The 72,089-nt window shown below is 38.0% G+C and overlaps 2 protein-coding genes across 2 annotated transcripts; one reads left to right on the top strand and one right to left on the bottom strand.

The window, feature by feature from the left end:
• Positions 1-12,820: 12,820 nt before the first annotated feature.
• Positions 12,821-37,196, bottom strand: LOC142599490 (uncharacterized). The gene is made up of 10 exons (XM_075740379.1): positions 37,054-37,196; positions 23,610-23,810; positions 21,307-21,411; positions 20,294-20,421; positions 18,110-18,190; positions 16,141-16,263; positions 15,376-15,468; positions 13,683-13,743; positions 13,161-13,225; positions 12,821-12,829 (listed from the first exon to the last, which is right to left on the bottom strand). The coding sequence occupies exons 1-10, from the start codon at positions 37,151-37,153 to the stop codon at positions 12,821-12,823; spliced, it is 966 nt and encodes a 321-aa protein (XP_075596494.1). The 5' UTR covers positions 37,154-37,196.
• An 11,756-nt stretch (positions 37,197-48,952) lies between these two features.
• Positions 48,953-66,328, top strand: ANXA1 (annexin A1). Its single transcript, XM_075739929.1, has 13 exons — positions 48,953-49,093; positions 52,030-52,108; positions 54,270-54,363; positions 55,171-55,265; positions 57,749-57,862; positions 58,472-58,562; positions 59,581-59,660; positions 60,603-60,659; positions 61,646-61,739; positions 62,357-62,452; positions 63,508-63,566; positions 64,432-64,554; positions 65,954-66,328. Exons 2-13 carry the CDS (start codon positions 52,043-52,045, stop codon positions 66,011-66,013), a joined length of 1,029 nt encoding a protein of 342 aa, XP_075596044.1. The 5' UTR covers positions 48,953-49,093; positions 52,030-52,042; the 3' UTR covers positions 66,014-66,328.
• Positions 66,329-72,089: the final 5,761 nt, after the last annotated feature.

Raw genomic sequence — 72,089 nt, forward strand, 5'->3', positions numbered from 1 at the left:
CACTAGACCACATTGCCCAAAGCCCCATCCAACCTGGTCTTAAACACTTCCAGGGATGGGGCAGCCAGAACCTCTCTGGGCAACATGTGCCAGTGCCTCAACACCCTCACAGTGAAGAATTTCTTTCTAACATCTAATCTAAATCGACCGTCCTTCAGCTTAAACCCATTACCCTTGTCCAGTCACTACACTCCCTGATCAAAAGTCCTTCACCATCTTTCCTGTAGGCCCCTTCAGGTACTGGAAGGCCGCAATTAGATCTCCCCGGAGCTGCCTTTTCTCCCGGCTGAACAATCCCAACTCTCTCAGCCTGTCCTCACAGGAGAGGTGCTCCAGCCCTCTGATCAGCTTCATGGCCCTCCTCTGGACTTGCTGCAACAGCTCGATGCCTATCCTGTACTGGGGCCCCCAGAGCTGAATAACCCTGAGGATGCAGCTCAGAATCCCATTTGCCTTGGTTGGTGCAGCAGTGCTCTGCTGACTCACATTCAGTCCGCTGTCCACTAGGACCTCCAGGTCCCTCTCAGCAAGGTTGCTCCCCAGCCACACAGATCTGAGCCTGTATTGGGCTCTTTGTTTACGTCATCTCAGCTGCAGGACTTGCATTTTGTTAAACTTTATACAGTTCTTGCTAGCCCACTCTTCCAGCCTGTCCAGGTCTCTCTGTAAGATGGCTCTCCCTTCTGATATGACCATCTCACCAGCCAGTTTAGTGTCATCATCAAACTTCATGAGGGTGCTTTCAGTCTCGTTGTCCAGGTCATTTATTAAGATGTTGAACAGTGTGGGCCCCAGTATCGATCCCTGGGGGACCCTGCTTGTGACAGGCTGCCAGCCTGAGTGGAAATGCTAGTTCTTTTAAACAGAAGTCTCTTCAGAATTGTTCCTCTCATTCAATGACTGCCTAGCTATGCAGAATATGACTTGTGTGTGTAAAACACAATCTTATGGAAAACACCCAAACAGGCTCTAAGGCTAACAATTCCACCTTTTCTGTTTTCATTTTCACATTAACAATAATAATTACACATTGCCCCACTTTTCCTTTGCTCTTAGAGTGTATAGAGAGTTTACATTAGCTGACTGCTACTGTTAGTTTGCTTTCTAATTCTCTAACATAGTTGTGGCCTTCAACTAACAACAACAACAACAAAAAAAAGTAAAATGTGACCTATTATATTGCCAAATAAATTAGACATCAACTTCCATTTAGAGACCTTCTTCTCTAGGAAGAAGGAAGCTACTGTTATTTGTTTCAGGTGATGTCTATGACATTTATTTTTGTTTCTATGTGATGAACAGTATGTCATAACCCCTGGACTGTCTAATTCTTGAAAAGGTACGAGACTTTCACATGAACTGCATGCCAAAAGCTGGAGGACAAGATGAGGGGAAGCCAGGACTGAAGACGAAGTACCATTTCTTTTCTTGCACAGGGTCAGGCTAAGTAGGGCCAGACCTGAGGAAAACCTGTTTCAGTAAAACGCATGCAAGAGAAGGCATGTGAATGTCTCTAATGATGGTGACCATTTCAGCTGAGGTGATTTTTAGTTTAGGTACAGTGAGATACGTTTCTCCAGGAGATGAACAGTTCTGCCACCAGGCAAAGGCATGTTTTCTATGGAACATGAGAAGGGATGAAAACTCTGTCAGAAACTTGCCTTTGATGTTTTAAAAATCATAAATGAAATTCTTCAATGTCTGGAAAGCCTGTGTCTGAATTTTAACAGTCAAAAATCATAGGCTTTTTCAGATAGATACAGTTTGACAACACTGATATTACTATTCATGTCACAGGTAATCTTCTCCTTGCCCCCCCCCCCCCCCCCCCCCGCCCTTTGCAAAAGATGTGAGCACAGTGAAAAGGAGAGTTTATCTAGTGTAAGATTAAAAAATCCAACCCTCTCTAAATTAAAACTCACTTTCCCCTTATATTCTGTCATTTCAGCTGACTTTGCATCATGCCGTCCCTATCTTGCCTTCCTACTGTGAAGCCTCTCCTTTTATTATTATGATAACTTTTCCAACACATCATATGTGGAATAACATTAAAACACATAAGAAAAGATGAAACTGCAAAACTACACACCTGAAACAAGCAATGGTCAGAGAGCTCTAAAACTAGGATTAGATTAGAAGTAGAATCTTAATGGTTCCTTTAAAGCAAAATATTCTTTTATGTTGGTTTTCATGAATGCTTTTTACCTCTGCACAAATAAGCATAGTGGGAATGAATTTGTCTGATGAGATTGAGATTAGCCCACTATTTGGGCTATTGTCTCTGGAAATACTGTTCCAGGGTAATACAACACTGGTTTGATACTGACATATTCTTCTGCTTATTCCCAGCAGAATCAGTAATGATCAGTACAGTTTTGCACTGGGATCTCCTACCTATATCTGGTTCAGTTACACCTCGTCCTGCTTCCACGCTGGCAAACAAGAGATAAACACATTGGAAATGCACAGGTTTTGTCTTCATGACCTTCAAACTACAAATTATCAAAGGCATGAAAAACCCAGTCAGGTCCATTTTATTCTTTGAAAATTCAAAAGGTTGTGAACTGCTAACATCTGTTTATGTTTCTGCAAATCTGCCCTGAATTAGAAAGGTCAGGTTCCTTCTTGAACAAGGAAAGAACATTTTTCCCAGGAAATCTGCTAAAGTAAACCTGGAAAGCTTTTGTGGGGTTCTTTCTCATTTTAAGAAATAGTTTGTAGCTTTGTATCAAAAAATCTGCATGAAAAAACCTATTAAAAAAATATTCAGGCAGATTAAATTGCCTATGCTTTTACATTTCAGCTGTGATTTTGTTTCTGTTAGTGAAAAGCATTGCATAAAAATGATTGACAGAGAGATGTTTAGTTCTGATTTGTAATATAACCCTGTATACATCTGTTGTTACTCTGGAGTCCATGGCTTTACTGTCTTGTTATGAAACATGAATGAGATCAATCCCTAGAGCATTGATCTCAGAATGTTTCTGAAGGGTATTGTCATTGCTTTTACAGAAATGTACTGAGATTGATTCTCTTCTTACTTAACATGAGTCAGGACATATCTTTAAGAAAATATTAATGCACTTGCCAGAATAATTTCAGCAGGAATGTCTAAGGTACTTGCAGCCATAGATCCCATATAACTCAGATTACAGTCAAGCCTATTACTCATGGTACTTACAATGTCATGTAACAGATTTTTAGATGAAAATTTATCCCACTTTTTTGTTTCATTTTCAAATAATTTCAGAAATATTTTTAATGCTTTACGTATAAGCAATATGAAAAAGAACTGATAGAAAATCTTCAGACTTATCAAATGATAATATAATAAGTACAAGTAATGAGATCTTTTGAGCTGCTAGGTGTTAATAAAGTTATTCTAAGTTTTTAATTGGTATTCGTGGGAAGTTTCAGAGTATTTTAGAATAGGGGTTTGAAAATGATCACAGGCCTGCTTAATTTTTCGTATATGCCGGTGTTTTGTTATTGAACCTCTTCAGTTTAGGGTTTTGTTCTTTCTCCAGGATCTATTTTATCTATTACAGTGGCTGTAGTGAATCTTTACCTGACATTCAAATATAGTTTCAATAAGAAATTGATATGACAATATTTTACTGAAAAAGAATTTACTATTTTATGAACTAGATTTAATACTTCCATTTGATTGCTTGCAAGTCAAAAGATTAGATGTGCTAAATAAGTAAATGTTATATAGAAGTTTTCCTAAAAAGTATTTGGTTTCTATGGCAAAGATTCTTCCCTGGTGAGAAAAAATAATTTTAAAAATAATTTTTTAAGTGAGGCTTCTGAATAGTGTAACTTTTCTAAAGAATTATTATTTGTTCTTTCAGTACATTGGCCTTCAATTTGATTAAATTCTTTTTTATCTTTCTGTTGTTGTTGATGTTTTTGTTTCCATATACCAGAGGAACAGTAAAATAGAAGTGTCAGGGAATTATAAAGCTGCTGTGAGATATCATTAGGATCCTTTAGAAGAGCAAACCAGGAGTACATTTGCACGTGACAGTCAGAATTCCTTGAAAATAAAGTGGCCTTTTTTTTTTTTCCCCTCATTTTTGTCAGCTGAGGATGATATAAATACCTCCTTTTCACCCTTGGTATTTAAGTTCTGGTTTGGTCTTACTTAACCTAAAGTTCCTTTTCTTTTGTGTAAAAATGCATTAAAATGCATTGATCTCTTCCAAACCAGGAAGTAGTTTGTGAGCTGATGAGGGAGAAAGACTGTTTTTCTTTTCAGTTTAAAATAAAAATAAAGTAGGAAAGTATAAGAACTACTGAAAAATACCCCCAACATCTAGTCATGAGTTCTCTAAGATATTTGGAACCAAAATTTACTGTATTTAGTAGAATTTTAATTTTTCAGTTCTTTCAGTAAGGTCTAGGTATCTCATCTGCCTAATTCAGAGACATATCCTCCAAGTGACAGAGGAGCCAATGAGGAGAGGTGACATGTGGCACCTTGTTCTCACCAATAAGGAGGGTCTGGTGGGCAATGTGTAGCTCAAGGGCAGCCTTGGCTGCAGTGACCACGAAATGGTGGAATTCAGCATCCTCAGGTCAGTGAGGAGGGTGCACAGCAAGCTCACTACCCTGGACTTCAGGAGAGCAGACTTTGGCCTTTTCAGGGAATTTTCTTGGTAGAGTACCATGGGACAAAACCCTGGGGGGAAGAGGGGCCCAAGAAAGCTGATCAGTATTCAAGGATCACCTCCTCCAAGCCCAGGAGTGATGCATCCCAACAAAGAGGAAGTCAAGCAAAATTGCATGGAAACCTGCATGGATGAACAAGGAGCTCCTGGACAAACTCAAACATAAAAAGGAAGCTTAAAGAAGGTGGGAGCAAGGACAGGTAGCCTGGGAGGAATACAGAGAAATTGTCCGAGCAGCCAGGGAACAGGTTAGGAAAGCCAAAGCCCTGATAGAATTACATCTGGTGGGGGATGTCAAGGGCAACAAGAAAAGCTTCTATAGGTACACCTATGATAAAAGAAAGACTAGGGAAAATGTGGGCCCTCTCTGGAAACCGGCAAGTGCTCTAGCAACACTGCCCAAGTCACACAAGGCAAAGGCAGGGACTGGGAGAATGAAGAACTGCCCACTATAGGAGAAGATGATCATGTTTGAGAATATCTAAGGAACCTGAAGGTGCACAAGTCCATGGGACCTGATGAGATGTATCCATGGGTCCTGAGGGAACTGGCAGATGAAGTGGCCAAGCCACTCTCCATCATATTTGAGAAGTCCTGAGAAGTCAATTCCCACTGACTGGAAGAGGGGCAACATAACCCCCATTTTTAAAAAGGGAAAAATGGAAGACCCAGGGAACTATAGACTTGTCAGTCTCACCTCCATGCCTGGCAAGATCATGAAGCAGATCTTCCTGGAAACGATGGTAAGGCACATGGAAAATAAGGAGGTGATTGGTGACAGCCAACATGGCTTCACTAAGGGTAAATCATGCCTGACACATTTGGTAGCCTTCTACGATGGGGTTACAGCATTGGTGGATAACAAAAGAGTGACTGACGTCATCTACCTGGACTTATGCAAAGCATTTGACACTGTCCCAAACGACATCATTGTCTCTAAATTGGAGAGACATGGATTGATGGATGGACCACTCAGTGGATAAGGAATTGTCTGGATGGTCGTACTCAAAGAGCTGTGGTCAAGGCTCAATGTCCAAGTGAAGATTAGTGATGAGTAGTGTTCCTCAGGGGTCAGTATTTGGACTGGCACTATTTAACATCTTTGTCGGCAACATGGACAGTGGGATCGAGTGCATCCACAGCAAGTTTGCTGATGACACCAAGCTGTGTGGTGTGGTTCACATGCTGGAAGGAAGGGATGCCATCCAGGGTGACCTTGACAAGCTTGAGAGGTGGGCCCGTGCAAACTGCATGAAGTTCAACAAGGCCAAAGGCAAGGTCCTGCACGTGGGTCGGCGCAATCCCAAGCACAGCTACAGGCTGGATGGGAAATGGATTCAGAGTAGCCCTGCAGAGAAGGACTTGGAGGTGTTTGTTAATGAGAAGCTCAACATGAGCTTGGGCAACGTGGTCTAGTGGAAGGTGTCCCTGTCCGCAGCAGGGTGTTGGAACTAGATGATTTTTAAGGTGCCTTCCAACCCAAACCATTCTATGATTCTATGATTCTATGAGCCAACAATGTGTGCTTAAAGCCCAGAAAGCCAGCTGTATCCTGGGCTTCATCAAAAGAAGCATGACCAGCAGATTGAGGGAGGCGATTATCCCAGTCTACTCTGCTCTCACCTGGAGTACTGTGTCCAGCTCTGGGGTCCCTAGTACAAGAAAGACATGGACCTGTTGGAGCCAGTCCAGAGGAGGGCCACGAAGATGATCAGAAGGCTGGAGGAACTCTCCTATGAGGACAGGCTGAGAGAGTTGGGATTGTTCAGCCTGGCAAAGAGAAGGCTCCAAGGCTTTTTGCAGCCTTCCAGAACCTAAAGGAGACTACAAGAAATCTCAAGAAGGTCTGTTTACAAGGGCTTGTGATAACAGGACAAGGGGTAAGGACTTTAAATGAAAAGAGGGTAGATGTAGATTAGATTTAAGGAAAAAATTCTTCACTGTGAGGGTGGTGAGACACTGGAACAGGTTGCCCAGAGAAACTGTGACTGCCCCCTCCCTGGAAGTGTTCAAGGCCAGGTTGGATGGGGCTTTGGGCAACCTGGTCTAGTGGAGGGTGTCCCTTCTCATGGCACGGGGGTTGGAACTAGATGATCTTTGAGGTCCCTTCCAATCCAAACCATTCTATGATTGTAAGTTTTTGCATTTTTAGATTCAGAAATACAATATAATATCTGGCCCAAGGGGATGATAAACAAATTGTCAATTCACTAAGCTCAATCGGTACATCCTTTACTTGAATGATTCTTATCAAAATCAAATCAAACTTTTTTCTTATTCTTATTTTTGTCATGGTATATTTTTTTAATTAAGTTTCAAGTATGTAACAGCTGCTATTTTAAATGCTGTTTTGTGAATAATTTTAATTAAATTTAATTCATCGGCTTAATGTTGACATTAACAGTAAGTAAAAATCAACTGCCTAGTAAAGAAATTAATCCTTTTCTATCTTCTGCACAATTTAGAAAGGATATAAAAGGTAGCAACTTGAACAATTGCACTGAAGCCATGAAGTTCCTTCAGTGAACTTGCACAGGCATGAGACTAAGTGAAGGAAGGAGCTAAATTAGAGTCAGACATTAAGAAAGGTTAGAAAAAGAATAAGAATTGTGTTAAGTCTTCTTCACAGATGCAATCTTTTCACATGAGGATTTTGTTTAAATAGTTAATAAATCTAACCAATAAAGTTAATAAAGAAGTTATTTCTTTTTGGACAGTTTATTTTATTTTACACTACTGTATGTAAAATATTAAATTGTTTTACACTAGATAGGTTCATAGTGCACCACAGTTCAAAAATCTCCTGTGACTTCTAACAGAGCTCTGGCTTGTCACACGACTTCCATATTTTAAAGCTGATTTAAAACTGCCCTTAACTGTCTCACCTCTAAATACACAAAAATTCCCACTGCAGCAGAAAATCGATCAATACATCCTGCATGTGGTTCATATACAGTTTTTACAAATATTTAGGTTTTTTCTCTGCCTGTGGTGGACTGGCACTGGTCCAGTCCTGTCTAATGCTTGGACTAATCTAAACACTCAGTCACTCTCTTCTTTACCCACGCTAGTTGTTTTTCTCTTGAGCATCGCATCATCACCATAACGCAGCTACATTTCAGTGACGTCTATGTCCTTGTTTCTTTTCTCTTGCATTCCTTTCCAATAGTCTTACTACAGAAAAGTGGACTAATAGCTCAACTGAAACAGGCCATAAATACATTAATGGCACTCAGGAACAGACATTGTGTTCCCAGCCATACATATTTATAATACACTTATTAATTTGTTTGCATAAAAACACTGTCACAGAGGTATGTTTCATCTGTAGAGAGTGTTCTTTTTGGATAAGTAATTCAAATCTAGAAGCAGTACATAATGACCTGACATGCAGTTAAAATAAATTGAAGGCTGTAGATGTTACTTTCTGAATGTCAGGTCAGTGCTGGAATAAAAATTGTTTTCAACCTACCAGGTAGGTGGAAACATTAGGGACTTGACCCAGTTGATTAATGGAAATAAACCACTCATAGCCCAAGGTACCAACGCCTGACAGCTGAAAAAAACCCAAGAAAACCCCTAAGAATGCACACTTGGTATCCAAAAGTGCAGTGTGTGTTTTCTTCCAGGAACTCAGTATTATTGCCTTTAACAACCATTTGTTAAAGACATGTGGTTGTCTTCAAGAACAACCATCACTTTCACCTTCATTAGTTCTTTAATTGATTAAAACTATGATTTCAAGTTTATATTTTTAAGCTTTTCTTCATATCTATGATTTCTTCAATCTCATTTTTTACTGAAAAAAGAAAAAGAGTGAAGAGTTCAAACACTTAACTATGGTACAAGAGCTAGCAGCTTTAAACAGCCACTGAATAGTATTTTGAAGTGAGACAGAGTGAAGTTCATTTTGGAGGCTTGTGCTTCATAGAGGAAAATCGCCCTTTGAAGCCATCTGTTTGCATATATTGCTTGTAGAGACATGTTAAATGCCCCATTTTAGACAGCAAAATCTTAGTGAGATGCATCCCATCTACTTGCAAGCAAATCTATACCTCTTTGACTCGGACTTCTTTATTCAGTCACAGATTCTTTCAGGTTCTCATAATGCTGGTTTTTTGGGTTTTCCTTTCTTTCTTTGTTTGTTTTGTTTATTTTTTTTAAGATGTCTTAAAAATATTTCTTAAAAGGACTAAAATTTTCAAAACACTTAAATGCCTACATAAGTTTTCTGATATTTAGTGAACCATGGGTTTTTAATTCTTCCAGTTAATTTTCCACTCCTGAAATACTGCAGAAATTGCTTTTCTGCTTCAAGCTTTCTCTCCAATGTCCCTCTCTAAAATGTGGACCTTGTTCCAGTATTGGTATCTCTCTTACTGTTCCTTTGTTCTTTGGTAAACTTAAAAACCCCAAACCATACACAAAAAAATGCAACTAATGGTATAATTAATAATTACCAAAGTAAATATTTTACAGTTTGTGTTCATTACTTACCAAAGAATTTCTGTGCATTAACTTGTGATGATGGTTGTTGTGTTAATGTCTATGTAGGGGAGATAATTATTTCAGGCAATTTGGGGCTATTCACTTTGAGATCCGGCAACAGCAATATGATAAAAGCATCTAAGCATACTGATTTTTTGTTGCATCACTAAAGTATGCATTTGGGTCACTTTCAGCAGAGAAAACTCAATTAAAACAGTTATTTCTTTCAGTTATTTACTCAGATGTAAATTTAGATGAGACAGTACTTCATTTGTGTTCTACTACTAAAGAGGAAATCTGTGCATCCAAAATTATTAGATATATGAACACCTTAGTATACCTTTACTTGTAACAGCCATCCAGGGCCATCAAGACCCATAAAAAGATTTGTATGTAAACAGTAAAATGGATATAGAGATGTAAAAAACAGAACATGGGAATCTTTTCATACACAGAAAAGTGTGACCATATAATTCACTAGTTAGCAAAGTTATGTTATTCTTTAATATAAATATGCTTAGGGCTACAGGTATATAACTTCAGATGTCTGTATGTAATTCCCATTGAAGTTTGCTTTTTGGAAAAAGATGGTTGTATAGACATCACAGGATATAATCCATAGCACATCTCAAATCTCTGAAGAACAGTTATGAAAAGGATAGCATTTTTTAATACCCTATTTAAAAACACATGGGATGATGCATTGTAATATATTACCTTGATTTCCATTTTAAACTTCTGCATGAGTTCCTCTGGATGGTGGCTCTGTCTCTTCAGAGCATGTTGCAGGGTCTTCTGGAGAGTTCCAGTAATTATATTGTTACATATAATAAACATTATAACCCCGTAAATCTTGCAAATTAGAAATAGTCATTCTCTCAAACGGAAGTTCACAACCAAGTTCCTTTCCCTGCCTAAACCACCAAAACCAGGTTTTGTGTTGCAGCATCATAGAAAAATCAAGCCAAATATTTGAAAAAGGTTTTCTACTAGTCCTCTCAGAAGAGCACAATGTGTTTAATTATTGCAATGCATATTTTCAAGTTTTCTTCAAAATGGGTTACTTTCTTCTGAATTCTGCATTTGCTGTTGCATTCAGGGGTTCTGGGTGTGTCTACCTTGGACAGCCACTGAGATATTTAAACACACTATACAGAAGACATCTGATGTTCAAAATGACTAAGATACCAAAGAACAGATAAACAGTGGGGTAGAAATTTGGAAACCATGTGTTTACAAGCCACGACCTGGTATTAAAATTCATATAGTAATTCATTAAAATGCACATAACTGAAGAGGTTTCATGGGAGACCTTATGGCATGGCAGCAGTATGTATCTAAGTGCCTTTTACTGGTGTACTGTGTTTGCCTGTATTCAAAAGTGAGTTGGCTGAGGATAATTCTCTGAATTGACAAGAGGATTTCTCACCTGTCAAGGCCACACAAAGACAATCCCTTTTAATGCAGTTGGGGATTTCCCCTGTCTGGATACAATCAAAGACAATTTTCTCTGTTTCAACATATTCTAACTCAGACTTTGCTTTCCCAAGATTTCTGAAAATCTTCATTGAGAGACATGTCCTGTTAAAAAACAAAACAAAAAAAAAAAAGAAGAAAAGAAAAAGGAGAAGGAGAAGGAGAAGGAGAAGGAGAAGGAGAAGGAGAAGGAGAAGGAGAAGGAAAAGGAGAAGGAAAGAAAAAGGAAAAGAAAAAGGAAAAGAAAAAGGAAAAGAAAAAGGAAAAGAAAAAGGAAAAGGAAAAGGAGAAGAAAAAGGAGAAGAAAAAGGAGAAGAAAAAGGAGAAGAAAAAGGAGAAGAAAAAGGAGAAGAAAAAGGAGAAGGAAAAGGAGAAGGAAAAGGAAAAGGAAAAGGAAAAGGAAAAGGAAAAGGAAAAGGAAAAGGAAAAGGAAAAGGAAAAGGAAAAGGAAAAGGAAAAGGAAAAGGAAAAGGAAAAAGGAAAAGGAAAAGAAAAAGGAAAAAGGAAAAGGAAAAGAAAAAGAAAAAGGAAAAGAAAAAGAAAAAGAAAAAGAAAAAGATAAAGATAAAGATAAGATAAAGATAAAGATAAAGATAAAGATAAAGATAAAGATAAAGATAAAGATAAAGATAAAGGAAAAGGAAAAGAAAAGGAAAAGGAAAAGGAATAGAAAAAGAAAAAGAAAAAGAAAAAGAAAAAGAAAAAGAAAAAGAAAAAGAAAACAAAAAAAGAAAAAGAAAAAGAAAAAAGAAAAAGAAAAAGAAAAAGAAAAAGAAAAAAGAAAAAGAAAAAGGAAAAGAAGAGTTTGTAAGGAACCAGTTACTTAAACTGCAAGAAAGATGCAATTATTCAGAATATGAGGAAGAAACATCCTGCAAAAATGTGGGAAGAAAAAGATGTCGATGTTGGAGCACAGGCTTGCCAAATAAGCTTATTTCAGCATATTTTATAATACACTGGATGAAACTTGCATAAGCAGTTAAGCTGAAATATTTTCCTGCTTTTTGTAGCTGGTGTTTCTAAGTTCCCTGATTTCTTTCTTAATATAAATGTAGACTCTTCTTTGATTCCCTGCTCCTCCCCACTTCCCAACTATGCATGGAGATTATAATAGCATTCTTTAAAATGTATTTTCTCTCTGTGAAAAAAGCTCATTATTTTTCTGCATTATTTCTATCTTTGATTCATTAACTATCCAATATACCTTTTGTCATCCATAGGTTCATTTCCATCAAATACTTCATAGGACAGAATGTCAGCCTGAGCATTATTAAAGGCTTCTTTCCAATCAGCCCTTTCATCCTCGTTCTTCCTGATAAGCTGACTGATGTACCGTTGTGCCCCAGGGACATCACAATACATGGTGTGAACCTACCATGGATCAAAAATTAGATCATATTTCCTGTAAAGCTGACACATCTGTTTGCAATTCATGTAGTTCACATAAAAATTGGAAGGACAGAAAAACTTTTTTTCCATAATACCACTCTCCTGCTTCACTAATTTATCTTTTAAAATAATGCCAATTAAGGAGTGTACAAGTTGTTCTAATCAGCTTTCTATAAGTTGACTTTCAGTGGGTATTTATGGTTCTTTAATTCCATATGTTATTCTGAAAATCTCACCTAGCCTTTAAATCAATATATACAAAAAATTTTTTCTAATTTTTTAAGACAACAACATTAACAACTTTTTTCCTTATTGAACTTTTTTTAGAAAACTCAATAAATAATACTTCTTTTTCGGAGTAACTGAGTTCTTACCTTCTTGACAAGTGTTTTCAAGAATATTTGCACTGTGATTTGAGGTTTCATTGCTTTGTTATATCTTCTTTGACTTTGTAGGAGCTCAGTGACCTCTCTCTCCCGTTTCTGTAAAGATTCCTGTATCTTTTGCAGTATGGCATGTGCTTGCCAAAGATATCCCTTTTCCGTCAACCGTTCAGGCTTCTCTTCTTCTCTAGCTACCTGGGGAGGCCACCAAAGATAACTCATACACTAAGCCAGGATCTGGATTTTCATTCATTTCATATGAAATTGCCAAGATTTTTAATGAGTAAAGTAGAGCAAAAATGGAGAAAAGCAAAAGATATACTGAATAAGAAGGGCTGCTTGGTTCTAACATTCAGAATATAGTTTTTATAATCCAGAGAAATAGATCTTTAAAAGATTTTGTAGCAAAGTTTATACTATCTAATATTGTGAAAACAATAGCACAGTATCAGTCATTCCAAGAAAATAAGAATTAATTTCATTACTGTGGTGTTTTAATAATGCATCACCAATTTATCATTCTCAAGACATGTATATATTTGCACAGTTTTTACTATCAGTTAGTCCCATGTTTTACTTCAGCCTTTGCTAGAGTCAGCCTGAATGCCTTTCAAATATCTGCAATAATCCTAATACCAACCAGTTTAATTTCCATTTTTGTGCTTACTTGTTCTGTTTTTAATTGTAAAATGACTGATACATCTGCTTTTTCTCCTTCTGGCTTTTCAAACTTTTGCTGAAGAATTTTTACCTGGACATGCATGAGGTCGTGCACTCTTTCCACATATAAACTGATGTTGTGAAGTTCCTGCAAAGCTGAATTGAAAACAATAGGAAAAACAGTAAGAACAACTTAAACATTTCTAATATTCAGTTCCAATATGCAGAATATTGCCTAGGCAGGCCAAATCATCTCCCTTTAAAAATCAACAATTTATAATGAACTAATAAATTTTAATAATCAAGATTTCCATTTATTTATTAAAACTCAAAGAATTTTAAAGGGGTCATGCTTTGTGTTGTTTTGTTTTGAAGTTCTAAAGAGAAAGCTACAAGTTGTGAAATAAAGCTACTCAAAGCCAGTTATGCTAAGGCATTTGGAGTCATGACACTACTTGTAGCTTCAACATTCCTTTATTATTCCACCTGTGACACAGCATTGTAATGGAAAAGCTTATATTGACTTCAGCTGGTATGCATCTCAGTGTAAACAGAAAAACAAACAGGAAAGAAAATAGATCAAGAAATTCTGTCTCTGGAAAACAAAACTCACTCAGTGTGTGCTGGGTATAAAGATAATCTAGGTTTTTACACAAATTTTCTAGAATCCAGACCTGCAAGACAAGAAAGAAAGTAGCAGGAAATCAATGTTAATAATTTTCATTATATTTCCTTGGGGAGAATAATCGCAGAATCATAGAATGGTTTGGATTGGAAGGAAATGTAAAGATCATCTAGTTCCAAACACCTGCCAATCAATAAAGTGAATTAATGTTATGGACACAGGCACAAACTACATGAATGGGCTGTTGTGCAGTAATTGGCTCTTACTAGAAAAGAAAATATAGAAATAAATCAGATGCTGCTCAGGCTCTAGGGTTTTCACAAAAGCCTGTACCAAAATGTCCTATGCTTCTGTTTTCTTTAGCATTTGTCCACATTACTGGAAGGAAAGAAAAGATGAAAATAACAGAGACTCCTGAAACATTTGAAGAACAAGAGCTTTTGGAAACACAGTCCTAAGGCAACCCTGAAGAAAAGGTTGTGTGTGTCAAATCTTGCCAGCATTATTTGGTCTAAGGGAAGGTATTCCTTCTTCCTACAAGCCTTAGAACATTATATCTTCATTACTTCTTACTCTTTGTTATAATATTTTTGCTAAAAATCCTTGATATATAACAATTAGGTCAAAGGATTTGTAAAACTCTTGATTTTTCAGTTTATCAGTCAGAAATAGGGTATTATTGTTGTAGACATTGTTGAAAGTGTTTGAAAAGAGAAAACCTTAATTTTAAATGCCGGCAAGATGCAAAATTTAATCAAAAGGTGGTACTACCTCATTTGGAAGAAAAAAAAAAGAAGAAAAAACCCCACTCTTCTCTGAGACCTTCATTCTGAAATCTTACAGAAATCTGCATTCAGTTTCATAAATGCAAAAGAAAATTTAGCTCTGAGATTCCTCCCCCTGCCCCCAGCCCTGTCACAAGGTTAGCCAAGATCTCCCTGAATACATGTCTTGGAGCAGTGCAATGAAAATTGGCTGTTATAAAGCAACATTGAAGATTTGTAAAATTGCAGAAAGATTTGCACATATTACGTGGAATAAAATACTGTACAGAAAATAACAATTATCAGAACATGCTGACAGATGCTATCTATAAAAAACCAACAAATTTCTTTCTTTCTCCACCTCTGCAGCCATCTCAGATCTGTAGTAAACTGAAGTTGCATTATTACAGAGAAATTTGGAAAACCTGAAGGATTTTAAGCACATTCCTTTTTCCTGAGAACTACCAAGTGATGTAACTTTGCTGCTAGGTCAACCAGTTTGATTCCAGTGTTGTAGTAGCTTAGATGAGGTGAAGTTTTTGTTGATTTTAATGCTAAACAAAAAAATAACCAATGATGTGCTCTATTGTGATTTTAAAGCTCTTCAAAAGACATTAAATGTGAAATGTGAGAGAGGAATGACAATCTAATAATTTTTAGTGGAACAAATAATATACTATGGCAAAAAAAAGTACATCATCTTCCTTAGTGTTTAAAGGTTCAAAAACTACCTGGATGCTCTGAAAAAAAGGAAGCAGGTGCACAGAAGTTCAATCTTAGCTGATTTAGATGTACAAATCTGAGGGCAGACAGAGTGGTTTCCATGCCCCTTAGGCCCCTGGAAACAGCACACACTGAAAATGGTAATGAGAACACTGTCTAACTCCAAAAAGAAAACCCAAGCTAGCTTTGTTTACCTTTTCTTCTTCCCCTTGCTCTGTTTGTTTCTCCATTTGGTGAAGGAGATCTTCCTTCTCTTGGATCAGTTGTCTGTTTGTTTCCCTCAGGCTCTGAAGGCAGTAGAATAAGACAAAAGGGATTACAATTCCAACGTCAGTGCTTCATTTTTCAAAAAGGCCTACAGTTTGGGATTTCTGTTCCACACATGTTGAGAAGTCCTGGAGCTACTTAGTCCAGGCTACTAAGTCCTGGAGATTTTGCACAAAAAAATTAATACAATTAACTGATTTACAATGACTGTGTGAGACCAGAGGCTGTCTGATTCTAAAGACCCTTCCTAAAGGTGTGAACATGCTGAAGCTTTTCCTCAGTAAGAGAACAGAAGGAACAAGATAGTATCTGTTCATGACAACAAAAGCATTACACATCCTATATATTATCTCTTTTTTTTTCTTTTTCTTTTTTTCTTTTCTGTTTTTCATGAAAACAAAGCTATTTCTAAGTGCATAAGCACAAACAGTATGGGAGAACCCCATGCTGAGTTTTCATCAGGGATGCCAAAAATAGATGAAGCTATGAAAATTGTACAGAAACAAACTGTGTAAGGCTTTATTCATCTCCAGAAGGAGACAGACATAATTTCATATTGGTTTCACAGGCTGTGTGTCTTCATTTGACTGTCTGTCCCTAAGAAGAAAACATTACTTATACAATCTGATCCTGCAACCTCTGGAAGTACCTGCCAATCTTTCCCCCGTGTAAAAATTGTAGTTCTTGGTTACCTCAATTGTATCTTGCCAGTGTGTGTTGCTCTTGTTCATCAGCTCTCGGTAAGCTTCTAACTGGGATTTCAGACTCCTCATTTTCTCACCATAATGTTTCTTTATAGCAGTTATAGCCTGCTCCTGTATTACAAAAGATTATGGAGAAAATGAATAGTGAGTGAAAACACAAAAGCCAAGCATGATAAAGAGAACAGTTTCCACAATAAGTAATGCTTGGTTCTCTTTCTTCAACGCTTTTTATTGTCTGCAAACATTTCTTATTGATCACAGGAGGTTTTCACCTGCTGCAGATTTTGAGCAAAACTTACTGCTGAAGTAATTTATCTTTTCTCTTTTTTTCTGCAGAAGTAAAACCCAAAGCCTTTCTGAGAGCAGACTAGAATGAATTCTTTCTAAGCATAGTTAAATAATTTTAAAGAAATTAAATTTTCTTCAGAAAAAAACCAAAACAACTTGGAAATATAAGTAGCACAGCCCCCCTGCCCAAACCTCTCAGCAACAGGAAACATCTAAATAAGGCAGTAAAATTTTATGAGAAATACAAACAAATCAGAAAATTTAAAAAGCACAAATATTTCCAGTACTTCTAGGAATGATTTTTATCTCAGATAATTAATAATGCATTACAGCAGCCAAAAATGTAAGAGGTTCTGCGAAGAACACATTACAGTGTGTGTTTGCATCTGTGCCCAAGAGGCAATTCTCTTTTACTACGCATCTGTGCTCTTCCTGTTTCCCTCTTTCTCTTCCCCTAGTGATTTACAGAGCCAATTGAAAGTGTAAGATGTGACTGTGCAAGGGTTACATTCCTACCAAAGCACAGAAATGGACTTACACAGGTGTTGCAATATTGCAATGCTTGTGCAGGTATGATAACCGGAGGATAAGAGAAAGCCCTGTTCCCTACCAAAGGATACCAAGCCTTTGTACACTACATATAGTTTGCTTGAGAATCTGAAGAGTTTGTTCACTTCCCCTTGGAGGTTCCAGAGGAATTTCTGAATCTTTACTCTCTGTTCACCCAGAATAAACTTTAATTGTATGGAAAACATACATCTGCATAGGAACTAAGTGCCTGTCTTATTCTGGATCAGAAAAGAAGAATGATGTGACAAACAAGCAGAAAGATGGCTGCATGACAAGTTTTCAGAAGTGTAGCCAAAAATAACGTGAGAATTGGTGACTGAATTACTGAATGCAGAAATGCATCCACTAAGGAAAGTGAGGCACTGTGAGGTTATGGTCACAGGGCTGGCACACATGGATCATCTTTGTAATCTTGCAGAGGGTACCACTGAAATAGTCTGGCCTCATCCTCTTGACATCTGCCTTTTAGACATTTATAAGCATTGATAAGATCCCCTCTCAGTCTTCTCTTCTCCAGGGTAAACAGACCCAGCTCTCTCAGCCTTTCCTCGTAAGAGTGATGCTTCAGTCCCCTCATCATCCTTGTAGCCCTGTGCTGTTCCTTCTCTTTCTTGAACTGGTGAGCCCAGAACTGGACACCATATTCCAGATGTGGTCTCTCCAGGGCAGAGCAGGGGGGGAGGATAACCTTCCTTGACCTACTGGCCACACTCTTCTCAATGCACCCCAGGATACCATTGGCCTTCTTGGCCACAAGGGCACACTGTTGGCTCACGGAGAGCCAGAGTCCACCAGGACTCCCAGGTCCTTCTCTGCAGTGCTACTTCCCAGCTGGTCAACCCCTACCCTGGAGTGGTGCTTGGGGCTATTCCTCCCTAGGTGCAGGACCCTACACTTGCCCTTGTTGAAGTTCATATGATTCCTCTCCACCCAAATCTCTAGTGTGTACAGATAGCTTAAAGATACATTGACATTTTTTCTGGAGACTTACAGTGTGTACCTGAATGCAGATGTAAATGTGAATGAAGTAGATTTTATGCCTCTGTGTCATTTTGACTAATGGTATGACACAACAACATTAATGCTCTAGAATAATTACCTGGTTTTCTTTCCTTATATTGTCTAGTTCTCTGATTATCTTCATATGTTTGTTTTTCATTTGCTGCATATCTTTTACAATCTGTAGAGGATGAAGGACATTACCAACTCAGAGCACTAGCAACTCCAGTTATAATGAACCATCAAACTATTTTGAGGTACATTTCTCAAAATGACAGATACAGTATGGTGAAGAGTTTGATCTTGAAAACAGATAAATAGCCAACAGGAATGGCTAAATCTTTCAGGCTTCAACAACTAGAAAACGTTATGTTATTGAATAAAACATCTGTATGTGACTTTAAATGGATTTTCTTTTCTAGTCCATGTATTATCTCCACTTCTTCCTTTTTACTGTAGTGATCTGAATTCAATATGGAAGACATAGATTGTAATTACAATTATTCTAAAGTTTCTGAAAAAAGAAAAACAGCATTGTTAAGCTTATTACTGAGAAAAAAAGTAAAAAAATAAAGTAGACAGTGGAGAAGATTGCATTTTTGTATTTAAGAGTTAGATAACACAAATTGGTTACAGAATACACTCAATTTTATTTTGTATTCCATTAAAATAATTTGAAAACCTGAAAAATTGATATAACTTTAAGGTGTACTTCACATATTTTTCATGACTAATAAAAATAGATGTAGATAATAAAGGACTGGCAACGTGTCCTTTTTCCTGTTTCAAAATGAGTCATTTAATCTTAAAATTGCATCAGAATCCTTAGTGACTCCGTTTTATTCATTTTGTTTCTAATCCAATTCATAATAGTGGAATTTTCCTTTTGTGAATATCTACCATCCCCGTTTCTGCTGTCCGCTTTTCTTTTGACATACTTATCTGGTAGGTGCAATGTCAGATTACACAACACTGATACTTGTGAATCTTAAATGAGGCTAACAGATACTGCTGGATGGATTACAGCAATAATGAACATGATTATATGTCAATTATAAAAATCTAGAGCATTTTCAGGGATTTCCTTGGTTTCAGTTCTCATTTAATCTTAATAGGATGCAGATTCTGCTGACAGTGAGCAGCTCAGCCAAAACAAAACTGAAAAAGAAAAAATCTCAGATTTTTTTGTGTTGGTTGATGCATTATTTTTAAATACTTGTGGTTGTTAGCATTGATCTACAATGACAGATTAAACCTTTGTGAATATTTACAAGCAGTATATTTGGGAATGAAAAATCTCTACCATCTGACACTATCACAGTTCAAATAATACAAAACTAGCAAAGCAGCAATGTGGTATTGAAATACACTGTCGTATTTACCCCCCATCATATCCACTGTTGTAGAAGTAGAGGAATTTTAAAAAGACACAATTAAAAATTGAAGGCATAAGAAAAGCCTCTTGTAGGAGAAGACTGAAAAGATCCAGATGGGTTTATCCCTTTTATCACTCACAGATCTTCCAGTCATCTGAACTAGATTGCTTCAGGTATTTGAACTTGTGTCTTACAGCTAGCTCAGAGGTCTGTAGCCTGTACCACAGAAGTCACCATAAAACTTTTTTGATGCATAATAACAGAACAAGAGTACAAGTGCACATTTAATAGAATAAATAAACCAATGAAACCAATAAACCAGGAAATATATATACACATGGAGACATATACACACAGATATTGCATAATATAAAATAAACTGGCTGAACAGAAAATCCAAAGTTATGCTAGTTACTGGTACCAGAAATATTGCAATAACAACAAAACAAATAGCAAGTCAAAAGCCACTTCCAACGATCAAGAAACATGATGAGAAATATGTGGAAAAGCAAAGGTTTTCTCCATATAGTTACAAGGGAATTTTTTATCTTTAGACACCTACCTGGAACAGACAAATTTAAGCAACTTAATATCTGATCTTAATTTAAGATGGCTTTTCCATTTTAATATTTGTATTTTTATATCAATATTCAAAATTTAAGTGCAGGCTTCCAAATATGAAGAAACATCCTACGCCATAGCATTGTATGAACTGAATTTGTATGATGAAAACTATTATCACAATTCATTTAGTATATCCTATGAAAAAAGACACTTAATTCAATTGGCTATTTTTTCTATTGTAAATTATTCATTCACAAGGGGGCTTTTTTTGGTGGGGAGGTGTGGGGGTTTTTTGTTTTTGGTTTTTGTTTTTTGTGGTTTGTTTTTTGTGGTTTGTTTTTTACCTTGATGATATATAATGTAGCTAACTTGTATGGAATATATGGCACTTCTTCTTTGGTTGTGCATTCTTCCAGCTCAGTTGATTTGTGGTCACCATCAGAACAAACTCCAAATATATTCAGATGATCTACTGTATAACAAAAATAACTTCACCAACTTGAAGTACAGAACTAAAACTCACAGCAAGTCCAGATGTACATATTACATTTTAAAATTTTTATTAGAGACATTGAGTATAGATTTAAAACATCTTTTGGTTTGGTTTTTTTGTTGTTGTTGGTGGTGGTGGTGGTTTTTTGATAGCAAAGAAAAGGGACCTTTAGGAGAAGAATTTTAGCAACCCTTGACTTGTAAGCTTTAATCTATGGACACCATTGCACATAGTTATGTGATTTGAAAATTACTTGTCCATGACTACTCTGATGTTTATGTTACATGTATTTATGTCACTAAAACTAAAAATGAAAACTTAAGTTAAAAAAAAAAAAAGCAGAAATATGCTACCTCTTAAGAAAACTGGCTTTTATCACAGCTAAGAAAGTACTTTAAAGCCTCCTTCAAAACTACATTTTACAAATGGTTTGATAGATGGACTTTATATTAGCATATGTTATAAAAATTTAAAATTTATTTTTATCTTATTTTTTGTTGATTAAGAACATATCATTACTTTTTTTTCCTCCCTTCCCCCCCCTCCCCCCCTCCCCCGCCAAGATCTCTCTGGCTTAACACAGTAGGTGACTTCCTATTGGAAAAATATTTTTAGTATCAAAATTCTTTACTAAATATCATAACTAACTAACAGGTGTATAAGGTCAAAAGAGACGGAACTAATTATTTAGAATGATGACTTAGATAAATCTAAGCTACACAACTTCATTCAGAAATCCAAGCTACACAATATCATTTTAGCTGAGCTCACATAAAAGAAAAAAAAAAAAGAAGAGCACTCCCCATTTATGCAATGTATCATGTGTTCCAGGAAACATGAATAATATTTGCTATATAAATATACCTTTTTCTACAGCTCTGTTTTCGCTCCAACCAACCAGGGAATTCAGAAATGACCACTTGTTTATATTCATTCCAAGCTTGTGCAGCCATGAGTCTCCCTCTCCATCTGTTACGAAATTCACATGCTAAAATGAGGTGAAAATCATTGCAATTCTCTAAATTTTCTTGATTCACTAATTCATTGGATTTAAATATGGTATGCTCTGATTCTGTTGGGACTAAAAGAGTTTTAGATGAGTAAAAGGGATAAAAAAGAATGAGATCTCGGGAAGTCATTGAGAGGCTTCAAAGTCATCGAGAGACCTCGAAGCCATCAAGAGAGCTACAAGCATAAGAAGGATGCATTATTTGTTTGACACTTGAATGCTTCCACCTGATCCTGAAAACAGAGCTATATTACATTCAAAGGCTGTACTCCACACTTGCTTCTTAGCTTCTGTCCAAATCTTTTCAAAATATAATTTTGCAAAATTACAAAACAAACTGGATTTTGCCCAATATCTTTGGAAATAAGTAAGAGTATATTGGGGGGGGGTGGGGGGCAGGGGGTGGGCAGGGTTGGATCACATTATTAGATGAGATATATCTGACCCAAGTTTATTAATGAGCACTTTGGATATGTGCAACACTCCTGCTGAGAGAAAACCAAGCCACAACACCCACCATAAGCAAATTCTCCAAGTGTTCTTGTGTGAAAGGGAGAACAGAGTCTGAAAGAAATCTTCCAACTCTGAATTTATTGAAATGATTATCAGAAACTATTTTTGTCCACTGGGGAAATCCAAATGTGTAGCTACCTTTCTTGAGATCTTGAAGTAAGATTCATTTACTTCCATGGTGCAGTAATTTTCTACAACCAAATATGTCTCTTCACATTGCTTTTATTGGACATAATGTAAAAGAATGTACTATTTTAAAATATAGTCTATCCAGCTACTACATGGAATCACTAGATCCTGTTCTGATACAGCCATAAAAGTCTTGTTTTTCAAAAACCAGTTTTGATGATTTATAAAATATGTAACTAATAAATATATGTTGAGACAAGTACTCTTAGCTCAAGTTATTCTTTCTGAATTAATTATTTGCATCACTATGCATTGCATTCATATATATATGTATATATATATGTCAGCTTTTGTTTTGTGAATTATGTCAGTGAAGGATGCATGTTAAATTATATACAGAATAGCTACTTCTTAAAGGACTTTCATCTCTCACATGTACATCCTTTGGGTTCATATTTGGCTTCTTTCCACTACATTGGAGAGTATTTGAAGCCACAGTTATTCTTAAAAAATTCCTCTACTTTACATAATCCTACTTTTGGCAAAATTAGCCACTAGAACAACAGTACTTGCAGGCCAGGAATGTAGAGTCTGTCTTTCCATCTAGGATACAGATTAATCTTAAACCCTTAATGGAAAACACATACAGATATTGTTTCCTACTGGAAAAAAATGCATTACTATATCACCTGCTGAAAAGACTGCAAAGTTCCCCTTCAGTGCACAGCGGATAGATATTTGAAACTCCCAGAAGTTAATTAATGAATGATAAATATCAGTGTACACATCTTCTCTTTAGCTTAGCATCTCATAGAAAATGTAACTCCCCAAACTAATGAATATACCTTTTCACACTACTCTTCTAAGTTAAACTCACACAGAACTCTCTGGTATGGCAGGGACGAGATATCTCTAACAGTTCTATCCTTTTCTTTTCAATGCCATTAGTCAAGCTGGTTCTCAAAATACGTTCAAACCACCACAGCACCTTGTAGTTTAATCTCTTTAGAATGTAAGGTTCCTCAAACCAGAGGTCTCTCCTTTCTCACCTTACAATTAGAATCAAAGCATATGGCACAGACTAGGCAGCCACATTGTTGTTTCTGAATAAATGCAACTGTCTTTTTTTTGAGAGTTTTTAGAGAGTCTGTTAGGTTGCACACCTTTTTTTTGGAAGTAACAGGTACAGAACATACGATAACATTAGTCCTGTTCTGCTGGCTTTAATTTTAAAAGGTATAAAGCCAATAGGCATCTCTCGTACACGAGGAGCTTGAGGAACACTTCCATTATCTATATGCTGAATCATGACCACAACTCTCTCACTTTAGTGCATATTCACATTCATCTGTATTCAAGCTATATCACCACTGATGATGCATTATGGACTATAATGCTTATGCAGTTCTGCTTCTGTGAGACTACAATATGGTAATGGGGTACCAATCAGCCCTTCTGTGGAAAACAACCAAGTACGCTCTCATTGTGAACGTCCGAGGCACAAAGTAATGCTTACCCTCCTCAGGTGTGTCTTCAATCATAACACTTTTAATCACACATGAAGGATGTTCTTGTATCTCCTCTGAATAATCAATAACGCTGCCTGGTAGAGGAACAGATGAGTGAATAGTGGTCTGTGGTTTAGTTTCAGGATCAATTCTTACTGAATCTTCAGGGACTTGAGAGCCCAAAGGGATAACTGTTTGTACCCAGGCTTCTGAAAAAAAAAAAAAAAAAATAAAATTGTTGTTAATACTAGGAGGAGGTATCCAGTTGAGAGGCTTCAGAACAGATATCATGAAATAAGACCAGATTTGTAAGATCACACCCCGACATGAATTTAAGATGAAAATGGTACAAACTGTTAGCCAAATTAGAAGTAAACCTGGATGAGTTTCTTAGAAATTGATCAGGGCAAACCCATAGTTTTGGGTCTTCTCTTTCTGTCTCATTTGAAATCTAACTTGATTTGGTGATTTAATCTTGGTTTGACTGTCAGACTTAGCTGAATTGCCAAACACATCAAGGTCCATGAAATAAAATTACAGAATTCACCATCTTCTACCCTGAATAAAACCTGCCAGGTCTCATGCAGCTTCCACCCAAAAGTGCACCTCAAACACATTCCTCTACGCGTAACTCTTTGTCAGCTTTTGTCTCTGGATCTCTTTAAGATGTCTGTTCTCTTCTTATGATCAATTTCCACTGTGTCCCCACAAAAAAATTTTGGTTTTGCTGAATTTCAAATAAACTAAAAAAGATCTATTAGTGGAAACTCTTTCCCACTCCCCCCCCACCCCCCCCCCCCATGAGGAAGAAAGTAAATACTTGTTTCTGAACATGAAATACAAAAGAAACGCTTTTCAGGAAGCAATCAGAGGACATGCACAGGAATTAAAATATAGGTGGCTATAAGTTCAACAACTGAACTCATGCCATTACAGAGTTTCCAGCTACCTAGGTATGTGTCTCACCATTGATACTTGCTCACTGCCCGTCAACATTGCACGAAAAACCCTAAAGCCTTTGAAAACATGCCTTATGCACACTGAGAAGGTCTTAAAATTACACTTCCAGAAGTAACAAAGGTCATCAAGGATTATGACATTGGCAGAGTAATTACTGAAAGTAACATGGACTGGTTGAAGTTGTATATATCTAATGAAGCTGACAGAACGTTTTCATATGGCAGACTGAGGAGAGACTTTGCTTTCTAAGGATAAAGGATCCTCAGCTGACCTTCTTCTCAGCTAGAATGGATAATGACACTCATGGCAAAGCTCAATACTCTGTTCTTTTGTAATGCTCTCTTCAAAGTATTCCTGAGTTCCTTTCCCATTTAAAAAAAACCAATCAACCAAACAAAAAAAACCTGTAAGAAATTTAATTACTGTCTCTCTTGCCTGGGTGCTTTTCAGAGTGGAATGTATTGCAGAAGACTACAGAACACTGCGATATAGCACACCAGAACAGTTGTTAAAAATACTACTCACTACTCCATCTTGCAAAGAGCTTCTCTGATTGCCATTTTACCCTTGTGCCTCAGTGCATCCTGTAATGACTGCAGCTCTCCATTTTATACAGCAGGTGTAGCTTAAATTCAGATTCATCTGTAGCCAGCACAGCAGGCTCCAATGCCAATAGACTTTTAATTTTATTTTTAATGCTTTATCAGGGTAAATAAGTAGTTATTCCTCTCTTTGTATCCTTTTCCTGTAATATATACTTTGTTATGCATAAGTAGAAGAAATTAAGACCTTTTTGAGACATGAAAACAGTTTATCACTGTTGACCAAAATTCCTGGGGAGAAAACTTTTGTCTCTCAGGCCTTCATTGCAAGATTTTATCACTTCCCCTAGACAGACTAAGTTCAGCAGTAAATTTCTTGTCCCTCTGCTATTTTCTCTCCTTAATTACCTTCACGCTTCTAGAAAATCATATAGGATTTTCATCAACAACATAAAAGAAACAGCCTTTGCTGTATTCTGTTAGAGGGTTTTGGTTTTTTTTTTTTCTGGTGATTTGGGCTACCAAAAATTCAAGATAATTGTATAATGTTTCAGTTTAATATATTTAATTACAATAATTGCATCATAACAAAGATCAAGCTGCTTTCATTAGTCCTTCCATCCCATCATCACCACAGTTAGGAATTTTATTAATTTTTTTTCCCACCCAATTTGCTCAGTAGCACTAGCCAAAGAAACAGCACAAGAATATGTTCCTATATAGATAGCAACTTATTTTGTGGTTTAACGCCTCCCCCACCAGCAAGTAGGCTGGAGGGTCACAAGCAGTTAGGAAGGGATTGGGACAGCTGACCCCACTGACTTGCTGGTTGGGCATTGTGAGAAATAAAGAAGGCGTTAACACTGTGCAAGCACTGTTCAGCAATAACTAAAATATTGTGTGTTATCAACAGTGTTTTGGTCACAAATCCATGGCACCATACAGGCAGCTATGAAGAAAATTAGCTCTATCGCAGCCAAAACAAGTACAGTTTCCAAGTAGCCTGAAATGTAGGTGATATTAAGCTGGGAGTTGAGCAAAAAACTTACTGAATCTGGAAGGAAAGCAACAGTCTTCATCTAAGCTAAATACAAAAAGCACTTAAACTTATCCATGTTGAAAACATAAAAATTCTGTACGAAAAAGAAACTTACAGAAGCTCTAGTGCTATCTGAGTAGGAAGGTTTGATGAAGGCTATATGCAAATACAGTATTGTTTGATGGTACTGGCTGAGAGAGAGACTGAGAAGTGGTCTCACACACAGAAGCACTGTCAAAAGAGTGAAGGAAGCAGCAGAGAAATATTTATAAATATGTTTTAAGTTAAAGATGAGAGCAGATTTTTAGTATAGCATTTACTAGTAAGAGGATTGTATCTTTAAAGAGAAAGCTGTCACGTTTGATTCTACTGTGATTGGGATACAAACAAGGATTTTTCACACTCCCTTTTAATAAATAAGATTACACTATAAAGTACCTTAATCTATCATCAGTTTCAGTTCTGTAAATCAAATAACAGTGATTTAGAAGGAAAGGACTAAAGCTAATACGCTTTGATGATCTTTCATTCATGCAACCAGGATGCTACCTGTTTTGACTGAGGCTGAAAGTCCTACCTGTATGGCCAGGCTAACTGGCCTGCAATCTAATGGAAATAAATCCCAGAAAACATCTCATGATCAGAACTCAGACTAAATGAAATTACTTTCACAATTCAAGAAGGTATCTAGTACAATGCTTTCAGACTGTAAGATCTTCATTAGAGATGTGTCTTCCTTTGTACTTGGAAAGAGCCTCACCATATAAACTAAATACAAACCCACTTAGTTTTACGGACAGTGGACTCTGCCCTGATCTTTCCATTGTAAAGTAGGGGATTCAACCAAGGACTTCTGGAAAGAAATATCTATGCTTGGTCTTGCAGAGCAGGGCTTTTGATAACAGATGCTTCTAACAAGCAATGAGAAAATATCTGCTTCATCTGTATGATGAAGCTGCACTCAGTAAGAGCACAGACAGTAATCAATAATACAATATTAAAAGTAATTTGGAGTTTTATTTAACCTGCAGTCATTTCTTTATAGTATTTTAGACATAGCATAACTAGCTTTGGGGTTTGGAGTGGATGATTGGATCATTCTACAAAACAACATTTTACCATTCCTTCCTTCCTTGAGTCTATTTCTACCTGGCACTATTTAAGATGTAAAAGGAAAAATTTATAATTTAAGAAATGGAGGCAAAGAGATTTCTTGGTGTACAAACTGAATGGATTTGTTTTCTATTAAAAAGGTTTAATAGAACACCTTATGGCAGGGGTGTTGGTCTACATGATCTTCAAAGGACCCTTCCAACCCAAACCATTCTATGATTCTATGATTAACTTTCATGTCACCCTAACTCCCAAAAGTGGATCAGCTTTAACTCCCTGATCAGACCGTTTCCATGTCCAAGGCTATTTTCGAAATTTAGAGGGGTGTAACTATTACATAAAAGTTTTAATTTTCATGTAAAGTTTTAGCACCTCTGTCAACACAGGAAAATTCTTCATGTCTTCCATCCATGGAAATTTAGCACACAGCACTCTTATCACTCTTATCTCAAGTGGTAGCTGGTTGTTTTCCTGTGTGCACATACAACTGTTAAATGTTTGATGAGAAATTCAAAATGTTCTCACATTCATAATCCTCACACTGAAATGTAAACATGTGCCTTGTGCAGTCTATGGAAAACATGATCAGTCATCCTCAATGCAGATCACCAATGCGTAACCAGGTATTTGAGGAGGGAAAGTGAACAACTGTCTGTGGCTGCATCTCCACTGGAATGGTTAGAGGACCTAGATGGCAGGCTGTGTTGAGAAACATATCTGCTTGGTTGAGATGAAGTCTTCATTTATACTTTAAAACTGATGCCTGGAAAGCACAGGGGGATTTTTTTTTTTTAATTAAAAATCACAATTTAAAGCAGGAACAGTCAGTCTCCTGGTGTATAGCATGCTTGGTTTATAGCTAGGCTGCTCCATGCTGATATTTCATGCTTAAGAACTAACAATGCACTTCAGATGCAGTTGTAGCTGAAAATGGCTGATCCCCTATCACGTTGCTTCTGAGCTGTTTCATGCCAACTCCAACAAAATTTACTGCTCTAACATCTAGAGGTATCCAGCATAAATTCTGAGGCCTGTCTTACAGCTTTATCACATCCCACATGTTTCCCTATTTAGCCACTTTTTTTTCTAGAAAGACTTCTATTTTATGCCTTGTACCAGCATATACTGCTTTGTGACAAGGGATTATTTTCTTTCTAGAGACGTAGCCAGTAACAATTCTGAAAGATGGACAGAAAAAGAAGTATCGTTATAATACTACTTAATATAGGCAAACAAGATGGAAGATGACCACTTTTTTGGGGGAATGTAACTCCAAAGTCTCGTAGATTCTATCTTTTGTTTTCCTAGCGCTAGAGAATTTTTTCCCTAAAAATTTAACAACATTAAAGCATGCCAGGATGGAAAAACATAATTCTATTATATCATTATTAAAATATTATTATATTGTCTTCTAAGGACCATTTTACTCACACTGTAAAAGTATTTGCCTATTAGAATTTGCATTTTTAAGTGATCAAAATAAAGTAAAACATAAAAAATGTCATTGCACTGCACTCTCAATTTCCTCTTTTCTCTTAACAAATCCCTCCTGAAAAGACAAAGCAGATGTGCCATGTTGTGTGTCATTACATAAAAAGAATCTTTCAGAGGATCTCAGCACAAAGGCAACTGGTCTGGCACTTGTTTTCTTTACAGTCATGAAATATTCCTTATGTTTTGCATCCTTAGTAGTAACTTAGTTGAAAGGTATAAATGTTGTTATTGTAGTTACAGGAAAATTCTGTGAAAAGGAAAAGAAAATATATATGACAAGCAAGCAGTGCCTGATTGCTCTTTTAGAGTAAAGGAATGGTATCTTTAATGCATAATTACAGGCAACAGTGCACTTTTGCTACAGAATTTTAATTTCATATTGACTAATAATCAGTTTTCTTTCCTAGGAGCAACCATCCAGCAGTACTCAGCTACTGGAGAAAATATACAGATTTAAACCTCAAAGCTGTGTGTCCTGCAGAACTTCTAAGATAATAGCAATCAGTCCAAATGAAACACTAAAGAAAAGTTGTAATCTTTTCATTGTGCCAAAAGTATAACCTGGATAATGCATACATGCACATGAATCCTGTATTTAAAATCTATTTTTTTTTCATTGTAAGATCAAAATTGTCAAGATAACTTTGACTAATATTCTGAAGAGGAGACCTTCCTGTTGTGTCTCTTGCAGCAGCCACTTCATTTTGTCAGACAGAATAAGGGAACAAGATGCAAAAAGATGGAAAACGGAAACCTTTTTTGACTGTATTTGGAATGTTTTAAATCCAATTGCTGTCCTAGGCAGTGTAACATAAATTTAGAGTTATTTGCTCTGACTATCTAATTGCTTGCAGATAGGGTTTGAGGGAAACCAGAAGGAGCTATGTGAAGGTCATAACTTCTGTCCAGAAAAGACTGATATCTGTTAAGACCAATTATTTAATAGTATTTTTTTTTCTCTGTACAATAAATATCAGAAATAAGAATTTAGTATAAGTTAGTCACAAAGACCAGACACAATAATTAATATGATTTTATTTGTCCACATTAACATCATCTCAAGATATACTGTTATCATTTGAGAAAATCACCATTCACCATCAACTTAAATATTTATGAGAACATCTTCATATCATCTGTTTTACTTCTCAGGAAATTCTTCTTCCCTTTCTAGTGAGGAAAAATTCACCTATGACAAAAATTCTCATTCTCTCTAGGCAAGATATCGTAATCCAGTCTTTACATTTAACTCCAGATTTATCTATGAGTTTGCTGAATGGAAAAGGGGTAGGACGACATTGACCGGTTCTGACAGGTCATTTACAATTACCGGCACATCAGAGCAATCCCCTCAAAATGCTGCTATGCTCAGGATCTCAATAGCAAAGGACATTTCATGGGATCAGACCTTGTGAAATGGGAGCTTCTTGCCCAAAAATGCTGCATGCCAACTTTATCACTGAAACAAATTTGATTTAAAAGCATAGGGGCTTTGGGAATGGATAGTGCATATAAAGCTGGGCAAGTCTGCAGTTTCCTGAGGTAAGAGTAGCTGTAATTTGAGACAACATGCACACAGGTAGTCCTCATGCAGGTACAATTTTTGTACTTTTAATGATCACGAGCAGTACACAAAAAGCACCGGCAAATCAAACATCATGTGGCGTGGTTGTCCCATATACAAACATCTGAGCAGCAGTCTTGAGAACCTGCCTCAGGCCTATGCAAGTCTCACATTGAAACTAGCTTCAGAAAATTTTGTAGACAGACCTGTGCTGCATCGTAGTAAGGAAATTGGCTCATGGTTAAGCAGTGCAGCATGGAAAGTTTTAGCACGAGAAACAATGCAGAAAGGGGTGCCATGGGGCTGAGCTTTCCAACCTGTGTGCTAATTCACTGAAGCATAACATGATATTCAACTTCCTAATCTCCAGTGGAATGAGAACCTTTGCAGCTGATATTGCTGAATCCTTCAAAGTTTAAGGGCAATAATTTCCTGAGTTCTGAAATTTGCTAACCACAAAGCAGAGAGGATTGTATTTTGAATTGGTTACTTCTGCTGAATGCTGTATCAGGTCAAGACTTAAAAACCCTCATGTCTCCCTCTTCTCATCTTTGGAAGAGAAAAAGAAAAGTGGTGCAAGGATTGGTTTTTCACTACCAGATGATTAAGTTTATTTTCATAGAGTTAGAAAATGGCAAAACCCCATGAAAATTTCTCTGTTCTAGTTGTTGAAACCAGTAGTATGGCTTGTTAACAGAGGTATGATATCTTCCTTTTAAACTATTATGAACCTTATAGATCAGTCACATTTCTACAGCTGGAGTCACTGAATTATTAGGTCTCAAACTAACCTTGGGGGAAGGTGGAGTCATGTGTTTAACAACAGGTGTGTTATTTATGGTTTTAAGACTACTGCAATCTTATTACTGATGTTCCCATAGGTGGCAGGTATATTCATGTTCTGTCCCAAAACTACCTAGGGACCCACCTAGGCTGGCTAGTTGTGGCAAGTCGAGTATTTAGTCACTGAAACAGATACTATTTCATGCAGTGTCATAATTTTCCACTCAAGCAGCACAGTGACTGCTAACACACAACTGTCTGATCATAATACACAAAAGTTTAGCTGGCATATTGAAACAATTGGGCCAGGGGCTACTGTAATATATGCTAAAGCCCTGGATGGAAAGAGGAGTTACCCCATTCATCTTCCAATCTCAAAGACACTTGGGCTGTCACAATGCTAATGTGCCAGTCAGTGTCATTCTAAGGTCATGTCTGAAATCAGCTATATGTATGACACAGTGAGAGTCTACTCTTCCAAATACTCTTCTCTTTCCCTCTCACCCACACATTGCAATATAAAAAGAAAATGGTTGAAGATTTGCTTGCACCCCTGATCTTAAACTAGAACAGAATAGATTATCTTTATAAAAAGAGCTAGACTGGTATAAGCGATGTTCCAGAAGTCAGATATGTGCTCTTGGCTCAGCCACACTGCCTCCAGCCTAAGGGACAAGAGACCTCAAACACACAGTCCCGTTTTTGCGGCCTATCGAAGGTTTCCAATCTGGTCTAAGACGGTGCTCCCAGCTCCGCATGTGTTATACCTGCAATTACAGCAAACAGGCAGTACAGTTTAGCTGCTAAAAGGAATGATTCAGACCACCAGTCAAGTGGAACAGCTTGACATCTTTTTCTCAGGCTGCACTTCAATGGGTTATATCTCATCACTTAGAAAGTTTGGTGGATAATTAATAAAACCCCACACCTCCATTATAGTGGTGCCATATGCCTTTTAATAGGTTTATAACCATGTGGTGTGTGCAAATGTTTGCAAATAAAAGAGGCTAATGTTACCTGTTTTTCTTTGGCTTATAGCAGCAGGAGAAACAGATTTCTTCTTTTTCCAGAACCAGGATAATGATGACAGGGGAATACTTTCTTCAGAAGGAATATTGGTTTCAGTAAAAGAGAAAACAAGACCAAAACCAAAACCAAACAAAAAACCCAAGACCAGAAAAAACCACACCAAATCACGTATTCTGAAAAAGTAATTCTTATTCCAGTGGTTAATGGAGCTTTTTTGTTAAAAAAAGAAAAAAAAAAACCAAAACAAAAAAAACCAAACCCAAAATAAAATATTTAATTAATATGCATAGTACAGATAGCAATGCATCTAAGACAATTTAGGAAAGATCATTAGGAATTCCTATTTATCATATGCTGTAATGAAAGGAGAAAGTCACACTCTCCAGGATATAAAGTACATCATTTAAAGAAAATCTCCATAGAGACAGATTAAGAATAGTCATTTTATTCTGATAGAGTGTGTTCATGACCTGTACGTGGTCAAGAAAAAATAATGTTGTAACCTCACATAGAGCTTTTATATCTTTGGACCCATTTTAATGTAATGGCTGAGTATTCAGTCCACAGTGTAGGGTATTTTACATGGAATATTGCCAGCTATGGCATTAATTAATTTAATGCCTTTTGGATTAAAAAAAAAAAACAACTATAGAAATTCTTAGGATATTAAGGATTGAGAGTCATCTCACAGATGTATAGGGTTGCTCCTGTGGGGATTCCTTGCGCAGGAAATTTAATGAATCTTGGTACTTTAATGCTAACTGCAATACCACTGTTGTATGCTAAGTGTCATATAAGATATAGGTAAACAGCTAAAACAGTCTTCTGCTCTCAAAAGGAGTGTGAGCTTTCCTTGGCTTCTGGTTACTCTTAGAGTTAATCCAAACCAACTAGGATAACTGGGCTCTGAGAGTCTCTGTAAATCATCAGATATTCAATTCATTCAAATTGCAAGTTTTGCAAATGTGTCACATGGTTGGGAAGAACTGCTGGGACATAAAGCACAGCTTATTCTACTGAGAGGTGCTCCAGACATCAAAGAAAGGATGCCATAAAGGGGTGGAGAAATCAGCTAGGTTTGTGTGATATCTTTCCTTGACTCTGCAAAAGAAGTGTTTAAATCAATCATGCACACAGTTAAAATATTCATGCACTTCACTATATGAGTACAATAAACCCCACACAGATTAATTTCTCTGTGCATTAAACAGACATTTCAAGGCTATGGCAGAAAAAGATGTAAAAGCAAGAATATCTTTGCGTCTGTTTCTTGTTAGTAGTATTTAACATCATTGTGTGTATTATTGTATGACTTGTTGCATGTCAAGGTATAGAACACAGCAATTTTCATCAAAATGGCAAAATAGTGGAGTGACTTTTAGCATTCACAGCAATTTCTCAAACCTTGCCAGGGCAGGAATTTTGAAATCTGTGATTTGTGAGGAGCACTTGAAGCAAATTAACTTTGTGCTAGGTCTGGGCCCAACCACTGTGTTGTGAGTAATATCTCTGAATTTACTCACTCATTTTTAGGGAGGTAGCAGTATCTCACAAAACAAGGTTGTCTGTAATGACAAAGGAATATTTATAATATATGTAAAAAATATTCTTTTAATAACTTCGAGAAAAAGCTTCTTTATTGCTCCTTGTTACAGGACTGTTCTATCGATGCACAGACTCTCTCCTATTCAGTGTTACCAGTAATGCCGGTGCATATTCTAGGCTTTCTTATAAAAGCATCAACGGGCTGAATGGATCCTTCCCTACCCTCTGTGCTCTGATGCAAGACAAGGAAGGGCAGTGAGAAAGAGGACTTTCAGGGTTGGTGGAAGTGTCTTTAAAGTATGATTCAACAGAAGAGCTGTAGTGAAAGAGAAGATTGCTTCTTTGAGTTGGGCAGATGTACAGAGAGTTTCCTGTTTTATTATGATGGAAAATGAGGTATGAAATGTGATGTGGATAAAGAATAACTGTTCTCCAAATGCCCTGAACAAATGGGCACTGATAATCAAAACATTGTTTCTCTTTATTGCTTACAGAAAAGTGGAAAATGTTGGTTTTATTGCTGCTGCTGATCACTCTTAGAAGCAACCAAGTAGCAGAATGTAGTTGCAATATTCAGTGTAGCTGGGTGGTTGGAAATGGGCCTTTTGGGGCCTCTTCTCTTGTTTGCAGATGGAATAGTGGCTGCCTCCCCTATTTACCTATAGGCTAGATGGTCTTACTAGTCTGGTCCTTCATCACATCGATATCAGCTTGTTCTTTTTTATTTAAGCCTGCATATATAGCGACGATTGCTGTTACATCAATTCAGCTTTTGTATTGTTAGTATGAAGATTTATCCTCTGAAAAGGATATCTTTTACAACTTCATCCCATCCCCTCAAAGAAATTTAACAATGAACTCTGACAGTATTTTGCAGGTATAGGTTTGTTTACATTGTCAAAAGCTACAACTCAGATTTTTTTTGAGATGAAGATGCATTATGCAAACTTTTTCTTCATATTCATTCTTGTCAAACCACATTTTTTTCTCTAACATTCTCAGGTTACACTGCCTTAAGCAATAGCCTTGCCCAATGGCATTGCCTAACAGAACTGACAATCAACAGTGTTATTTAACTTGTTATTATTAACTTCTGGTGTGAGAGAGGGTTACACAGTCAGTCAGTTGACTTCTCCTTTCAACATTAAAAATCCTTAATTATCCTAATATAATGCATTGGCATGAAGAAGAACATATACAGAAGTTATCAACTAGTAAGTTCCCGATTTGGAACAAACCTTTTATGTCAACAGTTAATATTACAGCTTGTAATCACAGACAGCAAGGCTTTTTCTTGCTGTATTTTGTTGATATCATTATTTTTATCTTGAAAATCAAAGTGAAGGCACATATTTCATACTATAAGCCCCAGAGATACTGAGCGAAGACAAGAATCTAGATTTAACTTTCCTTGGAAAATGATGTGAGTTTGTATGTTTATTTACAGACTTAGCTATTCCATTCATATTGGTTAGACTTGATATTCTGTGGTATTCCCAGTCTTTGATCATTCATTAGTCAGCTGCCTGAGAATACAAACAGATCACTATGCCCCACTATGTACTATTCACATCTAAATCAGCCATGGCAATCTTCCTTTCATTTTAATCTTTAGTAACACATTTAAATTTCAGTCATAATTCTTGAGAAGTATATTTGACATCGAAGAAAAAAACCACTTTTACTAATATGTGTGGGAAAGGTTCAAATATGTACGTTAATATTCTGTAAGAGCAGATTGTTCCCTCATGATTTATGGACAAGATCTGCAAGTTGCATAGAAAAAAACACAAATCTTCCTCATCTTTCCCTCACACAGCTTTTCAGCAGCCTGCTCCCTAAGGTGGGGCAAGGCAAACCGTCCTGCTTTTATTATAGGCTTTGCATAACCGTTCATTTATTCTTTAATTACACACCCTTGAAAAGCACTCACAGAATCTGGCCATCTGCTTTCGTTGAGCTGAACCCCCCACTGCATATGCGATAAATGTCTCAAACTAAAAATGACTGTAGATGCTGAATATTTTAATTTTTGAGGCCCAACCTTGGTTACTTGCTGGTCCCTAAATATGGCCACCTCAGGGTGTGTATCAAAAAAAAAAAAAAAAAAAAAAGAAAGAAGTTTGAACATTCACCATAATATCTTGTAAGAGTTATTCTATATAACAAAAATAATTTTAAGAGTACAGTTGCCATTTAGTGACAATTTTAAGATGTCATTGTTAGGATACCTCTTATCTCTGTGGAAAATCTAGGAGGTAAACCACAAAATTTGGCAATATACACTTTTTATGCTTTTGTTGTGGCATTATGTGCTCTTCTTTGAGGCACAATCCTCTGGTAAAATTATTTGCCTTGCAAATTCTTTTTTTCAGCAAACAGGAGTTAAGATTTCAGGGAAGGAATAAGCAGCAAGAACAGAAGAATTTGAGCAAAGGTCTAAGCTTTCAAGAAAATATTCCTAAACAAAATACATCATAGAAAAGAAAGTAGGAGTAACTACTTAATTCATTTTTTTATCACTTATCTAATATCTTGTTAAATGTCCTTTTAGTTAGCATGTTTTTGCTTGAAGTCCAACTAAAACTCCTTCCCCTTAAATTTACCTTCATTGTTTCTTGTCCTACAACCAAATTGCAGATGTTTGAAGGCTTCTGAACTTGTTCTTCTGAGGAAAAACTTAAAGGTTCTTACTTTATCAGACCATCAAACCCACTTTTCAGTCTTTCACCAGACACCACTTTCATTAGCTCTTTGATCATTCCCTTGTACAATACTTGTTCATTTTCTAACTTTGTATTTCTTGAAATGACATGCCTAAAGGGAGACACAGTACATAAACACGAGCACACACGGTAACTTGCCATGGCTGAAATAACACTGAATGACTGGTTGAGCTGTGGAAACTCAATCCTGTCTTTCTAAAAATCCCCAACATATTTGTAAATCCTGGAGTGACTTTACTTAGAAGACCTTCATTTATCACACTTTTCTACATGTTTATGAAGACATGTACACAACTTTCCAACTAGTCACTGGGATTTGAATATATGTTTTCCTAGGTTAGTAAGACAGCTTTTGAAAAATAATTACCTGTATCCAAATCTATCTTCATTCACTTGTGGATCTTTTTGCCACGTAAAAAACTTAGCTCTTTTAATATGTCTTTCAGATCAGTGGGTTATTTTTTTTCCTTGACTTTTGTTGACAGCAGAGAGGCTTAAAAATAGATGGTTACCCTCTTCACACTTTTCGCTCAGCTTGTTTAGTGTAATAGTGGCCTGTCTCCACCCTTCCACTCTCAAAAGCTGTGTGCCACAATAGAACATACACGAACAATTTTTTTTTTTTACTAAATAAACATTATGTCCTAAAAAAATTACCTTCATCCATTGTAATCGGTCTGTTTCTCAGGACCAGTGTTTCCACAGAAGGGAGAGTTAACTTCTGGTATTTTCTGACAGTGTCCCACACTGTGTACATAAATATTTAATCTGTAAAAATGCAAAAGCTTCACAAGGCAACAGGATACCTGCAGAAAGTAAAACAGGAGATACGAATCAGGTTTCTCCTCACTGTTTCCTGTGGCTAGCAAGGTCTGTTTTGCCAGGAGACCAAAACTTACTAGATGAAACTCAAAGCTGTAGAAGACTTAATTATAACTGAAAAAAAAAATTTAAAAATACAGATATTATATACTGGAAAGCACAAATACTCACAAGATTAGAAGGGTTTCAATACGATATTTTACAAATGTCCACAGTTCCTTGTTTCAGCTGAAAGAATGTGAAATATGATACTCTTGCTACATTTCCAGTAGTGGTGAAACTGGAAAAGATATAAGGGGTGTTTTATGCAATTTCAGCCCTGATTTCAAATAAAGAGAGAGCACTTTATTAAGTGCTCCCAGATGAAACTGTTATTACATTAGAGGAAAGTTTGCCCTGCTTTGGAGGATTGCTCAATGGAAGTGTATTGCAGTCACCCTTCTCTGCTAATTAAAGGTAAAAAACTGCATTTATCATCGCCAATACCATTGTGCTGAGACTGGTCTCAGCTAATGAGACAGGCAGGTTGTTTTGAACTGTGGGTCAAATATGCTGTTCTCTTGGAATAAGTCCAGGCACACAACTTGTGATATATTCCTATATTGATATGAACAATACAGCAGCAGGAAATGGGGGAAGCAAGTACTACTCAGCAGTTGCAAAAAGCAAATACAGAATAAACTGTTTGCAGGCTGGTGTGATCCAGCTTAGGCAGGTGAGACCAGTGGCTCTGGATTTCTACCTCACTGCTATTGTTCTATACCCCACCCTTATGTCAAAAAAAAAAAAAGATTAAAACCAGGAGCTTGCCTTTAGATTGTAGTCCAAAAAGAAGGCATTCAGTATCACTAACTCAATAAGCAGTTTCCCTGTGGGTTTAGGGGAGGCAGCTTCGCTGGGAATCTTCTTCCAAATAATCCACAACTAATTAATTTGTATGACTAGTTTCTCTAGTATTCTACTTTGAACATGTTATGGCTTCACTGGGATGTGAAGAATATAGCATGATACAGCACCTAGATATAAGGCTTTTCTGAAAAAGTACTTTCCTTATATAAAAGGATTTTTTTTTTTTTTTAGTTTTTCTTTTTGTGGAAAAAAATAAAGGTACACTCCCCCCCCCCCCCCCCCCCCCCCCCCCATTTTTGCCTCTTGTTATAAAGGGAAAAAAAAACAGGAAAGCATGGAAAAGGAGAAAAAACAAGAGAAAATCAATGATCTGAACAATTGAGAGTGTTTGATTTTAAAAACCTGCAGTCTTATAAAACATGACAGATCATGTTTTCAACTTTTTTACAGTAATAAAATTAGGTATGACATAGAATTAGCACTACAGCTACTGCTAAAAAAAGGAAACTGGCAAAATAGGAAAAAACTTGATGCCAAGTTGTATTTAACTGTGGTACTTTAGGTTTCTACTTCCATTTTTTTAATATTCACTGTAATGTTTCTTGCTTTACTTAATTTTTTAAGCTGTGTGTAGTAGTCCCAGTCCTGAACTAGAACCTACTTTGCTGCCTATTAAACAAACACAATAAAACAGATTGGCTGTGCCGCATATATCTTAAAATGACTCCTTTCAGTACGTTTGTTCTTGCTAATCTTATGCTAGGAAGAATCTTTACATGACAAACCTTTACATTTTTACTTAAAACACCCTTCAAGAAATCCCTTTAGTAATCAATTACACTATATGTCTTTTTCTTAAATCACCATCATCTTGGGACTCACTATTCCATTCTTGCCTCTGGTATTTTGTTATCAATAATATTTCATGTATAATTACAAGAAGGTAAACTTGTAGGTCTAGGAATCTCATGTTCCTCTTTGCATATTCCCAATCATTTTGATTCTCTTGAAAACCTTGTAGCAACTCCAGGGATAAAGAATTTATTGTAGTATAGAATTGGGCCACATTTGAAATGTCACATCTGCACCTTTCCCCTTTGAGGAAACTCAGATGCAAATCAAGCTCTGAGTTTGTACCTTTAGGCAGTTCTATAATGGGAAAAATTACAACAAATACAAACATGCCTTTAAGTTTCTTCTCTTTGAAATAGAAACAAGCCCAAACCCTTTAAAATTTCTCATGAATAACTATGACTTGCACCATGTCATCCATTGTACTCTATGTGGTATTTCTTCCCAAGTAGCAACAGCCTTGAAGCAACCCAGTCTAAAGTAAAACTGAAATACAAAACCATTTTTCTGAGTTTTTAGCTGGAAACACAACAAGCAATTGCTGTTCAACATCTGAATACAGAAATCTGTAACAAATGCCCCGAATGCAAATTCTTTTGCTGAAAGTCAACAATGAGGAGAAAACATATAGAATGAAGGAGGCCAGAAAACATACATACACCTTCAAATGAAATACTGCAGTGTAGATTGTTCCCTATTGGTACCTTGTTTTTGTGAAGGTTCGAGGGAATGGCACACAAAGACTTTCCTTTTGTCTGAGATGAGACTATTCTAATGTTCCATAGAAGCCAATCAATTTTGCAGCCACTGACTAATTCTCAGTTAGTTCTTTCTGTTCTGCACAGAAATTTCACTCCTAATTTTGGCAGGTAAACTACTCAGTGAGATGGTAACACCCAAGCTGTCTTGGACAACTTTTCCTAACCACAACAATCCCCCATTAATAATGGGAATAATTAAGGTCGAGTATTACAAGAGAAAATAGAATGTCTAGTTTCCTCATTTTTTTCTGACTGACTGTTCTTATCACACCCCGAATGTAGACAATGAGCAAAGCATAATTCATTATTATTCATTTATTATGCCATTCCTGTTTCTGTGTGGTAGTGGGAGCGAAGCCAGGGCTATGCCACTCTGAACAGGTTTCAGCTTGACTGGAGTGATTCTGAAGCTTCAGAAGATTATATTAGCTCATCATTGTAGATAGGCAGTAAGATATGCTTTATTGTTTTAACTTGGATGTTTATTGTCAATAGATCCACTCACTGGTACTCATTTCAACATACAGAAACAACTAAAGCAGCACAGTTTGCTACAGAGATATTAAAAAATGTGTAATACATTAATTTTCTTTAAAGCAAAAAGAGAACCCAGAAATAGCAGTAGATATAAAGGTACTTTGAAGAATCAAATCAATTTCAGAAAGCCAAATAAGCTTTAAAATCTCATATAGCTAAATTTAACCTACATATTGCAACACCACAGGTGGTTCATTGCTCATTAACTTATTACTAGTTAGTGTTGTCTCTTATTTCTTTGAAGTTACAACAATGTAATTTTGCAGCAGGGTTGTCTCTTTTGAGATACAGAGGACTGCTCATTCTGTTTCTTGGTCTCACTGGAAGGCACTGCCCAGTTCTACTCCTCCTAGGATCAGTTGTGACATGCCACCTGCTTTCCCATTTTTTTTTTTCTTGTTTTCATAAGACTTTTCTCCATCAGAACTTTCCAGAGCAGTTTTATATTGTCAAATTGTTTAAAGTAAAACGCTGTCATTTGTTTTCTCTTCTCTTGAATGCCACTTCTGTTATCACATACACCCTTTGATAAGCATTACAGACTGTATAGGACAATAAAAAGCTTATGTGTTCCTACTACTTTGTCTTGTCCCCTCAGTGTTTCCCACTGCATGTGCACTGGATGATACCTTCCCCATGATTCACTTTTTTTTTTTAATCACAACTTCATCATCATACAGGTCTGTTCTGCTCTACTGCAATTTGGAGGAGGATTTGTGTAACCTGGGTTTCCAAAGCTTTTTTTTTCCTAGAGGCTTCCTAGAAGGTCCAGATTTTCCTCACACAAATCATTTGGCACACAACCATAGTGAAGTCAGGGCTTATGCCTGGAAGGCAGTCTCACAAGTTGAAAAAGCTTCTGGAAGTGTTTCTCAATCTGCATCCTAAGATTAATTCCTGGTTCCATTAAAATGAGTGACAAAACTTCAGATCGTTTAAGCTGAATTAGACTTCTAGTTCCTAAAATGATGGCATCTTGACATGACTTCACACATAGCTATTCTGCCTGCTTCTACTACACCATGGTCACTTTGTATTTCTTTATGTAGGGGGCACTTCACTAACATTTTGTGTCTTCTGGGTAGCCAAGCTTTGGTTTATTACGAGACAGAGAAAATCACTTTACACTTCTAGAAATCTCTGGAGCTACAAAAAGGTATTTACTGCAATTAAGTGAATAGTAAGTATTAGAGCTAATTATAGAAGCAGGTGTATATTTGATTAAAGCATGGAGTTCCTGTAGCCAGAGGATCAATGCCAATTCAGTATTTCATGAGGCACTAACCAAATATTGGCTAACCCACAATAAAAGAGAGAGGTGAATGATAAATATTTTATGCAGCACAAAACCAAATACAATTCATCCCAGTTAGAAAATTCCTCAAAAATATTTATGATCTATTTTGAATCAGTATCAAGACAAAAATGCATGTTGTCCAATCTTTTCTCTATTTGCAAACATACAAAGAGGTCTGCACTGAAACATGATCTCAATGGGAAATAACACATTAATAAAAAGATATCCTTTAACAGAGAAGCCATAAGAGATATTACACAGCTTCAATTATGTGTCTTATTAATATCTCTCCCCCCCCCCCCCCCCCCCCCCTTTCTTTAAGCATGAAACTAAAAAAGAAGTTGTGTGTCTAGATTTGAAGCTCTATGCCATCCAGCCCATGGTATAGGATCATGGGGATACCCATGACACAACCCTACTCTAGATGGACCTATCTAGTATCATGCAGATTAGGTACAAATTAACAAACTGTACAGTTGTTTTCACTAAAATTGAAATCTAATTTATTGTAATGCCAAAGAAAAAGATGAATCATAGAACCATAGAATGGTTAGCACTGGAAGGGACCATAAAGATCTTCCAGTTCAAACCCCCCTGCCAGGGACAGGGACACTCTCCACTAGACCATGTTGCCCAAAGCCCCATCCAACCTGGCCTCGAACACTTCCAGGGAGGGGGCATTCACAGCTGCTCTGGTTAACTTGTTCCAGTATCTCACAAACCTCATAGTGAAGAATTTATTCCTTGTATCTAACCTAAATTTAACCTCCTTCAGCTTAAAACCATTATTCCTTGTCCTATCACTACATGCCCTTGTAAACAGTCCCTTTCCAGATTTCTTGTAGGCCCCCTTCAGATACTGGAAGGCTGCAATAAAGTCTCCCTGGAGCCTTCTCTTCTCTAGCCTGAACAACCCCAACTCTCTCAGCCTGTTCTCATAGGAGAGGTGCTCCAGCCCTCTGATCAGCTTCCTGGCTCTCCTGTAGACTTGCTCCAACAGGTCCATATCTTTCGTGAACTGGGGCCCCCAGAGCTGGATGCAGTACTCCAGGTGGGGTCACACAAAGACAGAGCAGAGGGGGACAATCACCTCCCTCAACCTGCTGGTCACGCTTCTTTTGACACAGTCCAGGACACGGTTGGCTTTCTGGGCTGCAAGCGCACAATGTTGGCTCACGTTGAGCTTCTCTTCAACAAACACCTCCAAGTCCTTCTCCTCAGGGGTGCTTTCAATCCATTCTCTGTCCAGCCTGTACATGTGCTTGGGATTGCGCTGACCCACGTGCAGGACCTTGCACTTGGCCTTGTTGAACTTCATGCGGTTCACATGGGCCTACCTCTCCAGCCTGTCAAGGTCCCTCTGGATGGCATCCCTTCCCTCCAGTGTGTTGACCACACTACACAACTTGGTGTCGTTGGCAAACTTGCTGTGGGTGCAGTCGATCCCACTGTCCATGTCGCCGACAAAGATGTTAAACAGTGCTGGTCCCAATACTGACACGTGAGGAATGCCACTGATCACTGGTCTCCATGTGGACATTGAACTGTTGACTGCAACTCTTTGAGTGTGACCATCCAGCCAATTCCTTATCCACTGAGTGGTCCATCCATCAATCCATGTCTCTCCAATTTAGAGACAATCATGTCGTTTGGGACAGTGTCAAATGCTTTGCATAAGTCCAGGTAGATGACGTCAGTCACTCTTTTGTTATCCACCAATGCTGTAACCCCATCGTAGAAGGCTACCAAATGTGTCAGGCATGATTTACCCTTAGTGAAGCCATGTTGGCTGTCACCAATCACCTCCTTATTTTCCATGTGCCTTACCATCGTTTCCAGGAGGATCTGCTTCATGATCTTGCCAGGCATGGAGGTGAGACTGACAAGTCTATAGTTCCCTGGGTCTTCCATTTTTCCCTTTTTAAAAATGGGGGTTATGTTTCCCCTCTTCTAGTCAGTGGGAACTTCACTGGACCGCCAAGACTTCTCAAATATGATGGAGAGTGGATTAGCAACTTCATCTGCCAGTTCCCTCAAGACCCACGGATGCAACTCATCAGGTCCCATGGACTTGTGCACCTTCAGATTCCTTAGATATTCTTGAACCTGATCTTCTCCTACAGTGGGCGGTTCTGCATTCTCCCAGTCCTTGCTTTTGCCTTGTGCAACTTGGGCAATGTGGCTACGGCACTTGCCGGTGAAGACTGAGGAAAAAAAAATAATTTCATACCTCAGCCTTCTCTGTATCCCAAGTAACCAGCTCTCCTGTTTCCTTCCAGAGAGGGCCCATATTTTCCCTCATCTTCCTTTTATCACTGATGTACCTATAGAAGCTTTTCTTGTTGTCCTTGACATCCCTGGCCAGACTAATTTCCATCAGGGCTTTGGCTTTCCTAACCTACTCCCTGGCTGTTCGGACAATTTCTCTGTATTTCTCCCAGGCTGCCTGCCCTTGCTCCCACCCTCTGTAGGCTTCCTTTTTATGTTTGAGTTTGTCCAGGAGCTCCTTGTTCATCCATGCAGGCATCCTGGTGTTTTTGCCTGACTGTCACTGATGAAGGTGTTTGACATGGTTACAATTTAGTCAGTTCAGAATTTATTAATAGTATAAGATAAATCAAAGATTAAATTTTAACAGCACTTAATGATTGACTAACTTTAAAGATTTACAAGTAATTCAGTAAATATATTATGATCAAAACAGTGACTTAAATACAGATTCAAAGATGACAAGATTTACACTAACTTACTATAAGGTATATTAAATAAAACTTTATAGATTGGTAGATGTTGATATATATATCATATATAAAAAAAATATAAACCAAACAGATACAGACAAATGAACAGAAATATTTCGGCCCAGTGATATATGACACCCACACTTGTAAAGGCAAATACATGTATTTAAATGCATATATAAGTAGAGAGGTGGATGAAGGAAGCTAGCCTATAGTTAGGATTTTGCTCTTTGAGTTTAGAGTAAAACTCACAATGCATCAGCATCCCTCAACAGGTGATAGTTGAGACTAGAGAAGGTTGTAAGCTAGCTTATAGTTAAAATTTCCCTCTTTAAATTTCAAGTAAATAGGCACAATACATTCTTTAATGGGCAATAGTTGAGACTCAAGAAGGCTGGCCTCATTCTGCAGATGATTCTTGCTAAGTTTGCGTCTGAGAGGTGTCTCAGTTCAGGTGGGGGAATTGGTCACAGGTTGCTGCAATCCAGGAGAGCTTTAAAGGGTCTTACTTAGAATTACTATTTATAGGGTCTGAGATAATTAACTTTTGTCAGGTAGTTTTCCACTCCAGCCCAGCTCAGATGGTGAAATATTCTGGTACTTTCCACCAGTTGCACAGACTCAGAACTTTTCTGACATTTGCCCTTTTTGGGTCATGACTCAGGCCCAAGTGCACCAGGTTGTCAGGAGGTGATAGATTATCATTATTGTTCCCAAGTATTGAAGCAAAAAGAATATCTCGGTTTGAGCACAGATGTACCAAGGGAGCAAGAACCAGGCACTTCAAGGGGGTGCCGTGACGCTCTGGTCTGCTTCTCAGATATGCAACCCAGAGAGGCCCTCTTCACCAGGCTGGCAAGCCTACGACCAAAGATGGTCTTCCCCTGCTCTGACAGGTGGACCCCATCAGACCCCAGTAGACCAGGGTTCCCAAAGCAAGTCCCATGGCCTAAGTTGCCAAACCCCTGGCTGTGGCACCAGTCCTGTAACCATTTGTTGATTCACCAGGTTCAACTGGTCCTTTCATACCCCTTCCCTTTGACCAGGAGGACTGATGAAAAAACTGCCTGTGCTCCGGAGTCCCTTACTGCCGCTCCCAGGGCTCTGTAACCCTTCTTGATACTCCTCAGACTGCTCCTGGCTGCACCACTGGTGCCCGTGTGAAACAAGAGCAGGGGATAACAGTAAGAGGACTGTAGGAGGCTTGGTAGTCTCCTGCTGACAACCCCAATCTGAGCCTCTGTAAGCAGCACACGTCTCTGGAGAGTGTGTCAGGTCGGCACGTGGTGCCTCTGTGCCTCTCGGAAGAGAGTCGCCTACTGCTCTCACCTGTTGCCTTTTCTTCATTGTGCTGGTGGATACCAGCCCCTCAGGTGCTATACTTCAGTATGCTTCCTAAAGCAGGAATTTGTACAGAAATTGGTAAATACATGTCAGTGCAGGAAGTAGTGGGTTTGCTCTGGAATGTCGTGGAAGTATTACTGTCTTCAGCAGAACTGCTGTAACTCATGCAGTGGTGACATGACATGCTCTTACATCTATATCATCTATAGCACTGTCTCTATTACTTGGGATGTGAATACAGCTGGTTACCCTGCAGGTCCTGGCTGTCTAAGGAAATGGAATAATGTGTTTCTCTTCAGTTTTGTAGAGGGAGATAAAAGCTACTGAAGAAAAATGAAGTCACAAGGTGCAAAAGATGAGAGAGGCAGATTCCAGGTCACTCTGGCTTGCTATCAGCTGGCTCAGAATGGATGACTGTCCTGGTGGGAAATAGGTAGACCTTTGTTTTATGACTTATTGTCTGATTTAGTACACTGAGGAGCTCCTGCAGGATAATGCTATTTCATAACAATGAAATTTGTTAGCATCAATTTCCACTTAAAGTTTATCTCATAGGTAATCTGAAGGTCACTTGTAGAATGGTGCTCTTCGGCTGAGTGTGGGTAGAACGGTCCTTTCCCAAATACCCCCAAAATTGAGTCTTCTTTAAGGCATCCCAGGTAGAACAAACACAGAGCTACAGCAGGGGAGGCATAAGACACTGAAAGAGATGTAAGGGCTGCTGATCTTTCTCCCAGCCTCCAAAAATTCCTGACTCATTTTGTTATGATCTTGTGTAGGTTGAATTGCTTGGGGAAACTCCATCTGCCCACTCAAGCTGTTATCACCAGACTCAAGAGAAATATTTGGCAAGGCCAAATCTGACAGTTTACCAAAAGCGACTATTTTTCTTTCCATTTTTACTGAACATTTCCATTTCTCTCAGCAGCAACTCTATTCCATACTACATTGATTATTGTATCAAAATAGTGATACTAGCAGTAACTGAGAGATGTCACAATGAGTATAAAAATGAATTAAAATGTTTCAGTTTGTCTCATTTATACTATAACAGTAGCTGCATGCTTTGCAACTTCTGAATAAAAAATACCCGGTCAAAAAGAATAAATACACAAACTGTTACAAATTTGTGAAACAAATGATGGAGTTACAGTTAAAAACTTAACAATAAAAACTGAAGCTCCCCCTAATTAAATTGTATTTTTAAGTGTGTTTTGTACAATAAAGCTCTCTAGCTCAGATGGTGACTCACTGCAGCTTCAGGAAGACCATGAGTCAACATCTCCCCGCCCATTAAGAAAGCGGAAAAAGCAAATGCCCACAGCTCCTGCAATGAGCTGTAGCACAATGCCTTCACATCAGATCGCTTTGAAAGTAGAAAGACAGACCTGAAAGACAATACAATAAAAAAGAGGTGAGAAACTACTATGATGAAAATGGGATAATAGTCCAATTATTGTGAGAGTGTGTTAGAAGAAAGAGTTGACCTGAAAGAATGTCTTACTAAATACTTGCAACACACTGATTCCTGCCCTTATATGCCCACAGTAAATGCTGCTGTGTTATTTTCTTTACTGAGAAAATGCCAAAAACTTATAAAGGTGCTTTGAGCCTGTGTAACCCAGCTTTCTAGGTTATTTCAGAACTTCAAAAGACTCAGTTAGGTACACCAGGGATATTCACAGATTTCCAGCTTTTCAGTATAAATGGATTGTAATTAGCCATGACCATTAATAGACAAGGGAAACTGTCCCAGAAAAAGACCATAAACAGAGGTTTTGGCCAACATCTGACACCAGTGAAATAAGACTGGTAATGTTGTACAGACATGGAGAAGGTCAGGAGGGCAGGAGTAATCTGAACTTCACATATCATAATTAAATAAACAAAACCAAATACAACCTGACAGCTTGCTCACAATGTTGCTGTCAGCTTTTAGGCCCCTTCAATTCTTAAGCTTACTGAAAATACCTGAAATTCCTTTGTCAAATAATATGTGAAATTAGCAGGGAAAAAAGGAAAGAACCACATGTTTGGGGAAAATTCTGTTAGAGAGTTAGGGGTACTGGGGGGTTCCCTGGGGGCCAGAACTAGGGGGGGAGGTCCCTACGGGGATGGGCAAGCACCTCCTGTCCCAACATCCCAGCCAGGAGCACGACTGCTGGGAGGGGGCACCGGGGGCAGCCCCAGCCCCAAGCATCAGACACCTTCCTGGGGATGGGACAAGGCAGGACATCAGCCCACAGGCTGAGCCCAGCACAGGTCCTGCTGTAGGGTCCCCAGTGGGGACCCTTCCCTTGACCCTTTGGGATGGGGACCCTCTTGGCTATGCTGATCCTGACCCCAAGCACCAGACCCTCTTGGGGGGACACATTCAGGGCCCAAACAGTTTCTACAGAGCTATTTTAAACAGTGGGAGGTTTAAGCAATGCTTGATCGTGTATGCAATGATGTGCTACCTTTGAGGAATTTGTGAATGTGCCCTCAAATGCTACCCATCAGTCTGTTCCCCTTCCTCCTCATTTTACTAATTGCTACACTTGTCTTTCAAGGGCAGATTGCATTACATGTATGTTCATGAGAGGCAGATCGGCCATACTTCCTGATCCTGGAGGTACCGGTGTGTTGTAGCAGGTCCAGGTCAGCAGAAAGCAGAACCACAGCCCCTGAGAGGCCAATCTGCTAGTTGCAAATACCTCTGGTTTCAGGAAATGTTTTTTCTTCACCAGGCACTGCATTCTGGGCCAATCTGAGATGTTTGCCATATGCCACATGGTGCTGTGCTGGACATGCTCTGGTGAGGAAGTCCTTGCAGAAAACCACTCCTAGCAGGCTGGTGAAATCCTTCATCTTGTATGAACCACTCTCACTTTGAACTTCAGAGTTTAATCTGAATGTTTCAACCTCTTTCTAATTATGTAGGTGCCAGTTATTGCCCTTCTATTAAGCCTCCCAGTTTCCAGGTGTTTGCTTTCAGAAAAGAAAAAAAGGGCATTGATATTGTTTTAGACATGTCTTATTCCTGGACAACTAGACACAGGCTCGTGTGCAGAAGAAGCAGAACCAGTGGCCACCATTCACTTTGAAGTAGTATCAGACACATCAAAATGTGAAGGGAATAACTTGAGTTTAGTTTTTTAACATTTTGATCTTATGATCCCAAAAGATTTATGGCAATTTACTACAGTGAGGGATGTGGCCATGGCAGAGGAGGAGAGCTATCAACGCATGATCATTTGTTGTATTTTCCTTTCTGAAATCTGCTCCTGCTTTCTCCAGCGCATAGTTTTGCAATGACTTTTTTTTGTGTGGTTCTGTGTTTTGGACAGTACCCAGATTTAGCTGCTGCAAAGAGCAGCCAGTTGCTGGGGCTGTGCAAACATGCTGGTTGTTAGGTGGAGCCTCCCATGCAGTGTTATAAAAGCATTTGAGAGACCTCTGTTCTCTTACTCCTGACTGTGCTGTGCTGAAAAGTAGTATTTGTGAGGAAGAAGGTAGGTTTTTGAAGTTTTTTGATGCTCTCTGTAGACCCGACAAACTTTAAGAATTGTACATTAAATTTGTCAAGTGACCTGGTGCAATTTTCTGTGGGTTGGATTTGCTGGCAAGGGAAAAGATGGGTGTGGGCAGGAGAAATTCTTTGAGTTTTGAAATGTTTCATGTACACAGAAGAGCTTGGACAATTACTGCTTTTATTTAATGCATGTAAGGAGTTGAAAAAAAAAGCTAAAAAGATTAAAAGCAAACTTATTTGGAGTTGACTGTTTTCTATGCTTTCTCTTTTGCCTTTGTAGTAGGCTGCTGTAGAAATCTGCAGTAAAACTGGAATTGCTGGAAAACAACGTGCATTGCATAAAAACTTAAAAAAAGAAACAGCTGTTGGTACTTCAACAACAGTTTGCTGCTTGGGCACTGTAGAGGGGTCTTTGCTCATGCAAATGATGAAAATGAAGCAAAGCAATCTTTTAGAAACATAAGAGCAAACCCCTGGTTTTGTGACTAACAGCTTAGGCAGAGCCACGTAAGGGCGGGCTGTATCATCTGGAGTTTGTTCTGCTAAAACTTTCCACTGAATTTTCCAAGGATGAGACTATTTTTCTCTCTGATGTTTTCATTCATATTCAGTAGAATTTCCCACTGTAAAACAAATTATTGTGTTAGATCTACTGCCTGTTTTTCTGACAGGGTGTAATGACCTTAATTTACATCAAGATCCTGGTAAGTAGCATTGTACAGTAACCAGAGATGATATATCTGATACAATTCATGATGTGATTAAATAAGCATGGAGAAATTATGTTGTTTGACACAGACTGTAGTGTAAAAGTCTAGTTTGTGTCTTTAAATATTTTCAATAAATATTGAATATTTTCTCAAAATATTAAAAATTTGCATGTGTCCAGTTCAAGGGTGCTTCTTCCGGGGGACTGGGAGCCAGACAGAAAGTAACATTGCAGTAATTTTTGTGAAGCAACAGTTAGTGCTTTCGGCCTGGATTTCTGTTTGATTTTTCATTCCAGTTGCAATGGTGATCATTCCAATTGGGAACAATAAAAAGCATAAAAATAACAATATTTTTCAAACTGAGAAATTTTAAGTTCTTGTTCCTCTTTCCTTCCAAATGGGACATCTACACATTCCAGTTTGGGAAGTGGAACACATGGCCCCCAAAATTTTATTAAATAGAATAATTCTCAACTAGGTATTTGTTATGGGGTAACCAGAAAGAAGTGTCACAAGAAGAGTACAGGAGTCACTATAAAATAGTTTTTCAAGTCAATGTAAGTATGCTTTTCTGATCCTCATTAAATGACGTGTTCATGAAAGTTGATCCTTACAATTTACACAATATTCTGACCATTATTTGCCCAGATGAGACCTACTTTAAGTATATATAAAATACACATAAATATAGATTCAGAGTCAGTTTCAGTTTTTCTAGCACCACAGGCAGTGCTGAATTTTGTCCCCTCAGGGCTGAGGGAAGGGCACAAAAAGCAAGAGATTTTTGAGGAAGAGGGTGCGTAGGTGGCTCCTGCCTTGGAGAGGGGATGGAAGGGTAGAGCTGGGCTGGAGGGCTGGGGGAGGGATGTGGGAGGTAGCTGCCACAAAGTGGCAGTAAGTGGAAGTGGAAGTAAGTTTTACAGTTTTGCTATGAGGGAAAGCAGCAGCAGGGCTGCAGCTACACTGCTTGGTCTTAGGTGTGTGTTGCTTTAAATGGCTGCTCTTTGCTCTTCCTATGGGACATAGGGCATAAGTAAGGCAAGTGTGTTTGCAGCATGAGCAAACATTTTTTTAAATGATGTTTATAAAAAAACATCATTTTTTTACACTCATGTATATGATCTACATTATATTATCTGTACCCCAAGACTGCAAATAGCATCTTGTCTCATCATACTAGATTCAAAGACACTCTGGTTTAGCCAGCAACACCTTTAGGTTATTGTTTGTACGTATGCTTTAAAACCAAGCCTTGCCTAGAGTTTGCTTTCAAAGTGTGTTTTTTTTAAAAAAAACAAACAAACAAAAAAGTAAAATCTATTTTCAGCAGACCAAAAATACTTTATCTGATAAAACAATTTCTGCCCTTTGTTGCCTCACTGTTTCTGTTAGCAAACAGAATATTCCTCACACCAAAGGTGTTATGAAGCAACCTATTAATTCTTTTTGGGTGCTCAATGTCAAATCACATCAACATTGGTCTTTTTTCCAATTCTGCATGGTATCTTAAGGAAAAGCTGGATTCATCTTCATTTTGAGTGGTAAAAAGGAAAAGTTACTTTTTTTCCTTTAAATGGCTAATGCTTTATTGTTTTCTAGAAATTAGATGAAATATGTAAGAAATAAGGAACAGGGTAGGTGAAACTGATTTTACTCCTCTTCCTTAGGAAAGGTCTAGTGGAAGAAATGAGAATATATTTAAGAAGGGAATATTTTTTGTCTTAATGTAACACGTAAGAGCTCCATCCTCAGTAAATGATCAGACAGGAATACTTGTTTACCACTGAATTTGAACAGATTCAAATATTCAGTAAGGTAAATGGGCATAGCTGATATCTTAACTAATGGGCAAAACCAGACTTTAATTTGTTTCTGGTAACTTCCCTTTGTAAGTCAATGCTAATACTTAGGTATTGCCTTAGTAAATAAGCAAATAGTCCAACTAGTTTACCGCTCTATTTCTAATCTAAAACTTCTTGAGCAAGCACTTGTTGAGCATTGCGACACCTGCCAAACATGAACAAAAGTTAACTGCTTCCACTAGCACAGGCCAATTACTGCTTGGGAAACTAACCCTTACATATCATAGTTCAAGAGAAAGGATTTTGAGTTTGGGAAACCTTGAGTTGCACTGGTGCTGAAAATGATGAAAAATGGCTTGTAACTTGATGAGAAATTATTTATAACTTGAAGCATCTCTTCCCAGAAACTCTGTCAAGATGACTATGGTATCAGAATTTCTGAAACAGGCATGGTTCATGGAAAATCAGGAGCAGGAATGTATTGTAAGTATTATCACCATTTGAGCATCGTGTTTATTTTCAAGTAGTTTTAGAAGTGATTTAAGGGCATAGGCCACCAAATGTCTTTCATATACTCAAAGGGAGGAAAACCAATGGCAAAACTCCAGCTAATTAGAATTGGAACCCAATTTTATTGCAACATGTAGTCTAATATAATCTAATAGCCTAGTAAGTCTGCTATCAGATGAAAAAATATTCTTATTTGCACATATCAGTCTAGTTGTCAGTTCCTAGGCAGAACTAGTTACTGTAATGAAATTCCCAGCGGCCAATCACTGATTCACTCAAGTCATCGTCTTTAAAATAGTAATCTGATGCATAGGTATGTGAATGTGTAAGAACATGCTCAGATGACGTACACAAGAAAAACAGGGAGTCCCAGGCTCAGGTACAGGAAGCCATGAGTTGGAGCCCAGGAATGTAAAGGAGGAACTAAAGTCACTAGTATATGTCCTAGTTTTCATATCATATGACATGCTTACAGTGGAAAGAGTCACAGTATGTAATAAAACATCTCAGATGATCAGTATTGATACTGATTAGAAGGGTGATGGTAAGTCAAGAGTTATTGCACTAGGATGATGTGGAGAGTCTTTTGATAATGAAGTTGATTAAAATACTGAAATGACTGTCAGCAAAGGTAAAGCAGCACACTGTGAAGTCACAGGAGATTCTGAAAGAACTTTCATCTTGAAAAATCTCAAACGTAGCTGGGGGGGTGGGGTGTGTGTGGGAATTTCAGTAAATAAAGTTTTCTGCTCTAGACCTTTGTGGATTTTGTAATCTTGACTCCACAACATTTCGTGCATAAACCTTTGGCTCCACCATCCCATCCCCCTTGCACCCACAGGGTCCTGAGTCATTCTGGTTGTGTTGGTTACAGAGAGTTTTTTATTGCTAGTAGGCAAGTTTGTCATGGAAACCAATAGACAAAGATTAATCTGGAGTGCCTAGGAAACAGGCAACAAACTAGTCCTGTTGTACATTGCCTTATCACACAAGTCACAGTGGTTTTTTTGAAAGTATGCAAGACACTTCTTCAAGAATGCAGTGCCTCTGCTCTTATACAACTCCTAGTGATATAACTGTGTAGGGAGTTGAGTATTTAATTATCAGACATTAGAAATGTAAAAAATGCAATATAGAATGCTGTATGTAAAGCATGTATCTGTCTTGTTCTATTTAACTTTAGTGGCAAAGGATTTAAAAAAATTAAAACAGTGACTTGTTGAAACAGGACAAAGAGGATAGGTGATTCTGAAAAAGCTCAGCTAAACTACTTTGGAATTTTTTAAATGAAAAATCTCACCATATATCATACCAAGGGGAATTTTATATTAATATTTCATCCAAGAATCTTGGGGCATTTTATAGCTTCTGTAAAAGACGGTAACAAGTATGGGATTGGTTAGGTAGTGCTGTTGGGTTATAGGCCCCACCAGCAACTTGATTTGCCATGTTGCTGACTTAGGGAAAGCCATGTAATCTGTTACATAGTGGAATTCATCACCCCTAGTTATTCACAGAGCACTTCAGACATTGACTAGGGAGTGCCCATCTAGGAGTGAATTCACCAAAGGCCAGTAGATAGTGCCTGTGAAGAAAGTGTGGTTTACATCTCAAGTTTCAAAGAAGTTGAGTAACAGTTCTTTTCTTCCTTGTAGGGTTAGACTTGAATTCTTCTCCAAGATCTTGCATGCAAGAAGTGCTGGTAGTCTTAGATATGAGTCAGCTGAGAAGTCATTTAAGTGATAGTATCATAGTCAATTTGCATAAGATGAGCAAAGAAACTAGTAGAACTTTACTGTAGGATTTAATTGTGGCTCTAGAGCCTTTAAAATTTGAACATAATTGCCTAACGTGACAGTTAAGAAATATTTCCTGTGGAATCCAACTTACTCTTAGAAATGGGTCTTTAGGTGCCTAAACCAATATATGAAGTACTTTCTGTTTAAGAAAGTACTGTGAAAGAAATAGATCCAATGAATACCATTATTGAGTCTGTTTAGTTCTCTCTGTATGTTCCTTGATAGTCCTATAATAGGCAATCCCAAATACATAGTTTATTTAGTCATCTAAAACTGCTTCTTTGCAAAAATATTCTTTGGCATAAGCAAATTTTTTTTTTTTTCCCCCTCTGTAGAAAAGTTCAAAAGGTGGCCCTGGAGTACAGTCATACCCTAACTTTGATCCGTCTGCTGATGTTGTTGCTTTGGACAAAGCTATTACTGTAAAGGGTAAGAGGAGTAAATATTAAACCTAAGGACTCTTCCTTAGGAAATTTTGAGAATAACACTGAATGAAATTTCAGAGTGAGAGGCAATGGCAAGCAGGAGAGGTACCTCTGCTTTTAAAAGCTTGGCAATACATTAAATTATGCCACTTCCTAAAGAATCTCAACTCTTTGATATCTTGATGTTGTATTACAATTTCAGACCTTAATATTACATTAAAGTTATTGACTATGTTGAAGGAAAAGTGGTAAAAATTTAATTTCTAGTGAATCAAAAAATATTATAACATACTATACTAATATTTTTTGATTTGATTTCCATAAAATCCCTGCAAGAGGCAGTGAATATGCTAATAATGTAGTGTATCCTTCTATTGCGTTTCTCTCTTTTAATGAAATTCACATTTGACACTTTGTCTGTACTTTGAAACCTTTTTCAATTTGACTTACTGAGATTAAATGAGTATGCCATCTAATTACTTTATTACTTTTTTTTTTTTAGTTATTCTATAGTGTAAGTTCTGCACTAAGAACACTTTAAAACTTTCTGTATGACATTGTAGAAGCATAATCTTCTGTGTTCTATGGGAATCTATTTGTTGGGTTTCTTCACTACATCACTAATTGTAAGTCAGCAGATGATTACGGATTTTCCTTTGGTTAAACTTCAGTGTGTCAAGAAATCAAATAATGACATAAAGCAAATAATAAAATTTAAAAACTCTTATTTGGCTAAATGATGCACTACAGACCGCTATTAATATTATTTAATATTTCCAATATTATAAATATGGTGTTTGGTGTCTCATAGGTGTGGATGAAGCCACCATCATTGACATCTTGACTAAAAGAACAAATGCTCAGCGTCAGCAGATCAAAACTGCCTATCAGCAGGCTAAAGGAAAGGTAAAATATATTCAAGCCAAAGTTAAATTTATACCCAGAATATCAATGTTACTTCTTGGTCAGATGGTACATATAGCTTTAGCTTCATAGAACAAAAGGTTACGTTTTTCTGCCTTCTGTACTTTGTGAAAGCCATGACAGAATGACAATACCCTGCAACTACATTGCCAGTGCTGAGTCTTTGAATATTGTGGCCACTATTTTGAGATTAAAACAAACAAACAAACCAACAAACCCCAAACCACAAACTTCTAACTTTCCAGCTTTTTGAATGTCCTGGAGATCCTTTAAATCAGTAAATCACTGGTAGTGCAGAGATTTCACTACCACCTGGGAGACAGTCTGCTGAGAGAAAGGGAGAGATGGAGAATGAGACTTGGAGGAATCTCTCTGATCCAGATTGAATACTAAATGGGATAGGAAAGTTGTAGGACCATGATCCTCTTCCACAAGTAGAGCAACACTGATATGGGGATGAGTGTCCAGAATGTAGTGTTCTTCTGCTTCTGAGCAGTAAAAGTACTAGTCCCTGGAACTGAGAAGCATGGCAATTACTGCATGTTTCTGGAAAGGTTTTAATTGTTCTTCTCTCTATAACAGACAGGTGAACCTGTAACTCTAAACTGAAATTACAATTGCACAGTTGGCACACCGGAGTTACTGAGTGTTTGCTCCTTGAAAAGTGATTCTTTTGAGCTTTTTGCTTTGTAGCTCTAAGTGTAACTATTAAGGGCCAACTTAGAAAATAAGTTTGATATCTCATTTTAGCCTAGGTTTCTTTTTTCTGTTCAGGAAACCACACTTGTGGTTTTCATAGCTCTCTCCTCCCTTGGAGGAAGCTTCAGCCTTGCAATTATATTGTTTAAGGACCTAAATTAAAATCTAACTTCAAAGACATAGGGACACTAATGCTGTTAGATTATTAGATACTCTGGTTCCTGCCACACCATCAAAAGCAAAACAGAACTAACTATGGACATAGTGCTTCCTTCTGAAATAATGTCATTGGTTTACGTATCCTGACAAGGCAGGTTGACCCTCTCACTCTTACAGCCACAGTCTTGATACATACTTGGTGGACAGCAGGACTGTAAATTTTAATGTTACAATATAGAGTACCGAGCATTTCCAGATAAGAGGTAGAATAAATCAGACTTTTTAATTTATTTTTTTTAAACTTAAATGTAGGTCAAATTAGAATGTAGCCCAAATCTTAACTTCAGGACTTGAAGTTTTGTGTAGGATGATATTACAGTAGGCCCACAGAGTTTCCACTGCAAATTCTGTATCCTTTGTGCAATAAATGGATGAATTAAAAAGTTATCCAGATAAGCAACTCAGTCATAATCATAGCAACAGTATTGCCTTCTCTTAAAGAAGCAAGCAGCCTATTCTGGGTCTTCTTCTGATGCAGTAAATGGCTGATGTCATGGATGGAGTCATGCATTTGACTCGCAAGAGAAGGAACAATATACTTTATTCACATAAACCAGTAACAAAGATCAATGGTAAATGCAACAGTGGTTTAACAAGATTTGATGGCAAGGTACAATTGATTATTTACTGCATAGAGGACAGAGTCAGACAGAACTCTCAGGGACACCCTCCCATTGAGTCATGAGGTTCAGAAAAGACCCCCTTGCTTTGTAAACTCCTTCTCAGAGAGGAGTCTAGGTGCAGCTGGATCCAATCCTAGTCCCAGGTGTGGTCAACCATTTACGTCTAAAGGATTATATATGCACAATCAATCCTTTATATCACTTAGGTAAGATTTCAAAGTTTAGCGTGCTATTAGTCACTTACTGAGGATCTGTTGTGGCAAGGAATCTCTCAGCCTCAAGGAGTAACCTTGAGAGGCATCCCTGCTCGAGGGGAGAACCTGGCATGCAGCCCGTGCTGTGCAGGAGAGCTCAAAGGGCTCTTGGGCTGGTCACTATTTATGGAGGTAAGATGACTGACTCACAATCATGTTTGAATACTGACCACAGATGTTCATTTCTTCCAAACGTGGCTTGAGATGAACACTGATCGGCACCGTGGTAAAGTGGGCATGTTGCCATAAATTAGCCCTTGGCTATTGTGGTGTTCTCTGTCTGCCCAAAACACACTTTGAGTCAGGTGCAGCCATCATGACCAGACGCATCTATCACCACCACCACTGGTGCTTATTGCTTGAGCAGGGTTACAGGACATGAAGGTCAGGTTGGGGGCGGAGGTGTGGGGAGCACAGTGTCACAGGTGAATATAGCTGAATTGCAATGCATGAAAGCACTCCTGAATACTTACTGAAAAACACTGACACTTTGATTAACATAAAGGCAACAAATTAAAAATTTCAAGTAGGGCTTCATAATTCTTTCTAGTAGCTAAAGGAATGATGTTGACTAAGATTTATCAGAGATCAGACAATTTTTGGACTGTAGCTGAACAGCAGCATTTTACCATTCACTAGCTTAGTGCGTTTCTTACTCTTCCTGTCACAGAGTCTGGAAGAAGCCTTGAAAAAAGTTCTGAAAAGCCACCTGGAAGATGTTGTTGTGGCTCTGCTCAAAACTCCAGCTCAGTTTGATGCTGAAGAATTAAGAGCCTCTATGAAGGTAAGGCAAAAGCTTCTGAGAAAAACTTTCCTAAAAAGCATAAATAATCACCAGGGCCTGTAAATGACACTGGACTTGCATTTCAAAGCTTCTGTATTGTCTTCATTTTAACTCCATTTTGTAAAATAAATCTATACTGGTAATCCAGGTTCTGACAACAAGACCAAGAAACCTCTGCTGAATTTCAGGGTTGGAAGAGATTGGCTGCAAACGGTATTCTTTTGTGAGAATGAATTTCTTCTGCCTTCTGAAAACTGGTTGCTGATGCAGTGGTAGAAAGCCATAGGTTTACATACGTGTTTACATAAGAGAAAACAAAAAAGCAAGGGGCTATTTTTCTCCATAAATTTTACATTTCTATCTTTTATGTGCACTTCTTGGTCCCTTTAGTGCTTCTTTTGGGTGCCAGTGATATTAGATGTGATAAAAAAATTTCAAAAGAGCTGAAATAACAATATTATATGGAAGCACAATGTTCTTAATTTTTCTATCTTGTTCCACACGTGGCCTTCAAAACCAAGTCCGTGATTTTCGTCTTATTTCTGGTCTTCTACATTTAGATTTGTTGTATCAAATAACATTTCTAAAAATTCAATCATTTTTTGCCAGGGGCTTGGAACTGATGAAGATACCTTAATCGAGATCCTGGCCTCAAGAAACAACAGAGAGATCAGAGAAGCCAGCAAATACTACAAAGAAGGTAATTCAGAACAAGAAGAAGTATTAATGGTATAACTCTATAGCAGATGCATTACAATCACAGCCCCACTTCTCAATATGTGGAGCTGAGATGACAATGTAGGAGACAAATGAAGCATCACATAAGATTGAAAGAGTTGCAGGGGAGGGAGGCCATACTGACTTTCGCTGGCCTACATAGATCCCAATACAGAAGGAAAAGGCATATCATCACCGCCAGAACTGCAGATGACTCATGGAATGGGCCATGCATTTAGATACTTTCTAGGGTGCAAGCAAAATGCAGCTGCTTTTCTTCTCTTGTAACTAAACTTTGGCTGACCTCTTAAGATCTCACTAGTCTGGAAAAAAAAGCTTATTGAGTTAGCAACATGGGTAACAGTAGCAGCAGGAGCAACCAGGAACTAAAGTGGAACAATCTTTGAAGGGATAACTGAAATGTAATGTGGTATCTCTCATAGATGTAAAGTTTACTGCAGTCAATCAGTGTTTTCTCATTAAATCATGTTTTGTGAGATTATAGGCTAACTTTTCCAAGAGATTTCCATTCAAATAGTTTCAGTTAGAAGCCCAAATTTATAGTTTGATTTTTCAGAAGAGTTTTGTGATTGAGTTCAGTGTTGATAAGAACAACCAGAAATAAGAATGAAAGACAAATGGCTCAGAAAAAGTTTCAAGCTTTTTTTTGTACTTCAGAAGCAAAAGCGCAAGACAATGCCACCCACAGGACCTTATAGAAGGACTTTTTCTGCAGATTTTGGGTTTAGCCTCCAATTTCAAGCATGTCTCAGTGATTAGAGGACACTTTACAAATATACCCCTTCTCTCGAAGCTAAATGAGAAAAAGTAAGAAAAATGCATTTCTAGTGTGCATATTTAAGTCGTAAATTAAGAAAAGGCTGAAAAAAATCATAGAATCATAGAATGATTTGGTTTGGAAGCGAGCTTTAAAGATTATGTGGTCAAACTAGTTGATAACTTTTGAAACAAACTACGAATCGTTTTTAATTTTATTTCAGTGCTGAAGAGAGATCTGACTCAAGACATTATCTCTGACACATCTGGAGACTTTCAGAAGGCTTTGGTTGCTCTAGCCAAGGTATGCTGTGTTTAAGCATTTTGAGTGACATCATCTTTAGTGAAAAATTAATTTTGTGAAGACTATTTTAGAGAAAGACATACAATAAATAAGGATTTAGGTAGTATTTATTTCCTTGCATTATTTTTTATTTACATATCTTAGACCATATGAAATTATTCTTAAACAAGATATAATGTGATTTTATCGCAAATGCATTGTAAAAACTAGTGATGTTTATTGTTGTTTATCGGTTACTCTTTTAAAACCTTTTTAGGGGTTTAACTGTCTGTAAGCTTTTGAAAAAAGCAACGTGAACAATGTCCTGTCAATTGACTAGAAATAGAAGAAGAAGAAATGCTTACAATTAGATAAATAAACCTTTTGGCTTGCTGTGAAGATATGTTTCTAGTAGTTAGATAATGGGACAGGGGGAGGGACAGAAAAAGTGTTTTGTGAATTTTTGTTCAGAAGCAGATGATTTTAAACACTGGACTTGTACAGTGAAAAGACTTTTTAAAATTGAATAAATATTTGATTCCATGATTGTTGAGTACATGTATATGAAACTTGTACATGCACATGGGGTTCTTTTTTTGTATGTCTCTGTGCATCGATTTGATTTTCAGTTTTTGGTTTCAAACCAACTTGAAAGAAGTCTATTAAATGGTCATCAGGAAGTAAATCACAGCTTCCAAGCCTGTAACTTCACATTAAGAAACAATATTTCCTATGAATTTTGATGTAGGACTTCAGAAATAAGTTGTTGATGGCCTTAGAAATGTGAGCTCTGACTGATTAACAAATACAACAGCTTTATTCACAGAATAGTTGACATAACTGTATCTATCTGCAATTATATATTGTTACGTATGGAAATAGTAGGGCAGAACTCTAAAATGCTGAGTTTTGGAGAACTGAATGATTGTGAATACCAGTGAAATATTATTTATATTTATGTAGGCTGACCGAACTGAAGATTCTTATGTGAATGATGAGCTTGCTGACAATGATGCCAGGGTAAGATCATACTTAGCACTGTGCAGATTTCTTCATCTGATTTACTTAGGATTATAAACTCTGTCTGCAAATGTTCTACCTGAATCTTGTGCATTGCAGACTAGACAGAGATTTATATGTTAAGTAGCAGTCTTTTCTGAGGGGATACTATTTTACAAAGTTCATGTAAGCTCTGTCTGAAGGAAATTAAATCTCCACCTGAACATCTAGCTTTAGAAACATTTCTGCAAGACCTCTTCTAGCACATGTGAAGTGTGCAGACCATTTGAAGTAGAGGTCAACAACTGGAGAAATTAGACAGAATCTTCCTTCTGTTTGTAACATAGTTCTTGAATTGAGGGACAAGGGTGTGCTCAAGTAGGTGCCGAACCAGCTGCATTACCTTGACCAGTGTGAACTCTGCAGTGTGTTACCTGTAGCTATCGCTTTACAGTGATGAACCTTTCAAGATTATTGGGTAAACCTCACAGTAATTTTCTGAATAATTCTAAAATAAGCAACTGATCTTTCCCTTATTTCTTCTACCATTAGTGTAAATATTTTTTTTTAAATCTTGGTAAACCTTAGTGGTCTTTCCTGAGTTTTCACCTATAAAATCTTACATCACTGTTACAATTTAAATATAGATTGACTTGAAATTTATATTTTTTTATTTTTTTTTTTTTTTTAAATCAAACCAAGAAAAGGCCATTGAGCAATACTGGTTTTAGTCATGCTACATAAGGAGTTTAGATTTCTCACCAGCCCTAGATATAAAAGTGCATAGTGTTCTCCAGGTACTATTATGACATAAGTGATGTATGAAATATCACTTGATAGAGCTAGAGTTATTTTGACGTTGTGTTTTGTTGTGAACTGTGTCAAGGTTTGGAGTTCATTATTGACAAGCAATGGCCTACATTTGGCTGGTAGCCTCACAAGTACAATATTTCTGTTTAGGTTTTACTGTACTTGTTAACTTTACTACTTTCTTTTCTTTATGACAGGCTTTGTATGAAGCAGGAGAGAAAAAGAAAGGAACAGATATTAATGTGTTTGTTACTGTTCTTACTGCAAGAAGCTACCCACATCTCCGAAGGGGTAGGTTGGATGAAACTTTGTGCTTCATAGGAATTGTATTTTGAACTTGGCCTGCTCATGAACTCAGCGAAGATACAGATTATAAAGTCATGACTTTGACTGCTACAAAGGTCTTTGGACACATGTTTGCTGACTAAGGGTGCAGTTGGCAGCTTGGATATTCTTTCCATACTAGTGATGAGCAATCTCATTTAGGTTTGTAACAAAACTATTACTGTGAAGTCTCACATGGCTAGTGATCACAAGGGCAAGGGATCAGTGTGGCAGGAGTTCTGAGTGATCCCCAACATGGTCTCGCTCCTCAGCCAGTTTTCCTGGGTAGAGGGATATCACCTAAGTTCACAGGCTCCAGTGGAGTCATTGGACCACCTCTGTCCCTACCAAGCGGAACATGAGCCCTGCCATCCTAACAAAGTCCCATTCCTTTGGCTGATTCCACCAGTCTGTGCAGTAACACTGCTCTTTATACTGTGCTGGCTGAAGAAAATGAGAAAGGTGGCCTACAAACATTCATCTGTGTGCCCTGCTGCAGCAGTGAGGGCAGAACAAGGCAGATGCAATGCAGGGAGAACACTATATTTTCATCACTATTCACTGAGTTTTCTTCCCTTATTTAGTCTTTCAGAAGTACGCCAAATACAGCAAGCATGACATGAACAAGGTATTGGATTTGGAGCTGAAAGGTGATATTGAGAAATGCCTGACTGCCCTTGGTAAGTAGTTCTGCAGATTGTAACCTAGTATATACATTGACGATATGAAAACCTACTTTTTACTTCTGTCATGCTTGCTCCAATTGGAAGCTATTCTGGGCTTATCCTGCTTCACTGAGAAACATGTTAAATAATACTTTGGAAAATTTACTCTGAACATACTGATTTAATTGAGTTATTTAACGTCAGTTAAAGTTGCTGAATGAGTAAAAATACTTCTCCTGATATGTAGAAAGATCTTTTAAGGAGAACTAATGTGTCATCAACATAGGAAGATCTTTACAGAAAGTTAATATGCTAAAAAGAGCTGTCAGCACAGGCACAATATGTATCAAAAATCCAATAGTTTTGAACCTATCTTCAAGAAACGAAAACCAAACCCACTCTTCTCAATTTTTTTTCAAAGACATTTATAATATACAATTATAAAAAAGATAACAAATTTCCTCCCACAATTTTGTTTAAGAAAATATAAGCTCTGTGATAAAGGTGTATATTAAGACCCTTAACATTACTGTTCCTCACGAACAATAAGGTGAGGCAGTGACTCAGTGAAATAATTTTTATAAGTGGACCAGAGATGGAATCAGAAGGCAGACACACATCTTGTTCTCAGTTTTTGCACCACAGTCAAGCGCACTTTGGATGAAAGAATGAGTCCTATCGGATCCCTCTTAATATCACAAGTGGAGGACAAGTACTTAGTATAACGCCATTTACAAAACACCAGATCGTAACTTCCAGCTCTGCTGTAGAAGACAGAAATGGTTACATACTATTCTTGTTGGGAATTGCATCATCTCTCTTAATTTTGTGGCAATAAACTAGGGAGCGCAGTCTTGTAACTATTTTTCCCTGACTGAATTGCTGTCTGAATAGAGAGAGGATAGGAACTACTACTTCTCCCATGTTTTGAAGTCGAGTACAAAGAACTAGATAAATAGGATATGCTGGTAGGAACCCTGAGACCCTTTAAAGTGTTTTCTTTCCAAACTTTTCCCTTTTGTTACTTGTTACCTGTATAACAGATGTGACCTTATCTCCTCTCCTTGCAGTGAAGTGTGCAACAAGCAAGCCAGCTTTTTTTGCCGAAAAGCTCCACTTGGCGATGAAGGTAAAGAAAGGACTTCTCTTTGTAAACATGGGGTGGTTTTCAAGCTGAAAAATAACAACCCAGCTAGAGCTCTCTAAGCCCTTTGTGTGATAAAAAAGGACTGAAGAAGGAAATTCAGTGTATTTCTCTCTTTCCTTCTATTCTTTCCTTTGAAACCACCGAGTGCCTTTCCATAGGAGGAGCTGTCTGTTAGCTGTGGTGTATCAGGAAGGCATCCATCCAGCTACGCATTTATCTTTTACTCTAGACAGTGGCAGAAAGCTAACCGGAACATTTCTTATTTATGAAAACCAAAAATATTAGTGAAAAGTAAATAGGAAAGTAATAAGTGTTCTGGACAAGAACCTTGTAGAAGCCTAATTTTTGACAAGACATCCTTGGTCATTCTGTCAAATCTTGAACCTGAGCTGAGTGAGGCAGCTGGAGATCCTCAAACAGTTTAGTATGCGGGTATTTTCATAGCGTCTGTGACTTGGTTGTATATGTGAAAAATTGAGAGAAACTTTATCAAAATACAGTTATACTGCACTCTTAAAAAATGATAAAAAAGGCGTTGAGGTCTAGGTTGTCTCTGGTGTCTAGCAAGCACAGGGAAGGACATACCTCTTTTTAGGAAACAGCTAAAAGAGGTGCATAAAAAGGAAATCCAGGGGTGCAGGTAGCCTGTCAGAAGTGAATTGTGCTCACAGGGAACAGAAGGGAATGTGAGAGGACTCCCTCATGTGAGATGTTAAAGGAATAGGATGTGGCCTTTGTACACCCACAAAGAAGTCTGATAGATTAACAACACACAGAATCTTGATTTAAGATATTTCAATGACTTAAGTAGTGTCTTCTTTTTTTTTTTTTTTTTTCCTTTTAACAGGGCTTTGGGACACGGCACAAAGAGCTCATCAGAATCATGGTTTCACGCCATGAAGTGGATATGAATGAGATCAAAGGCTATTACAAGAGTTTGTATGGCATTTCTCTCCGCCAAGCCATTATGGTAGGTTTTCTTTCAGGTGACGTATGAAATGCAAAACAACCAAATGATTTTGGAAATTCAGTAAGGGTTTGATAACTCTTCTGCTCTTCAGTCACCAGTTCATCCTGAGTAACTCCTTGTAGCTGAGTATTTCATGTTCCAAATGATCCACATGCTGGTAGAACTAACTCATTTTCTGGAGCAATGTTTTTGTCACAAAAGCTGTAGCAATTTGTTTGTAGTGGTACATGTCTCCTAATAACACCTTACAGTAAAAGCCAAGAGTTGAATGGAGACTACAGTATCCTCAAGTTCCTGTGCTTGGGCAGACATAAAGTACCCTGGCAGAAGAGTGGAGATGATTGCACTGACAGCAATTTGGGAGATGTTTGATGCAACTGGCTATTGCTTTTTAACAAAAACCACCTTGTTAACTTGACATTTATTTGACCTACTTTCCAGGTGACTTAAAAATATCTTTTTAAAGGGGACAGACCACCCAATGTATTTAAACCAGTGAGGGACCTGAAGAAAGCTAAACTTGAAAAGAAGCTTTGTGGAGGCTAGTGGACACCACTTTAGGGGGGGGGGGGGGGAAGTCTTGCTTGGAATAGAAACATACTCCTTACATGTATCAAAATGCCTTTTTGATTTTTATTGGTGTCTGCTACTTCTTTAGGTAGGTGCCAAAGATCACTTTTATTTTTTCCCTCAAGAGTGATCTGTAATGTGATATGTGTGATCTGTAATTTGGTATGTAATTACATCACCTCATTGTATTCCAAAGAGATGATTGCATACAAATGGCTTGAGGCATAGCTTGGCTACACTAAACAACTCATATGTCTCTGCAAAGTAGATTTAAATTTGAGAAAACATAGCATGTAATAATTACAGTGCATATTATCCATTTTTAAGTGCACTTAATGCATATTATCCATTTTTTCCAAGCTGAATAAGTGATCCTGTGGTGAATTGAATATTACTGTACTCTTAGCCTGTGTTTGAGATAATTCTAGATGCAATGTGTCTAGTGGTTTAATATTAATGAACTTTGGACATCACTGGTCAAGGAAGGCATTTTCACTTTATCTAGAGAAGAAAAGCTTAAGATTCTAGGTGGATAGAAATCTTCTGTGCCTCTATTTATGCCATGAGACCTCCTCAGATTTTTATTGGCCTTGTCTACCTCTGCTTCATGCTGGAAATGCATGTGTTTATTTCTAGGTCATATGAATAAGTTCAGCGAGGGTATTCAGTTCAAGCTCAGTCTGTGGCTAACACGCGTGTGTTATCAAGTGATTAATTTATTTAGGTGAAGGCTTGCTGTTTAGTACATGTATATTGAGTGCTTACTAAAATTTATTTCACTTGAGACCATTATCCTAACAATTGTGGGGTTTTGTGCTTAAATTGACAGGATGAACTCAAAGGGGATTATGAAAATATCCTGGTGGCTTTATGTGGAAGTGATAACTGAGTTTCATGTTCCTGCAATGCACTCAAGCCCTGTTGCTGAAGGTCTTTATATTTACCTCAGCTGTTTATATAAAATACAGTGAGGTTTCTCTGGAATGGTACTTAATCCATATGTGTTATGTCAAAACCTGTAACCTGGAATGTATTTTTTCAGTTTCTATATTCTAAATGGCATTAATATCTCTTGTTGCCATTATTTATCCAAAGTTAAAGAACACCCCACAGTTTTTACTTGTTTGATTAATCATGAAAAAGGTAAAGTTTTCATCTATGCAAAGCAAATAATCTTTTAAAAATAAAATTAACTTGTGTGGAACTTTTTATGTCCTTTGTTGCTTTTCTGCATTTAATTTAAAGTTGTCTACATACAGTGCATGAGAGAAAAATCAGTAAATAATTTAATCAAAAAAAATGTAGCAATATCACACAGAATATTTGAGCCTATACCTTTCCATTTCACTTCAGCTAGTGTTTACATAAGCCAGATGTAAGAAAAATAACTAAAGATAGGTTATTAAAACCCCCTAGGAACATAAAAAAGCTAATGATATCTCTGTCTTGTTCTTTTTCATTTAACTTCTAGAGTAAATAAACTTGTTATGTTTCGTACATAGGGAAAAAAAAGAATTGAAAAAACTCTTCATATCCCATGTAGGACTTTTATGTTTTTCCTGATGAATTGTGTAAAGTTTTTATATTATTTCCACAGTGAAAAAACTACTATCACTACCTCTATTTTGGGCAGAGTTCATGCTTGGCATTACTGTCCTGATTGTGCCAGATGCTGTACATATGATTTATTATAGCCCACTGGTTAATTGATGGTTCTTCGTTACATGCAAACACTGCTAGTCTTTGTTATGGTGGCCTCCAATTACTCATTTGAAAGCCAGCATGCTAAACTACTGGGAAATCAAAGGTCATCTTGGCTAATTTGTGTTAAACATTGCAGGAACTCTTTACTTCATATTGGGATGGTCTAGGATAACAGAACTAGATGTCTGGAAAAGGAGAAGACTTATTCTAGAAGAAACATTGGCATTGCTAGAGCTGAAGAGAAAATTCCTATGTGCCTTCCACAGGGCCAAGTTTTTACCTACTCCAGTTATTTTCCAAGATCTATAGTTCCTACCCTACCATAGTTTACTTTGTCGGCAATCCTTATTGTCCTCATAGGATAAGTGGGGAAGAGACATTCCGACCAAAGAAGTTTATGGGACATTTACATGACAGAAAAAAACAAACAAGCAGACATATGTGTTGAGGGAGCTGTTTGATCAAATTACAAGCTTGTGTTGGGTTTGCGTGGTGAGGATTTGGTAGCCGGGGGGGGGGTGGGTGGGTGGGGGCGGCTACAGGGGTGGCTTCTGTGAGAAGCTGCCAGAAGCTTCCCCTGTGTCTGATAGAGCCAATGCCAGCCAGCTCCAAGACGGACCCACCGCTGGCCAAGGCCAAGCCAATCAGCACCTCTGTGATAACATATTTAAGAAGGAAAAAAAGTTAGGGAGAGCTTTTGCAGCCAGAGAGAGGAGCGAGAAGATGTAAGAAACTCTGCAGACACCAAGGTCAGTGAAGAAGGAGGGGCAGGAGGTGCTCCAGGCACCGGAGCAAGATCCCCCTGCAGCCCATGGTGAAGACCATGGTGAAGCAGGCTGTCCCCCTGCAGCCCATGGAGGAAGGATGAGGGGGTGTAGAGATTCCACCTGCAGCCCATGGAGGACCCCACGCAAGAGCAGGTGGAGGCACCTGGAGGAGGCTGTGACCCCGTGGGAAGCCAGGCTGGAGCAAGATCCTGGCGGGACCCGTGGACCCATGGAGAGAGGAGCCCACGCCAGAGCAGGTTTTCTGGCAGGACTTGTGACCCCCTGGGGGACCCACGCTGGAGCAGTTTGCTCCTGAAGGTCTGCACCCCATGGAAGAGACCACGCTGGAGCAGTTCGTGAAGGACTGTAGCCCGTGGGAGAGACTCCACATTGGAGAAGCTCGTGAAGGACTGTCTCCCATGAGACGGACTCCATGTCGGAGCAGGGGAACGATGAGAGGAGTCCTCCCCCTGAGGATGAAGAAGCGGCAGAGAAAACGTGTGATGAACTGACCGTAACCCCCATTCTGTGTCCCCCTGTGCCGCTGAGGCAGGGGGAGGTTGAAGCCGGGAGTGAAGTTGAGCTCGGGGAGATGGGAGGGGTGGGGGGAGGTGTTTTAAGATTTGGTTATTTCTCATTCCTCTACTCTGTTTTGCTTAGTAATAAATTAGATGAATTCCCTCTCTAAGTTCGGTCTGTTTTGCTCGTGATGATAATTAGTGAATGATCTCTCCCTGTCCTTATCTCGACCCACAGGCTTTTTGTTGTACCTTTTCTCCCCTGTCTAGTGAACGAGGGGAGTGACAGAGCGGCTCTGGTGGGCACCTGGCCCCAGCCAGGGTCAATCCACCACAAAGCTTCAGAGAAAACATATCCAAATCACCTTGTATGTTTTGAGTGCAAAAAGCAAAAGCTACATTTTCTTAAGAGGCAGGTATTAGGAGAATGCAATTCCTCAGTCCTTTAGTCCATATAATGATGAGTTGGAAAGGTTGATTGTGACACTAAAAGTTGATTGAAAGAAAAGTCTAACTTTACTGAATATGAAATAAAGATGGTATCTTGATTCTTTACCAGAACCCCTTTGCTTCCTTTCTCACTAAAAAAAAATGCACAGAAGGGAACGATTAGATGCAGCTGTGGTTTCCTTTTTAACTTTTTGTGATAAACATATATGTTTTGATTATATGCATATAAAAATAATAAATATAGATGCATATAAAGCATATATGCTTTGCTAACCTCTTTGAAATGGGTAACAACCTACTAAAAGTGAAGAAACTTCAATGACTAGATTTTGAGATACTACCTTTGTTGCTGCCCGGACCCTTGCAGAAACAAAAAAAACCCAGGCCAAACATGTACTTAGTGGATGGGTCATAACTAATTAACTTGTGGCCAGTAGATTATTAGGCCTAATCATTAAATTCTTGTTTCAACATTTCAGTCATTGCAAAATTGAGAGTTGCTGTAGCTATGCAAGGGAAATAATCTGATTTCATCAGCACAGGAAAGAGTTGTTTTTCAAGTGGTATATTCACCAGAGAAGCCAAAAGATGCAAAAAAATCCATCAAAAAAAGCTATAGCAGGTTTTTAAAAAGTACTTCTAATTAAAGCTGAGGGAATGATCAAAAATTTAAATTTATTTATTTGAAGTGGTCTCTTTCTTTTTGGCTGAGTTCAAGAGGGGCTCAGCAACAGCATGTTCTTTGCCAGAGCCCAGCCTAACTACTCAACTTCAAAGTGTGAACAACTGAGCGCCTAGAATTTTCACTGAGACTGAAGAAGGAGACAGTACAAAGTTAAATGTGTCATTAACAGAAAAATGGTTCTTATCTGAGCTCCGCAGGACTGTGTAACAGAATGAAATTATTCCTGTACATTGCAGCATTCTAAACAGTTCTCCTAATTTTAAGATATTTCACTATAATTTTATGTGTATCCTTGCTAGAGGCAAGAGTAACTCCGTTTTGGTTGTCCTCTGTTTGTGTATATTTCTACAAGTGCAAGTGCTGCTTGTTTTGAAGAGGAAGGATTGATGGAGATTTATGTAGTGGTGTATCAATGAGGAGTCACAGGTTTACCACCACTGGAAGCCAGCTAATCCTCCTAGGCATTCACTTCTGTCTGAGGCACACATTTATGTATAGTGAGGGTACTGTTTCCACATGCATTTAAAAAAACAGGTTTTTTTAAAAAAATGTTCTGCTCATATGGCCATTTTGCAGCTGTCTTGGATATTACGATGTATTTACATTACTTATGTCCAGAGGAAATTTACAGCCAACTATTATAGTCCAGAAACTTTTTCAATTACTGCAAAAAATAGGGCTTAGGTTAATACTTGTGGAACAGAAAGATTGCACCATCCATTTCACTGCCAGAAGGTTCCCTGATGGTCTGAGTGGAAGGGTAGGATATTTCTAAACTTTAAAAAAAAAAAAAAAGTAAATATGGTTTTCAGTTATAGCAACCCCTAAGTGGCATTAAGAAAGGGCTGTCCTGGTTCTAAAGAGATATACTGTGCAACCAAGGGGAAGGGGGGAGAGAGAGAGAGAGAGGGAGAGAACTAAATGGATCAGCACAAATAAGGCAGTGTTTTCTATGCAAATTAATAAGAGCATCAACAGAGCAATATAAGTAAAGCTCTAAGTACAAGTCACTCTAGTCAGAGTATTGTTAAGAAGAGCTGGGTTACCACAGAAGGCAAGTAAACGAAGGTAATTTGGATCTTCTTTGCTCTTATTTTTCTGCTTATCAAAGGACAAAATGTTACACAAAATCACTGCAAAAGTTTGAAATATAAGTCCCTAAGGACTCCATTCAATAGCATGCCTCTCCCTCTGAACTTCAAGCATGTGATGAGTCCACGGATTTCTACCAAGGAGGGATGCTAGCACATAATCTGCAGCTATTTTCCTACTCGATGTTAGAAACTAAGCACCAGGACCAGGAAATATACAAGGCGGGGGGGTGGGGGGGTGGGGGGGAATAAAAAGGTATTTTCAAGTCTTTCTAAACTTACGTCAAAAACAAACGAAACATCTATTACACCAAACTTAGACTGCAAAGAACCACTCAGTATTCTCTCAGGCTGTCTGGAGAAAGACTTGCTCAGACATAGTCAGTGTGCTGGAATTTTCACCACTCTTTTAGTGAAACACAAGGTATTTTATAATTCCTCTGCTGAGGTGGGGATAGTCATTGGTAACAGCCTACAAAAATAAAGAAGCCTTTAATCAAGTGTAAACGGGACAGAAGGAAAGTACCCTGTCACGTTTTGAAGACAGTCGGATTTGCTTGCTTTGGAAAGACATACATTAGAATTGCAGTAGGGTGGGTTTTTTTGCATTCAGCTCAGACTTCTGAGGAATGGTAGCTGCCCCACTTAATAGGGAATGGCCATCCAGCCATTTAAAGCTTATGAAGGGGAAGTGAGGGATGAAATCAAGAGGAAAGGAAATGTCAGTAAATATGTTACAGAAGAGGCCACAGTGAAATTCACAGATTCACAGATTCACAGATTGGTAGGGGTTGGAGGGGACTTCTGGACATCACCCAGTCCCTGCTAGAGCAGGATCACCTAGACCAGATTGCACAGGATCACATCCAGGTGGATTTTGAATATCTCCAGAGAAGGAGACTCCACAACCTCTCTGGGCAGCCTGTTCCAGTACTCAGTCATCCTCAAAGTGAAGAAATTTTTCCTCATTTTTAGACGGAACTTCCTGGGTTCCAGTTTGTGCCCATTGCCCCTTGTCCTGTCACTGGGCACCACTGAGAAGAGTCTGGCCCCTTCCTATAGACATCCACCCTTTAGATATTTATAAGCATTGATAAGATCCCCTCTCAGTCTTCTCTTCTCCAGGCTCAACAGACCCAGCTCTCTCAGCCTTTCCTCATGAGAGAGATTCCCCTTGGTGAACCCATGTTGACCACTCCCAATAACCACCTTCTTAACGTGCTTTTTGATAACCCCCAGAATAAGTTGCTCAATCATCTTTCCAGGGATGGAGGTGAGGCTGACTGGCCTGTAGTTTCCTGGGTCCTCCTTCTTGCCCTTTTTGAAGACCAGAGTGACATTGACTTTCCTCCAGTCCTCTGGTACCTCACTTGATCTCCATGGCCTTTCAAAGATGGTTGAGAGTGGCCTAGCAATAACATCTGACAGGTCCCTGAGCACTCAAGGGTGCATCCCATCAGGGCCCATAGATTTGTAGATGTCGAGTTTGCCTAAATGTTCTCTAACCTGATCCTTCTTGATCAAGGGAAGGTCTTCCTTTCTCCAGACTTCCTCTCCTACCTCCAGGGTCTGGGTTTCCTGAGGGCCGGCCTTAGCAGTAAAGACTGAAGCAAAGACGACATTCAGTAACTCCACCTTCTCTGTATCCTCCATCACCAGGGCACCCACCTCATTCATCAGCGGGGCCACATTTTCCCTAGTCTTCCTTCTGCTGCTGATGTACTTGAAGAAGCCCTTCTTGTTGTCCTTG

Source organism: Balearica regulorum, chromosome Z (genome assembly GCF_011004875.1).
Source record: "Balearica regulorum gibbericeps isolate bBalReg1 chromosome Z, bBalReg1.pri, whole genome shotgun sequence".
In the NCBI taxonomy this organism is placed as follows: domain Eukaryota; kingdom Metazoa; phylum Chordata; class Aves; order Gruiformes; family Gruidae; genus Balearica; species Balearica regulorum.

Excerpts from the sequence above, each read along its gene's own strand:
- LOC142599490 (XM_075740379.1), bottom strand. The coding sequence starts at position 37,153 with ATGTACACAGTGTGGGACACTGTCAGAAAATACCAGAAGTTAACTCTC. Across the intron at positions 21,412-23,609 it reads TGAAGACACACCTGAGGAGG|ATGGAGAGGGAGACTCATGG; the intron begins GTAAGCATTACT and ends ATTTCGTAACAG. Across the intron at positions 15,469-16,140 it reads ACTGGCAAGATACAATTGAG|AGCCTGAGGGAAACAAACAG; the intron begins GTAACCAAGAAC and ends TACTGCCTTCAG.
- ANXA1 (XM_075739929.1), top strand. The coding sequence starts at position 52,043 with ATGACTATGGTATCAGAATTTCTGAAACAGGCATGGTTCATGGAAAAT. Across the intron at positions 60,660-61,645 it reads TTGCTGACAATGATGCCAGG|GCTTTGTATGAAGCAGGAGA; the intron begins GTAAGATCATAC and ends TCTTTATGACAG. Across the intron at positions 63,567-64,431 it reads AGCTCCACTTGGCGATGAAG|GGCTTTGGGACACGGCACAA; the intron begins GTAAAGAAAGGA and ends TCCTTTTAACAG.